Below are 72,089 nucleotides of genomic sequence, written 5' to 3'. Positions count from 1 at the left end.
GTGATGTCTGACAGAGAAAACAGTTACATGACCACTTACAGAGGAGCTTGGTTCTCTGACAGGGAAGCATGTTTTTTTTTTGTAGGTAACTATTTTTTTAATTGAAGGGTATTTGACACACAGTATTACATTACATTATTTTCAGGTGTACAACATAGTGATTCAACATTTATATACATGACAATTCTAGGTACCAGCTATCACCATACCAAGCTGTTACAATATTTTGACTATATTCATTACATCCCAGTTACTTATTATTTTACCATTGGAAGTGTGTACTTTTTTTTTCTTTTCCTGAGGGCATCTCTCATATTTATTGGCCAAATGGTTGTTAACAACAATAAAATTCTGTACAGGGGAGTCAATGCTCAATGCACCATCATTAATCCACCCCAAGCCTAATTTTCATCAGTCTCCAATCTTCTGAGGCATAACAAACAAGTTCTTACATGGAGAACAAATTCTTACATACTGAATAAGTTCTTACATGGTGAACAGTACAAGTTCAGCCATCACAGAAACCTTCAGTTTTGCTCATGCATTATGAACTATAAAGAGTCAGTTCAAATATGAATAGTCATTTGTTTTTTATACTTGATTTATATGTGGACAACACATTTCTCTCTTTATTATTATTATTTTAAATAAAATGCTGAAGTGGTAGGTAGATAGAAGATAAAGGTAGAAAACATAGTTTAGTGTTGTAAGAGAGCAAATGTAGATGATCAGGTGTGTGCCTGTAGACTATGTGTTAATCCAAGCAAGACAAGGGCAGTAAAACATCCACGTATGCATAAGATTTCTCTCAGGACAGGGGGGTTGAGGTACTAAGCCTCACCTCTGTTGATCCCCAATTTATCACCTGATGACCCCCCTGCGACTGTGCCTGTCTTAGGTTGTTCCTCCCTTGAGGAATCTTACCCGTCTCTGGCTAACCAGTCATTTTCCGGGGCCCTACAGGGAAATGTAGAGTTGGTAAGGGAAGCATGTGTTTAAGGTGACATCTGATGGAGAAGCCTGGTTGTCAGGCAACCTCTGACAGAGAAGGCTGTTTGCTAAGGCAGCTCTAACATAGAAGCTTGGTTATTAGCTTGTCTCTGTCGGAGAAGACTGGTTGGTATGTTTACTCATGAAGAGGACACGGTTTGCTGGGTGAACTGATAAGTAGCAGCCTGGTTGTTAAGTGACCTCTGCAAGAGATGTCTACCTAACAGTCCTCTGACAGAGAAGAGTGGTTGGCAGGTGACCTCATAAAGAGAAAACCGGTTGTTAAATGATCTCTAATAAGGAGAATCCTGTTTATTAATGGAGCTCTTACAGAGACGCTTGGATTTTTTGTGACCTCATGAAGAGAAGACTGATTGTTGGTTGATCTAATAAGGAGAAGCCTGTTTGTTACAGGAGCTCTGACAGAGAAGCCTGTCTGTTAGGTGACTTTTGAAAGAGAAGCCTGGTTGTTAGGTGACTTCTGATGGAGAAGCTTCGTGGTTATGTAATGTCTGACAGTGAAGACTGTATGGTAGTTGAACTCATGACGAGAAGCCTGGTTCTTCAGTGATCTCTAATAAGGCTTACAGGGAAGCCTGTTTATAGAGAGGCCTTGCTGTTATGTGACCTCATAGAAAGAAGACTGGTTGTTGGGTGATCTTATAAGGAGAAGCCTGTTTCTTAGGCGTGCTCTTACAGAAGCCTGGTTATCAGGTTATCTCTGACAGAGATGTATGGCTGTTAGTTCACCTCTTATATTCAATACTGATTGTTAGTTGTTCTGTAATCAGTGGGAGTCTTGTTGGCTTGTTGTCACATGATCTCTGACAGAGAAGTCCTGTAAGGTCATGTCTGACAGAGAAACCTGTTTGCTACACAGCTCTTACAGAGAAGCCTGATTGTTATGCGACTTCATAAAGAGAAGCCTGGTTGCGAGGTGACCTCCAAAAGAGAAGCCTGGTGTTTAGGTGACTTCTGACAGAGAAGGTAAGTTGTTACCTTATCTCTGACAGTGAAGACTGGTTGGTTACTGACCTCACAAAGAGAAGCCTGGCTGTCAGGTGATCTCTAATAAGGAGAAACCTGGTAGTTATGTGATCCATAATGAGGATAAGCCTGGTAGGTTACCTCTGGCAGAGAAGACTGAATGTTAGGTGACATCTGAGAGAGAAGCCTGGTTATCAGGTTATCTCAGACAGAGAAGCATGTTTGCTCGTTTACCTCTTGCAGGGAAGACTGACTGCTAGGTGACCTGTAATCAGTGGAAGGCTTGTTGTTAGACGACTTCTCACAGAGAAGTCTTGTTAGGTGATGTGTGACAGAGCTCTTACAGAGAAACCTGTTTGTTATGTGACCTCACAAAGAGAAGACTGGTTGTTGGGTGATCTAATAAGGAGAAGCCACTTTGGTAGGTGAGCTCTGACAGAGAAGCCTGGTTGTTAGGTGTGTTCTGATGGAGAAGCTTGGTTATAATATCATCTCTGACACTGAAGACTGGTTGGTAGCGGAGAAGCCTCGTTTTTCGGTGATCTCTAATAAGGCTTACAGTGAAGCCTGTTTACAGAGAAGCCTGGTTGTTATGTGACCTCATAAAGAGAAGACTGGTTGTTGAGTGATCTAATAAGGAGAAGCCCGTTTGTTAGGCGAGCTCTTGCAGAAGCCTGCTTTTCAGGCTATCTCTGACAGAGGAGTATGGTTGTTCTGTCCCCTCTTAAAGGGAAGACTGTTTGTTAGGTGATCTGTAATCAGTGCAAGGCTTGTTGTTAGATGACCTGAGACAGAGAAGTTTTGTTAGGTGATGTGTGACTGAGAAACCTGTTTGTTACAGAGCTCTTACAGAGAAGCCTGGTTGTTATGTGACCTCATACATGGAAGACTGGTTGTTTTGTGATCTAATAAGGAGAAGCATGTTTGTCAGGCAAGCTCTTACAGAGAAGCCTGGTTGTTATGTGACCTCATACATGGAAGACTGGTTGTTTTGTGATCTAATAAGGAGAAGCATGTTTGTCAGGCAAGCTCTTACAGAGAAGCCTGGTTATTACGTGACCTCCGAAAGAGAAGCCTGTTTTCTAGGTGACTTCTGATGGAGAAGCTTGGTTGTTATGTAGTCTCTGACAGTGAAGACTTGTTGCTAGGTGACCTCATAAGGAGAAGCCTGGTTGTTCGGTGATGTCTAATAAGGCTCACAGAGAAGCCTTGTTACAGAGAAGCATAGTTGTTATGTGACCTCATGAAGAGAAGACTGGTTGTTGGGTGATGTAATAAGGAGATGCCTGTTTGTCAGGTGAGCTCTGAGAGAATCCTGATTATCAGGTTCTCTCTGACAGAGAAGCATGGTTCTTTGGTCACCTCTTCAAGGGAAGACTGATTGTTACGTGATCTGTAGTAAGTGGAAGCCTTGTTGTTAGATGGCCTCTGACAGAGAAGTCTTGTTGTTAGGTGATGTCTGACAGAGAAAACAGTTTGTTACATGACCACTTACAGAGAAGCTTGGTTCTCTGACAGGGTAGCATGTTTTTTTTTTGTAGGTAACTATTTTTTTAATTGAAGGGTATTTGACACACAGTATTACATTACATTAGTTTCAGGTGTACAACATAGTGATTCAACATTTATATACATGACAATTCTAGGTACCAGCTATCACCATACCAAGCTGTTACAATATCTTGACTATATTCATTACATCCCAGTTACTTATTATTTTACCATTGGAAGTGTGTACTTTTTTTTTCTTTTCCTGAGGGCATCTCTCATATTTATTGGCCAAATGGTTGTTAACAACAATAAAATTCTGTACAGGGGAGTCAATGCTCAATGCACCATCATTAATCCACCCCAAGCCTAATTTTCATCAGTCTCCAATCTTCTGAGGCATAACAAACAAGTTCTTACATGGAGAACAAATTCTTACATACTGAATAAGTTCTTACATGGTGAACAGTACAAGTTCAGCCATCACAGAAACCTTCAGTTTTGCTCATGCATTATGAACTATAAAGAGTCAGTTCAAATATGAATAGTCATTTGTTTTTTATACTTGATTTATATGTGGACAACACATTTCTCTCTTTATTATTATTATTTTAAATAAAATGCTGAAGTGGTAGGTAGATAGAAGATAAAGGTAGAAAACATAGTTTAGTGTTGTAAGAGAGCAAATGTAGATGATCAGGTGTGTGCCTGTAGACTATGTGTTAATCCAAGCAAGACAAGGGCAGTAAAACATCCACGTATGCATAAGATTTCTCTCAGGACAGGGGGGTTGAGGTACTAAGCCTCACCTCTGTTGATCCCCAATTTATCACCTGATGACCCCCCTGCGACTGTGCCTGTCTTAGGTTGTTCCTCCCTTGAGGAATCTTACCCGTCTCTGGCTAACCAGTCATTTTCCGGGGCCCTACAGGGAAATGTAGAGTTGGTAAGGGAAGCATGTGTTTAAGGTGACATCTGATGGAGAAGCCTGGTTGTCAGGCAACCTCTGACAGAGAAGGCTGTTTGCTAAGGCAGCTCTAACATAGAAGCTTGGTTATTAGCTTGTCTCTGTCGGAGAAGACTGGTTGGTATGTTTACTCATGAAGAGGACACGGTTTGCTGGGTGAACTGATAAGTAGCAGCCTGGTTGTTAAGTGACCTCTGCAAGAGATGTCTACCTAACAGTCCTCTGACAGAGAAGAGTGGTTGGCAGGTGACCTCATAAAGAGAAAACCGGTTGTTAAATGATCTCTAATAAGGAGAATCCTGTTTATTAATGGAGCTCTTACAGAGACGCTTGGATTTTTTGTGACCTCATGAAGAGAAGACTGATTGTTGGTTGATCTAATAAGGAGAAGCCTGTTTGTTACAGGAGCTCTGACAGAGAAGCCTGTCTGTTAGGTGACTTTTGAAAGAGAAGCCTGGTTGTTAGGTGACTTCTGATGGAGAAGCTTCGTGGTTATGTAATGTCTGACAGTGAAGACTGTATGGTAGTTGAACTCATGACGAGAAGCCTGGTTCTTCAGTGATCTCTAATAAGGCTTACAGGGAAGCCTGTTTATAGAGAGGCCTTGCTGTTATGTGACCTCATAGAAAGAAGACTGGTTGTTGGGTGATCTTATAAGGAGAAGCCTGTTTCTTAGGCGTGCTCTTACAGAAGCCTGGTTATCAGGTTATCTCTGACAGAGATGTATGGCTGTTAGTTCACCTCTTATATTCAATACTGATTGTTAGTTGTTCTGTAATCAGTGGGAGGCTTGTTGGCTTGTTGTCACATGATCTCTGACAGAGAAGTCTTGTAAGGTCATGTCTGACAGAGAAACCTGTTTGCTACACAGCTCTTACAGAGATGCCTGATTGTCATGCGACTTCATAAAGAGAAGCCTGGTTGCGAGGTGACCTCCAAAAGAGAAGCCTGGTGTTTAGGTGACTTCTGACAGAGAAGGTAAGTTGTTACCTTATCTCTGACAGTGAAGACTGGTTGGTTACTGACCTCACAAAGAGAAGCCTGGCTGTCAGGTGATCTCTAATAAGGAGAAACCTGGTAGTTATGTGATCTGTAATGAGGATAAGCCTGGTAGGTTACCTCTGGCAGAGAAGACTGAATGTTAGGTGACATCTGAGAGAGAAGCCTGGTTATCAGGTTATCTCGGACAGAGAAGCATGTTTGCTCGTTTACCTCTTGCAGGGAAGACTGACTGCTAGGTGACCTGTAATCAGTGGAAGGCTTGTTGTTAGACGACTTCTCACAGAGAAGTCTTGTTAGGTGATGTGTGACAGAGCTCTTACAGAGAAACCTGTTTGTTATGTGACCTCACAAAGAGAAGACTGGTTGTTGGGTGATCTAATAAGGAGAAGCCACTTTGGTAGGTGAGCTCTGACAGAGAAGCCTGGTTGTTAGGTGTGTTCTGATGGAGAAGCTTGGTTATAATATCATCTCTGACACTGAAGACTGGTTGGTAGCGGAGAAGCCTCGTTTTTCGGTGATCTCTAATAAGGCTTACAGTGAAGCCTGTTTACAGAGAAGCCTGGTTGTTATGTGACCTCATAAAGAGAAGGCTGGTTGTTGAGTGATCTAATAAGGAGAAGCCCGTTTGTTAGGCGAGCTCTTGCAGAAGCCTGCTTTTCAGGCTATCTCTGACAGAGGAGTATGGTTGTTCTGTCCCCTCTTAAAGGGAAGACTGTTTGTTAGGTGATCTGTAATCAGTGCAAGGCTTGTTGTTAGATGACCTGAGACAGAGAAGTTTTGTTAGGTGATGTGTGACTGAGAAACCTGTTTGTTACAGAGCTCTTACAGAGAAGCCTGGTTGTTATGTGACCTCATACATGGAAGACTGGTTGTTTTGTGATCTAATAAGGAGAAGCATGTTTGTCAGGCAAGCTCTTACAGAGAAGCCTGGTTATTACGTGACCTCCGAAAGAGAAGCCTGTTTTCTAGGTGACTTCTGATGGAGAAGCTTGGTTGTTATGTAGTCTCTGACAGTGAAGACTTGTTGCTAGGTGACCTCATAAGGAGAAGCCTGGTTGTTCGGTGATGTCTAATAAGGCTCACAGAGAAGCCTTGTTACAGAGAAGCATAGTTGTTATGTGACCTCATGAAGAGAAGACTGGTTGTTGGGTGATGTAATAAGGAGATGCCTGTTTGTTAGGTGAGCTCTGAGAGAATCCTGATTATCAGGTTCTCTCTGACAGAGAAGCATGGTTCTTTGGTCACCTCTTCAAGGGAAGACTGATTGTTACGTGATCTGAAGTAAGTGGAAGCCTTGTTGTTAGATGGCCTCTGACAGAGAAGTCTTGTTGTTAGGTGATGTCTGACAGAGAAAACAGTTACATGACCACTTACAGAGGAGCTTGGTTCTCTGACAGGGAAGCATGTTTTTTTTTTGTAGGTAACTATTTTTTTAATTGAAGGGTATTTGACACACAGTATTACATTACATTATTTTCAGGTGTACAACATAGTGATTCAACATTTATATACATGACAATTCTAGGTACCAGCTATCACCATACCAAGCTGTTACAATATTTTGACTATATTCATTACATCCCAGTTACTTATTATTTTACCATTGGAAGTGTGTACTTTTTTTTTCTTTTCCTGAGGGCATCTCTCATATTTATTGGCCAAATGGTTGTTAACAACAATAAAATTCTGTACAGGGGAGTCAATGCTCAATGCACCATCATTAATCCACCCCAAGCCTAATTTTCATCAGTCTCCAATCTTCTGAGGCATAACAAACAAGTTCTTACATGGAGAACAAATTCTTACATACTGAATAAGTTCTTACATGGTGAACAGTACAAGTTCAGCCATCACAGAAACCTTCAGTTTTGCTCATGCATTATGAACTATAAAGAGTCAGTTCAAATATGAATAGTCATTTGTTTTTTATACTTGATTTATATGTGGACAACACATTTCTCTCTTTATTATTATTATTTTAAATAAAATGCTGAAGTGGTAGGTAGATAGAAGATAAAGGTAGAAAACATAGTTTAGTGTTGTAAGAGAGCAAATGTAGATGATCAGGTGTGTGCCTGTAGACTATGTGTTAATCCAAGCAAGACAAGGGCAGTAAAACATCCACGTATGCATAAGATTTCTCTCAGGACAGGGGGGTTGAGGTACTAAGCCTCACCTCTGTTGATCCCCAATTTATCACCTGATGACCCCCCTGCGACTGTGCCTGTCTTAGGTTGTTCCTCCCTTGAGGAATCTTACCCGTCTCTGGCTAACCAGTCATTTTCCGGGGCCCTACAGGGAAATGTAGAGTTGGTAAGGGAAGCATGTGTTTAAGGTGACATCTGATGGAGAAGCCTGGTTGTCAGGCAACCTCTGACAGAGAAGGCTGTTTGCTAAGGCAGCTCTAACATAGAAGCTTGGTTATTAGCTTGTCTCTGTCGGAGAAGACTGGTTGGTATGTTTACTCATGAAGAGGACACGGTTTGCTGGGTGAACTGATAAGTAGCAGCCTGGTTGTTAAGTGACCTCTGCAAGAGATGTCTACCTAACAGTCCTCTGACAGAGAAGAGTGGTTGGCAGGTGACCTCATAAAGAGAAAACCGGTTGTTAAATGATCTCTAATAAGGAGAATCCTGTTTATTAATGGAGCTCTTACAGAGACGCTTGGATTTTTTGTGACCTCATGAAGAGAAGACTGATTGTTGGTTGATCTAATAAGGAGAAGCCTGTTTGTTACAGGAGCTCTGACAGAGAAGCCTGTCTGTTAGGTGACTTTTGAAAGAGAAGCCTGGTTGTTAGGTGACTTCTGATGGAGAAGCTTCGTGGTTATGTAATGTCTGACAGTGAAGACTGTATGGTAGTTGAACTCATGACGAGAAGCCTGGTTCTTCAGTGATCTCTAATAAGGCTTACAGGGAAGCCTGTTTATAGAGAGGCCTTGCTGTTATGTGACCTCATAGAAAGAAGACTGGTTGTTGGGTGATCTTATAAGGAGAAGCCTGTTTCTTAGGCGTGCTCTTACAGAAGCCTGGTTATCAGGTTATCTCTGACAGAGATGTATGGCTGTTAGTTCACCTCTTATATTCAATACTGATTGTTAGTTGTTCTGTAATCAGTGGGAGTCTTGTTGGCTTGTTGTCACATGATCTCTGACAGAGAAGTCCTGTAAGGTCATGTCTGACAGAGAAACCTGTTTGCTACACAGCTCTTACAGAGAAGCCTGATTGTTATGCGACTTCATAAAGAGAAGCCTGGTTGCGAGGTGACCTCCAAAAGAGAAGCCTGGTGTTTAGGTGACTTCTGACAGAGAAGGTAAGTTGTTACCTTATCTCTGACAGTGAAGACTGGTTGGTTACTGACCTCACAAAGAGAAGCCTGGCTGTCAGGTGATCTCTAATAAGGAGAAACCTGGTAGTTATGTGATCCATAATGAGGATAAGCCTGGTAGGTTACCTCTGGCAGAGAAGACTGAATGTTAGGTGACATCTGAGAGAGAAGCCTGGTTATCAGGTTATCTCAGACAGAGAAGCATGTTTGCTCGTTTACCTCTTGCAGGGAAGACTGACTGCTAGGTGACCTGTAATCAGTGGAAGGCTTGTTGTTAGACGACTTCTCACAGAGAAGTCTTGTTAGGTGATGTGTGACAGAGCTCTTACAGAGAAACCTGTTTGTTATGTGACCTCACAAAGAGAAGACTGGTTGTTGGGTGATCTAATAAGGAGAAGCCACTTTGGTAGGTGAGCTCTGACAGAGAAGCCTGGTTGTTAGGTGTGTTCTGATGGAGAAGCTTGGTTATAATATCATCTCTGACACTGAAGACTGGTTGGTAGCGGAGAAGCCTCGTTTTTCGGTGATCTCTAATAAGGCTTACAGTGAAGCCTGTTTACAGAGAAGCCTGGTTGTTATGTGACCTCATAAAGAGAAGACTGGTTGTTGAGTGATCTAATAAGGAGAAGCCCGTTTGTTAGGCGAGCTCTTGCAGAAGCCTGCTTTTCAGGCTATCTCTGACAGAGGAGTATGGTTGTTCTGTCCCCTCTTAAAGGGAAGACTGTTTGTTAGGTGATCTGTAATCAGTGCAAGGCTTGTTGTTAGATGACCTGAGACAGAGAAGTTTTGTTAGGTGATGTGTGACTGAGAAACCTGTTTGTTACAGAGCTCTTACAGAGAAGCCTGGTTGTTATGTGACCTCATATATGGAAGACTGGTTGTTTTGTGATCTAATAAGGAGAAGCATGTTTGTCAGGCAAGCTCTTACAGAGAAGCCTGGTTGTTATGTGACCTCATACATGGAAGACTGGTTGTTTTGTGATCTAATAAGGAGAAGCATGTTTGTCAGGCAAGCTCTTACAGAGAAGCCTGGTTATTACGTGACCTCCGAAAGAGAAGCCTGTTTTCTAGGTGACTTCTGATGGAGAAGCTTGGTTGTTATGTAGTCTCTGACAGTGAAGACTTGTTGCTAGGTGACCTCATAAGGAGAAGCCTGGTTGTTCGGTGATGTCTAATAAGGCTCACAGAGAAGCCTTGTTACAGAGAAGCATAGTTGTTATGTGACCTCATGAAGAGAAGACTGGTTGTTGGGTGATGTAATAAGGAGATGCCTGTTTGTCAGGTGAGCTCTGAGAGAATCCTGATTATCAGGTTCTCTCTGACAGAGAAGCATGGTTCTTTGGTCACCTCTTCAAGGGAAGACTGATTGTTACGTGATCTGTAGTAAGTGGAAGCCTTGTTGTTAGATGGCCTCTGACAGAGAAGTCTTGTTGTTAGGTGATGTCTGACAGAGAAAACAGTTTGTTACATGACCACTTACAGAGAAGCTTGGTTCTCTGACAGGGTAGCATGTTTTTTTTTTGTAGGTAACTATTTTTTTAATTGAAGGGTATTTGACACACAGTATTACATTACATTAGTTTCAGGTGTACAACATAGTGATTCAACATTTATATACATGACAATTCTAGGTACCAGCTATCACCATACCAAGCTGTTACAATATCTTGACTATATTCATTACATCCCAGTTACTTATTATTTTACCATTGGAAGTGTGTACTTTTTTTTTCTTTTCCTGAGGGCATCTCTCATATTTATTGGCCAAATGGTTGTTAACAACAATAAAATTCTGTACAGGGGAGTCAATGCTCAATGCACCATCATTAATCCACCCCAAGCCTAATTTTCATCAGTCTCCAATCTTCTGAGGCATAACAAACAAGTTCTTACATGGAGAACAAATTCTTACATACTGAATAAGTTCTTACATGGTGAACAGTACAAGTTCAGCCATCACAGAAACCTTCAGTTTTGCTCATGCATTATGAACTATAAAGAGTCAGTTCAAATATGAATAGTCATTTGTTTTTTATACTTGATTTATATGTGGACAACACATTTCTCTCTTTATTATTATTATTTTAAATAAAATGCTGAAGTGGTAGGTAGATAGAAGATAAAGGTAGAAAACATAGTTTAGTGTTGTAAGAGAGCAAATGTAGATGATCAGGTGTGTGCCTGTAGACTATGTGTTAATCCAAGCAAGACAAGGGCAGTAAAACATCCACGTATGCATAAGATTTCTCTCAGGACAGGGGGGTTGAGGTACTAAGCCTCACCTCTGTTGATCCCCAATTTATCACCTGATGACCCCCCTGCGACTGTGCCTGTCTTAGGTTGTTCCTCCCTTGAGGAATCTTACCCGTCTCTGGCTAACCAGTCATTTTCCGGGGCCCTACAGGGAAATGTAGAGTTGGTAAGGGAAGCATGTGTTTAAGGTGACATCTGATGGAGAAGCCTGGTTGTCAGGCAACCTCTGACAGAGAAGGCTGTTTGCTAAGGCAGCTCTAACATAGAAGCTTGGTTATTAGCTTGTCTCTGTCGGAGAAGACTGGTTGGTATGTTTACTCATGAAGAGGACACGGTTTGCTGGGTGAACTGATAAGTAGCAGCCTGGTTGTTAAGTGACCTCTGCAAGAGATGTCTACCTAACAGTCCTCTGACAGAGAAGAGTGGTTGGCAGGTGACCTCATAAAGAGAAAACCGGTTGTTAAATGATCTCTAATAAGGAGAATCCTGTTTATTAATGGAGCTCTTACAGAGACGCTTGGATTTTTTGTGACCTCATGAAGAGAAGACTGATTGTTGGTTGATCTAATAAGGAGAAGCCTGTTTGTTACAGGAGCTCTGACAGAGAAGCCTGTCTGTTAGGTGACTTTTGAAAGAGAAGCCTGGTTGTTAGGTGACTTCTGATGGAGAAGCTTCGTGGTTATGTAATGTCTGACAGTGAAGACTGTATGGTAGTTGAACTCATGACGAGAAGCCTGGTTCTTCAGTGATCTCTAATAAGGCTTACAGGGAAGCCTGTTTATAGAGAGGCCTTGCTGTTATGTGACCTCATAGAAAGAAGACTGGTTGTTGGGTGATCTTATAAGGAGAAGCCTGTTTCTTAGGCGTGCTCTTACAGAAGCCTGGTTATCAGGTTATCTCTGACAGAGATGTATGGCTGTTAGTTCACCTCTTATATTCAATACTGATTGTTAGTTGTTCTGTAATCAGTGGGAGGCTTGTTGGCTTGTTGTCACATGATCTCTGACAGAGAAGTCTTGTAAGGTCATGTCTGACAGAGAAACCTGTTTGCTACACAGCTCTTACAGAGATGCCTGATTGTCATGCGACTTCATAAAGAGAAGCCTGGTTGCGAGGTGACCTCCAAAAGAGAAGCCTGGTGTTTAGGTGACTTCTGACAGAGAAGGTAAGTTGTTACCTTATCTCTGACAGTGAAGACTGGTTGGTTACTGACCTCACAAAGAGAAGCCTGGCTGTCAGGTGATCTCTAATAAGGAGAAACCTGGTAGTTATGTGATCTGTAATGAGGATAAGCCTGGTAGGTTACCTCTGGCAGAGAAGACTGAATGTTAGGTGACATCTGAGAGAGAAGCCTGGTTATCAGGTTATCTCGGACAGAGAAGCATGTTTGCTCGTTTACCTCTTGCAGGGAAGACTGACTGCTAGGTGACCTGTAATCAGTGGAAGGCTTGTTGTTAGACGACTTCTCACAGAGAAGTCTTGTTAGGTGATGTGTGACAGAGCTCTTACAGAGAAACCTGTTTGTTATGTGACCTCACAAAGAGAAGACTGGTTGTTGGGTGATCTAATAAGGAGAAGCCACTTTGGTAGGTGAGCTCTGACAGAGAAGCCTGGTTGTTAGGTGTGTTCTGATGGAGAAGCTTGGTTATAATATCATCTCTGACACTGAAGACTGGTTGGTAGCGGAGAAGCCTCGTTTTTCGGTGATCTCTAATAAGGCTTACAGTGAAGCCTGTTTACAGAGAAGCCTGGTTGTTATGTGACCTCATAAAGAGAAGGCTGGTTGTTGAGTGATCTAATAAGGAGAAGCCCGTTTGTTAGGCGAGCTCTTGCAGAAGCCTGCTTTTCAGGCTATCTCTGACAGAGGAGTATGGTTGTTCTGTCCCCTCTTAAAGGGAAGACTGTTTGTTAGGTGATCTGTAATCAGTGCAAGGCTTGTTGTTAGATGACCTGAGACAGAGAAGTTTTGTTAGGTGATGTGTGACTGAGAAACCTGTTTGTTACAGAGCTCTTACAGAGAAGCCTGGTTGTTATGTGACCTCATACATGGAAGACTGGTTGTTTTGTGATCTAATAAGGAGAAGCATGTTTGTCAGGCAAGCTCTTACAGAGAAGCCTGGTTATTACGTGACCTCCGAAAGAGAAGCCTGTTTTCTAGGTGACTTCTGATGGAGAAGCTTGGTTGTTATGTAGTCTCTGACAGTGAAGACTTGTTGCTAGGTGACCTCATAAGGAGAAGCCTGGTTGTTCGGTGATGTCTAATAAGGCTCACAGAGAAGCCTTGTTACAGAGAAGCATAGTTGTTATGTGACCTCATGAAGAGAAGACTGGTTGTTGGGTGATGTAATAAGGAGATGCCTGTTTGTTAGGTGAGCTCTGAGAGAATCCTGATTATCAGGTTCTCTCTGACAGAGAAGCATGGTTCTTTGGTCACCTCTTCAAGGGAAGACTGATTGTTACGTGATCTGAAGTAAGTGGAAGCCTTGTTGTTAGATGGCCTCTGACAGAGAAGTCTTGTTGTTAGGTGATGTCTGACAGAGAAAACAGTTACATGACCACTTACAGAGGAGCTTGGTTCTCTGACAGGGAAGCATGTTTTTTTTTTGTAGGTAACTATTTTTTTAATTGAAGGGTATTTGACACACAGTATTACATTACATTATTTTCAGGTGTACAACATAGTGATTCAACATTTATATACATGACAATTCTAGGTACCAGCTATCACCATACCAAGCTGTTACAATATTTTGACTATATTCATTACATCCCAGTTACTTATTATTTTACCATTGGAAGTGTGTACTTTTTTTTTCTTTTCCTGAGGGCATCTCTCATATTTATTGGCCAAATGGTTGTTAACAACAATAAAATTCTGTACAGGGGAGTCAATGCTCAATGCACCATCATTAATCCACCCCAAGCCTAATTTTCATCAGTCTCCAATCTTCTGAGGCATAACAAACAAGTTCTTACATGGAGAACAAATTCTTACATACTGAATAAGTTCTTACATGGTGAACAGTACAAGTTCAGCCATCACAGAAACCTTCAGTTTTGCTCATGCATTATGAACTATAAAGAGTCAGTTCAAATATGAATAGTCATTTGTTTTTTATACTTGATTTATATGTGGACAACACATTTCTCTCTTTATTATTATTATTTTAAATAAAATGCTGAAGTGGTAGGTAGATAGAAGATAAAGGTAGAAAACATAGTTTAGTGTTGTAAGAGAGCAAATGTAGATGATCAGGTGTGTGCCTGTAGACTATGTGTTAATCCAAGCAAGACAAGGGCAGTAAAACATCCACGTATGCATAAGATTTCTCTCAGGACAGGGGGGTTGAGGTACTAAGCCTCACCTCTGTTGATCCCCAATTTATCACCTGATGACCCCCCTGCGACTGTGCCTGTCTTAGGTTGTTCCTCCCTTGAGGAATCTTACCCGTCTCTGGCTAACCAGTCATTTTCCGGGGCCCTACAGGGAAATGTAGAGTTGGTAAGGGAAGCATGTGTTTAAGGTGACATCTGATGGAGAAGCCTGGTTGTCAGGCAACCTCTGACAGAGAAGGCTGTTTGCTAAGGCAGCTCTAACATAGAAGCTTGGTTATTAGCTTGTCTCTGTCGGAGAAGACTGGTTGGTATGTTTACTCATGAAGAGGACACGGTTTGCTGGGTGAACTGATAAGTAGCAGCCTGGTTGTTAAGTGACCTCTGCAAGAGATGTCTACCTAACAGTCCTCTGACAGAGAAGAGTGGTTGGCAGGTGACCTCATAAAGAGAAAACCGGTTGTTAAATGATCTCTAATAAGGAGAATCCTGTTTATTAATGGAGCTCTTACAGAGACGCTTGGATTTTTTGTGACCTCATGAAGAGAAGACTGATTGTTGGTTGATCTAATAAGGAGAAGCCTGTTTGTTACAGGAGCTCTGACAGAGAAGCCTGTCTGTTAGGTGACTTTTGAAAGAGAAGCCTGGTTGTTAGGTGACTTCTGATGGAGAAGCTTCGTGGTTATGTAATGTCTGACAGTGAAGACTGTATGGTAGTTGAACTCATGACGAGAAGCCTGGTTCTTCAGTGATCTCTAATAAGGCTTACAGGGAAGCCTGTTTATAGAGAGGCCTTGCTGTTATGTGACCTCATAGAAAGAAGACTGGTTGTTGGGTGATCTTATAAGGAGAAGCCTGTTTCTTAGGCGTGCTCTTACAGAAGCCTGGTTATCAGGTTATCTCTGACAGAGATGTATGGCTGTTAGTTCACCTCTTATATTCAATACTGATTGTTAGTTGTTCTGTAATCAGTGGGAGTCTTGTTGGCTTGTTGTCACATGATCTCTGACAGAGAAGTCCTGTAAGGTCATGTCTGACAGAGAAACCTGTTTGCTACACAGCTCTTACAGAGAAGCCTGATTGTTATGCGACTTCATAAAGAGAAGCCTGGTTGCGAGGTGACCTCCAAAAGAGAAGCCTGGTGTTTAGGTGACTTCTGACAGAGAAGGTAAGTTGTTACCTTATCTCTGACAGTGAAGACTGGTTGGTTACTGACCTCACAAAGAGAAGCCTGGCTGTCAGGTGATCTCTAATAAGGAGAAACCTGGTAGTTATGTGATCCATAATGAGGATAAGCCTGGTAGGTTACCTCTGGCAGAGAAGACTGAATGTTAGGTGACATCTGAGAGAGAAGCCTGGTTATCAGGTTATCTCAGACAGAGAAGCATGTTTGCTCGTTTACCTCTTGCAGGGAAGACTGACTGCTAGGTGACCTGTAATCAGTGGAAGGCTTGTTGTTAGACGACTTCTCACAGAGAAGTCTTGTTAGGTGATGTGTGACAGAGCTCTTACAGAGAAACCTGTTTGTTATGTGACCTCACAAAGAGAAGACTGGTTGTTGGGTGATCTAATAAGGAGAAGCCACTTTGGTAGGTGAGCTCTGACAGAGAAGCCTGGTTGTTAGGTGTGTTCTGATGGAGAAGCTTGGTTATAATATCATCTCTGACACTGAAGACTGGTTGGTAGCGGAGAAGCCTCGTTTTTCGGTGATCTCTAATAAGGCTTACAGTGAAGCCTGTTTACAGAGAAGCCTGGTTGTTATGTGACCTCATAAAGAGAAGACTGGTTGTTGAGTGATCTAATAAGGAGAAGCCCGTTTGTTAGGCGAGCTCTTGCAGAAGCCTGCTTTTCAGGCTATCTCTGACAGAGGAGTATGGTTGTTCTGTCCCCTCTTAAAGGGAAGACTGTTTGTTAGGTGATCTGTAATCAGTGCAAGGCTTGTTGTTAGATGACCTGAGACAGAGAAGTTTTGTTAGGTGATGTGTGACTGAGAAACCTGTTTGTTACAGAGCTCTTACAGAGAAGCCTGGTTGTTATGTGACCTCATACATGGAAGACTGGTTGTTTTGTGATCTAATAAGGAGAAGCATGTTTGTCAGGCAAGCTCTTACAGAGAAGCCTGGTTGTTATGTGACCTCATACATGGAAGACTGGTTGTTTTGTGATCTAATAAGGAGAAGCATGTTTGTCAGGCAAGCTCTTACAGAGAAGCCTGGTTATTACGTGACCTCCGAAAGAGAAGCCTGTTTTCTAGGTGACTTCTGATGGAGAAGCTTGGTTGTTATGTAGTCTCTGACAGTGAAGACTTGTTGCTAGGTGACCTCATAAGGAGAAGCCTGGTTGTTCGGTGATGTCTAATAAGGCTCACAGAGAAGCCTTGTTACAGAGAAGCATAGTTGTTATGTGACCTCATGAAGAGAAGACTGGTTGTTGGGTGATGTAATAAGGAGATGCCTGTTTGTCAGGTGAGCTCTGAGAGAATCCTGATTATCAGGTTCTCTCTGACAGAGAAGCATGGTTCTTTGGTCACCTCTTCAAGGGAAGACTGATTGTTACGTGATCTGTAGTAAGTGGAAGCCTTGTTGTTAGATGGCCTCTGACAGAGAAGTCTTGTTGTTAGGTGATGTCTGACAGAGAAAACAGTTTGTTACATGACCACTTACAGAGAAGCTTGGTTCTCTGACAGGGTAGCATGTTTTTTTTTTGTAGGTAACTATTTTTTTAATTGAAGGGTATTTGACACACAGTATTACATTACATTAGTTTCAGGTGTACAACATAGTGATTCAACATTTATATACATGACAATTCTAGGTACCAGCTATCACCATACCAAGCTGTTACAATATCTTGACTATATTCATTACATCCCAGTTACTTATTATTTTACCATTGGAAGTGTGTACTTTTTTTTTCTTTTCCTGAGGGCATCTCTCATATTTATTGGCCAAATGGTTGTTAACAACAATAAAATTCTGTACAGGGGAGTCAATGCTCAATGCACCATCATTAATCCACCCCAAGCCTAATTTTCATCAGTCTCCAATCTTCTGAGGCATAACAAACAAGTTCTTACATGGAGAACAAATTCTTACATACTGAATAAGTTCTTACATGGTGAACAGTACAAGTTCAGCCATCACAGAAACCTTCAGTTTTGCTCATGCATTATGAACTATAAAGAGTCAGTTCAAATATGAATAGTCATTTGTTTTTTATACTTGATTTATATGTGGACAACACATTTCTCTCTTTATTATTATTATTTTAAATAAAATGCTGAAGTGGTAGGTAGATAGAAGATAAAGGTAGAAAACATAGTTTAGTGTTGTAAGAGAGCAAATGTAGATGATCAGGTGTGTGCCTGTAGACTATGTGTTAATCCAAGCAAGACAAGGGCAGTAAAACATCCACGTATGCATAAGATTTCTCTCAGGACAGGGGGGGTGAGGTTCTAAGCCTTACCTCTGTTGATCCCCAATTTATCACCTGATGACCCCCCTGCGACTGTGCCTGTCTTAGGTTGTTCCTCCCTTGAGGAATCTTACCCGTCTCTGGCTAACCAGTCATTTTCCGGGGCCATACAGGGAAATGTAAAGTTGGTAAGGGAAGCATGTGTTTAAGGTGACATCTGATGGAGAAGCCTGGTTGTCAGGCAACCTCTGACAGAGAAGGCTGTTTGCTAAGGCAGCTCTAACATAGAAGCTTGGTTATTAGCTTGTCTCTGTCGGAGAAGACTGGTTGGTATGTGAACTCATGAAGAGGACACGGTTTGCTGGGTGAGCTGATAAGTAGCAGCCTGGTTGTTAAGTGACCTCTGCAAGAGATGTCTACCTAACAGTCCTCTGACAGAGAAGACTGGTTGGCAGGTGACCTCATAAAGAGAAAACCGGTTGTTAAATGATCTCTAATAAGGGAAACCTGTTTATTAATGGAGCTCTTACAGAGACGCTTGGATTTTTTGTGACCTCATGAAGAGAAGACTGATTGTTGGTTGATCTAATAAGGAGAAGCCTGTTTGTTACAGGAGCTCTGACAGAGAAGCCTGTCTGTTAGGTGACTTTTGAAAGAGAAGCCTGGTTGTTAGGTGACTTCTGATGGAGAAGCTTCGTGGTTATGTAATGTCTGACAGTGAAGACTGTATGGTAGTTGAACTCATGACGAGAAGCCTGGTTCTTCAGTGATCTCTAATAAGGCTTACAGGGAAGCCTGTTTATAGAGAGGCCTTGCTGTTATGTGACCTCATAGAAAGAAGACTGGTTGTTGGGTGATCTTATAAGGAGAAGCCTGTTTCTTAGGCGTGCTCTTACAGAAGCCTGGTTATCAGGTTATCTCTGACAGAGATGTATGGCTGTTAGTTCACCTCTTATATTCAATACTGATTGTTAGTTGTTCTGTAATCAGTGGGAGTCTTGTTGGCTTGTTGTCACATGATCTCTGACAGAGAAGTCCTGTAAGGTCATGTCTGACAGAGAAACCTGTTTGCTACACAGCTCTTACAGAGATGCCTGATTGTCATGCGACTTCATAAAGGGAAGCCTGGTTGCGAGGTGACCTCCAAAAGAGAAGCCTGGTGTTTAGGTGACTTCTGACAGAGAAGGTAAGTTGTTACCTTATCTCTGACAGTGAAGACTGGTTGGTTACTGACCTCACAAAGAGAAGCCTGGCTGTCAGGTGATCTCTAATAAGGAGAAACCTGGTAGTTATGTGATCCGTAATGAGGATAAGCCTGGTAGGTTACCTCTGGCAGAGAAGACTGAATGTTAGGTGACATCTGAGAGAGAAGCCTGGTTATCAGGTTATCTCGGACAGAGAAGCATGTTTGCTCGTTTACCTCTTGCAGGGAAGACTGACTGCTAGGTGACCTGTAATCAGTGGAAGGCTTGTTGTTAGACGACTTTTCACAGAGAAGTCTTGTTAGGTGATGAGTGACAGAGCTCTTACAGAGAAACCTTTTTGTTATGTGACCTCACAAAGAGAAGACTGGTTGTTGGGTGATCTAATAAGGAGAAGCCACTTTGGTAGGTGAGCTCTGACAGAGAAGCCTGGTTGTTAGGTGTGTTCTGATGGAGAAGCTTGGTTATAATATCATCTCTGACACTGAAGACTGGTTGGTAGCGGAGAAGCCTCGTTTTTCGGTGATCTCTAATAAGGCTTACAGTGAAGCCTGTTTACAGAGAAGCCTGGTTGTTATGTGACCTCATAAAGAGAAGACTGGTTGTTGAGTGATCTAATAAGGAGAAGCCCGTTTGTTAGGCGAGCTCTTGCAGAAGCCTGCTTTTCAGGCTATCTCTGACAGAGGAGTATGGTTGTTCTGTCCCCTCTTAAAGGGAAGACTGTTTGTTAGGTGATCTGTAATCAGTGCAAGGCTTGTTGTTAGATGACCAGAGACAGAGAAGTTTTGTTAGGTGATGTGTGACTGAGAAACCTGTTTGTTACAGAGCTCTTACAGAGAAGCCTGGTTCTTATGTGACCTCATAAATGGAAGACTGGTTGTTTTGTGATCTAATAAGGAGAAGCATGTTTGTCAGGCAAGCTCTTACAGAGAAGCCTGGTTGTTATGTGACCTCATACATGGAAGACTGGTTGTTTTGTGATCTAATAAGGAGAAGCATGTTTGTCAGGCAAGCTCTTACAGAGAAGCCTGGTTATTACGTGACCTCCGAAAGAGAAGCCTGTTTTCTAGGTGACTTCTGATGGAGAAGCTTGGTTGTTATGTAGTCTCTGACAGTGAAGACTTGTTGCTAGGTGACCTCATAAGGAGAAGCCTGGTTGTTCGGTGATGTCTAATAAGCCTCACAGAGAAGCCTTGTTACAGAGAAGCATAGTTGTTATGTGACCTCATGAAGAGAAGACTGGTTGTTGGGTGATGTAATAAGGAGATGCCTGTTTGCTAGGTGAGCTCTGAGAGAATCCTGATTATCAGGTTCTCTCTGACAGAGAAGCATGGTTCTTTGGTCACCTCTTCAAGGGAAGACTGATTGTTACGTGATCTGTAGTAAGTGGAAGCCTTGTTGTTAGATGGCCTCTGACAGAGAAGTCTTGTTGTTAGGTGATGTCTGACAGAGAAAACAGTTTGTTACATGACCACTTACAGAGAAGCTTGGTTCTCTGACAGGGAAGCATGTTTTTTTTTTGTAGGTAACTATTTTTTTAATTGAAGGGTATTTGACACACAGTATTACATTACATTAGTTTCAGGTGTACAACATAGTGATTCAACATTTATATACATGACAATTCTAGGTACCAGCTATCACCATACCAAGCTGTTACAATATCTTGACTATATTCATTACATCCCAGTTACTTATTATTTTACCATTGGAAGTGTGTACTTTTTTTTTCTTTTCCTGAGGGCATCTCTCATATTTATTGGCCAAATGGTTGTTAACAACAATAAAATTCTGTACAGGGGAGTCAATGCTCAATGCACCATCATTAATCCACCCCAAGCCTAATTTTCATCAGTCTCCAATCTTCTGAGGCATAACAAACAAGTTCTTACATGGAGAACAAATTCTTACATACTGAATAAGTTCTTACATGGTGAACAGTACAAGTTCAGCCATCACAGAAACCTTCAGTTTTGCTCATGCATTATGAACTATAAAGAGTCAGTTCAAATATGAATAGTCATTTGTTTTTTATACTTGATTTATATGTGGACAACACATTTCTCTCTTTATTATTATTATTTTAAATAAAATGCTGAAGTGGTAGGTAGATAGAAGATAAAGGTAGAAAACATAGTTTAGTGTTGTAAGAGAGCAAATGTAGATGATCAGGTGTGTGCCTGTAGACTATGTGTTAATCCAAGCAAGACAAGGGCAGTAAAACATCCACGTATGCATAAGATTTCTCTCAGGACAGGGGGGGTGAGGTTCTAAGCCTCACCTCTGTTGATCCCCAATTTATCACCTGATGACCCCCCTGCGACTGTGCCTGTCTTAGGTTGTTCCTCCCTTGAGGAATCTTACCCGTCTCTGGCTAACCAGTCATTTTCCGGGGCCATACAGGGAAATGTAAAGTTGGTAAGGGAAGCATGTGTTTAAGGTGACATCTGATGGAGAAGCCTGGTTGTCAGGCAACCTCTGACAGAGAAGGCTGTTTGCTAAGGCAGCTCTAACATAGAAGCTTGGTTATTAGCTTGTCTCTGTCGGAGAAGACTGGTTGGTATGTGAACTCATGAAGAGGACACGGTTTGCTGGGTGAGCTGATAAGTAGCAGCCTGGTTGTTAAGTGACCTCTGCAAGAGATGTCTACCTAACAGTCCTCTGACAGAGAAGACTGGTTGGCAGGTGACCTCATAAAGAGAAAACCGGTTGTTAAATGATCTCTAATAAGGGAAACCTGTTTATTAATGGAGCTCTTACAGAGACGCTTGGATTTTTTGTGACCTCATGAAGAGAAGACTGATTGTTGGTTGATCTAATAAGGAGAAGCCTGTTTGTTACAGGAGCTCTGACAGAGAAGCCTGTCTGTTAGGTGACTTTTGAAAGAGAAGCCTGGTTGTTAGGTGACTTCTGATGGAGAAGCTTCGTGGTTATGTAATGTCTGACAGTGAAGACTGTATGGTAGTTGAACTCCTGACGAGAAGCCTGGTTCTTCAGTGATCTCTAATAAGGCTTACAGGGAAGCCTGTTTATAGAGAGGCCTTGCTGTTATGTGACCTCATAGAAAGAAGACTGGTTGTTGGGTGATCTTATAAGGAGAAGCCTGTTTCTTAGGCGTGCTCTTACAGAAGCCTGGTTATCAGGTTATCTCTGACAGAGATGTATGGCTGTTAGTTCACCTCTTATATTCAATACTGATTGTTAGTTGTTCTGTAATCAGTGGGAGGCTTGTTGGCTTGTTGTCACATGATCTCTGACAGAGAAGTCTTGTAAGGTCATGTCTGACAGAGAAACCTGTTTGCTACACAGCTCTTACAGAGATGCCTGATTGTCATGCCACTTCATAAAGGGAAGCCTGGTTACGAGGTGACCTCCAAAAGAGAAGCCTGGTGTTTAGGTGACTTCTGACAGAGAAGGTAAGTTGTTACCTTATCTCTGACAGTGAAGACTGGTTGGTTACTGACCTCACAAAGAGAAGCCTGGCTGTCAGGTGATCTCTAATAAGGAGAAACCTGGTAGTTATGTGATCCGTAATGAGGATAAGCCTGGTAGGTTACCTCTGGCAGAGAAGACTGAATGTTAGGTGACATCAGAGAGAGAAGCCTGCTTATCAGGTTATCTCGGACAGAGAAGCATGTTTGCTCGTTTACCTCTTGCAGGGAAGACTGACTGCTAGGTGACCTGTAATCAGTGGAAGGCTTGTTGTTAGACGACTTTTCACAGAGAAGTCTTGTTAGGTGATGAGTGACAGAGCTCTTACAGAGAAACCTGTTTGTTATGTGACCTCACAAAGAGAAGACTGGTTGTTGGGTGATCTAATAAGGAGAAGCCACTTTGGTAGGTGAGCTCTGACAGAGAAGCCTGGTGGTTAGGTGTGTTCTGATGGAGAAGCTTGGTTATAATATCATCTCTGACACTGAAGACTGGTTGGTAGCGGAGAAGCCTCGTTTTTCGGTGATCTCTAATAAGGCTTACAGTGAAGCCTGTTTACAGAGAAGCCTGGTTGTTATGTGACCTCATAAAGAGAAGGCTGGTTGTTGAGTGATCTAATAAGGAGAAGCCCGTTTGTTAGGCGAGCTCTTGCAGAAGCCTGCTTTTCAGGCTATCTCTGACAGAGGAGTATGGTTGTTCTGTCCCCTCTTAAAGGGAAGACTGTTTGTTAGGTGATCTGTAATCAGTGCAAGGCTTGTTGTTAGATGACCTGAGACAGAGAAGTTTTGTTAGGTGATGTGTGACTGAGAAACCTGTTTGTCAGGCAAGCTCTTACAGAGAAGCCTGGTTGTTATGTGACCTCATACATGGAAGACTGGTTGTTTTGTGATCTAATAAGGAGAAGCATGTTTGTCAGGCAAGCTCTTACAGAGAAGCCTGGTTATTACGTGACCTCCGAAAGAGAAGCCTGTTTTCTAGGTGACTTCTGATGGAGAAGCTTGGTTGTTATGTAGTCTCTGACAGTGAAGACTTGTTGCTAGGTGACCTCATAAGGAGAAGCCTGGTTGTTCGGTGATGTCTAATAAGGCTCACAGAGAAGCCTTGTTACAGAGAAGCATAGTTGTTATGTGACCTCATGAAGAGAAGACTGGTTGTTGGGTGATGTAATAAGGAGATGCCTGTTTGCTAGGTGAGCTCTGAGAGAATCCTGATTATCAGGTTCTCTCTGACAGAGAAGCATGGTTCTTTGGTCACCTCTTCAAGGGAAGACTGATTGTTACGTGATCTGTAGTAAGTGGAAGCCTTGTTGTTAGATGGCCTCTGACAGAGAAGTCTAGTTGTTAGGTGACGTCTGACAGAGAAAGCAGTTTGTTACATGACCACTTACAGAGAAGCTTGGTTCTCTGACAGGGAAGCATGTTTTTTTTTTGAAGGTAACTATTTTTTTAATTGAAGGGTAGTTGTCACACAGTATTACATTACATTAGTTTCAGGTGTACAACATAGTGATTCAACATTTATATACATGACAATTCTAGGTACCAGCTATTTCCATACCAATCTGTTACAATATCTTGACTATATTCATTACATCCCAGTTACTTATTATTTTACCATTGGAAGTGTGTACTTTTTTTTTCTTTTCCTGAGGGCATCTCTCATATTTATTGGCCAAATGGTTGTTAACAACAATAAAATTCTGTACAGGGGAGTCAATGCTCAATGCACCATCATTAATCCACCCCAAGCCTAATTTTCATCAGTCTCCAATCTTCTGAGGCATAACAAACAAGTTCTTACATGGAGAACAAATTCTTACATACTGAATAAGTTCTTACATGGTGAACAGTACAAGTTCAGCCATCACAGAAACCTTCAGTTTTGCTGATGCATTATGAACTATAAACAGTCAGTTCAAATATGAGTAGTCATTTGTTTTTTATACTTGATTTATATGTGGACAACACATTTCTCTCTTTATTATTATTATTTTAAATAAAATGCTGAAGTGTTAGGTAGATAGAAGATAAAGGTAGAAAACATAGTTTAGTGTTGTAAGAGAGCAAATGTAGATGATCAGGTGTGTGCCTGTAGACTATGTGTTAATCCAAGCAAGACAAGGGCAGTAAAACATCCACGTATGCATAAGATTTCTCTCAGGACAGGCTGGTTGAGGTTCTAAGCCTCACCTCTGTTGATCCCCAATTTATCACCTGATGACCCCCCTGCGACTGTGCCTGTCTTAGATTGTTCCTCCCTTGAGGAATCTTACCCGTCTCTGGCTAACCAGTCATTTTCCGGGGTCATACAGGGAAATGTAGAGTTGGTAAGGGAAGCATGTGTTTAAGGTGACATCTGATGGAGAAGCCTGGTTGTCAGGCAACCTCTGACAGAGAAGGCTGTTTGCTAAGGCAGCTCTAACATAGAAGCTTGGTTATTAGCTTGTCTCTGTCGGAGAAGACTGGTTGGTATGTGAACTCATGACGAGGACACGGTTTGCTGGGTGAACTGATAAGTAGCAGCCTGGTTGTTAAGTGACCTCTGCAAGAGATGTCTACCTAACAGTCCTCTGACAGAGAAGACTGGTTGGCAGGTGACCTCATAAAGAGAAAACCGGTTGTTAAATGATCTCTAATAAGGAGAATCCTGTTTATTAATGGAGCTCTTACAGAGACGCTTGGATTTTTTGTGACCTCATGAAGAGAAGACTGATTGTTGGTTGATCTAACAAGGAGAAGCCTGTTTGTTACAGGAGCTCTGACAGAGAAGCCTGTCTGTTAGGTGACTTTTGAAAGAGAAGCCTGGTTGTTAGGTGACTTCTGATGGAGAAGCTTCGTGGTTATGTAATGTCTGACAGTGAAGACTGTATGGTAGTTGAACTCATGACGAGAAGCCTGGTTCTTCAGTGATCTCTAATAAGGCTTACAGGGAAGCCTGTTTATAGAGAGGCCTTGCTGTTATGTGACCTCATAGAAAGAAGACTGGTTGTTGGGTGATCTTATAAGGAGAAGCCTGTTTCTTAGGCGTGCTCTTACAGAAGCCTGGTTATCAGGTTATCTCTGACAGAGATGTATGGCTGTTAGTTCACCTCTTATATTCAGTACTGATTGTTAGTTGTTCTGTAATCAGTGGGAGTCTTGTTGGCTTGTTGTCACATGATCTCTGACAGAGAAGTCCTGTAAGGTCATGTCTGACAGAGAAACCTGTTTGCTACACAGCTCTTACAGAGAAGCCTGATTGTTATGCGACTTCATAAAGAGAAGCCTGGTTGCGAGGTGACCTCCAAAAGAGAAGCCTGGTGTTTAGGTGACTTCTGACAGAGAAGGTAAGTTGTTACCTTATCTCTGACAGTGAAGACTGGTTGGTTACTGACCTCACAAAGAGAAGCCTGGCTGTCAGGTGATCTCTAATAAGGAGAAACCTGGTAGTTATGTGATCCATAATGAGGATAAGCCTGGTAGGTTACCTCTGGCAGAGAAGACTGAATGTTAGGTGACATCTGAGAGAGAAGCCTGGTTATCAGGTTATCTCGGACAGAGAAGCATGTTTGCTCGTTTACCTCTTGCAGGGAAGACTGACTGCTAGGTGACCTGTAATCAGTGGAAGGCTTGTTGTTAGACGACTTCTCACAGAGAAGTCTTGTTAGGTGATGTGTGACAGAGCTCTTACAGAGAAACCTGTTTGTTATGTGACCTCACAAAGAGAAGACTGGTTGTTGGGTGATCTAATAAGGAGAAGCCACTTTGGTAGGTGAGCTCTGACAGAGAAGCTTGGTTGTTAGGTGTGTTCTGATGGAGAAGCTTGGTTATAATATCATCTCTGACACTGAAGACTGGTTGGTAGCGGAGAAGGCTCGTTTTTCGGTGATCTCTAATAAGGCTTACAGTGAAGCCTGTTTACAGAGAAGCCTGGTTGTTATGTGACCTCATAAAGAGAAGGCTGGTTGTTGAGTGATCTAATAAGGAGAAGCCCGTTTGTTAGGCGAGCTCTTGCAGAAGCCTGCTTTTCAGGCTATCTCTGACAGAGGAGTATGGTTGTTCTGTCCCCTCTTAAAGGGAAGACTGTTTGTTAGGTGATCTGTAATCAGTGCAAGGCTTGTTGTTAGATGACCTGAGACAGAGAAGTTTTGTTAGGTGATGTGTGACTGAGAAACCTGTTTGTTACAGAGCTCTTACAGAGAAGCCTGGTTGTTATGTGACCTCATACATGGAAGACTGGTTGTTTTGTGATCTAATAAGGAGAAGCATGTTTGTCAGGCAAGCTCTTACAGAGAAGCCTGGTTGTTATGTGACCTCATACATGGAAGACTGGTTGTTTTGTGATCTAATAAGGAGAAGCATGTTTGTCAGGCAAGCTCTTACAGAGAAGCCTGGTTATTACGTGACCTCCGAAAGAGAAGCCTGTTTTCTAGGTGACTTCTGATGGAGAAGCTTGGTTGTTATGTAGTCTCTGACAGTGAAGACTTGTTGCTAGGTGACCTCATAAGGAGAAGCCTGGTTGTTCGGTGATGTCTAATAAGGCTCACAGAGAAGCCTTGTTACAGAGAAGCATAGTTGTTATGTGACCTCATGAAGAGAAGACTGGTTGTTGGGTGATGTAATAAGGAGATGCCTGTTTGTTAGGTGAGCTCTGAGAGAATCCTGATTATCAGGTTCTCTCTGACAGAGAAGCATGGTTCTTTGGTCACCTCTTCAAGGGAAGACTGATTGTTACGTGATCTGTAGTAAGTGGAAGCCTTGTTGTTAGATGGCCTCTGACAGAGAAGTCTTGTTGTTAGGTGATGTCTGACAGAGAAAACAGTTTGTTACATGACCACTTACAGAGAAGCTTGGTTCTCTGACAGGGAAGCATGTTTTTTTTTTGTAGGTAACTATTTTTTTAATTGAAGGGTATTTGACACACAGTATTACATTACATTAGTTTCAGGTGTACAACATAGTGATTCAACATTTATATACATGACAATTCTAGGTACCAGCTATCACCATACCAAGCTGTTACAATATCTTGACTATATTCATTACATCCCAGTTACTTATTATTTTACCATTGGAAGTGTGTACTTTTTTTTTCTTTTCCTGAGGGCATCTCTCATATTTATTGGCCAAATGGTTGTTAACAACAATAAAATTCTGTACAGGGGAGTCAATGCTCAATGCACCATCATTAATCCACCCCAAGCCTAATTTTCATCAGTCTCCAATCTTCTGAGGCATAACAAACAAGTTCTTACATGGAGAACAAATTCTTACATACTGAATAAGTTCTTACATGGTGAACAGTACAAGTTCAGCCATCACAGAAACCTTCAGTTTTGCTGATGCATTATGAACTATAAACAGTCAGTTCAAATATGAGTAGTCATTTGTTTTTTATACTTGATTTATATGTGGACAACACATTTCTCTCTTTATTATTATTATTTTAAATAAAATGCTGAAGTGTTAGGTAGATAGAAGATAAAGGTAGAAAACATAGTTTAGTGTTGTAAGAGAGCAAATGTAGATGATCAGGTGTGTGCCTGTAGACTATGTGTTAATCCAAGCAAGACAAGGGCAGTAAAACATCCACGTATGCATAAGATTTCTCTCAGGACAGGGGGGGTGAGGTTCTAAGCCTCACCTCTGTTGATCCCCAATTTATCACCTGATGACCCCCCTGCGACTGTGCCTGTCTTAGGTTGTTCCTCCCTTGAGGAATCTTACCCGTCTCTGGCTAACCAGTCATTTTCCGGGGCCATACAGGGAAATGTAAAGTTGGTAAGGGAAGCATGTGTTTAAGGTGACATCTGATGGAGAAGCCTGGTTGTCAGGCAACCTCTGACAGAGAAGGCTGTTTGCTAAGGCAGCTCTAACATAGAAGCTTGGTTATTAGCTTGTCTCTGTCGGAGAAGACTGGTTGGTATGTGAACTCATGAAGAGGACACGGTTTGCTGGGTGAGCTGATAAGTAGCAGCCTGGTTGTTAAGTGACCTCTGCAAGAGATGTCTACCTAACAGTCCTCTGACAGAGAAGACTGGTTGGCAGGTGACCTCATAAAGAGAAAACCGGTTGTTAAATGATCTCTAATAAGGGAAACCTGTTTATTAATGGAGCTCTTACAGAGACGCTTGGATTTTTTGTGACCTCATGAAGAGAAGACTGATTGTTGGTTGATCTAATAAGGAGAAGCCTGTTTGTTACAGGAGCTCTGACAGAGAAGCCTGTCTGTTAGGTGACTTTTGAAAGAGAAGCCTGGTTGTTAGGTGACTTCTGATGGAGAAGCTTCGTGGTTATGTAATGTCTGACAGTGAAGACTGTATGGTAGTTGAACTCCTGACGAGAAGCCTGGTTCTTCAGTGATCTCTAATAAGTCTTACAGGGAAGCCTGTTTATAGAGAGGCCTTGCTGTTATGTGACCTCATAGAAAGAAGACTGGTTGTTGGGTGATCTTATAAGGAGAAGCCTGTTTCTTAGGCGTGCTCTTACAGAAGCCTGGTTATCAGGTTATCTCTGACAGAGATGTATGGCTGTTAGTTCACCTCTTATATTCAATACTGATTGTTAGTTGTTCTGTAATCAGTGGGAGGCTTGTTGGCTTGTTGTCACATGATCTCTGACAGAGAAGTCTTGTAAGGTCATGTCTGACAGAGAAACCTGTTTGCTACACAGCTCTTACAGAGATGCCTGATTGTCATGCCACTTCATAAAGGGAAGCCTGGTTACGAGGTGACCTCCAAAAGAGAAGCCTGGTGTTTAGGTGACTTCTGACAGAGAAGGTAAGTTGTTACCTTATCTCTGACAGTGAAGACTGGTTGGTTACTGACCTCACAAAGAGAAGCCTGGCTGTCAGGTGATCTCTAATAAGGAGAAACCTGGTAGTTATGTGATCCGTAATGAGGATAAGCCTGGTAGGTTACCTCTGGCAGAGAAGACTGAATGTTAGGTGACATCAGAGAGAGAAGCCTGCTTATCAGGTTATCTCGGACAGAGAAGCATGTTTGCTCGTTTACCTCTTGCAGGGAAGACTGACTGCTAGGTGACCTGTAATCAGTGGAAGGCTTGTTGTTAGACGACTTTTCACAGAGAAGTCTTGTTAGGTGATGAGTGACAGAGCTCTTACAGAGAAACCTGTTTGTTATGTGACCTCACAAAGAGAAGACTGGTTGTTGGGTGATCTAATAAGGAGAAGCCACTTTGGTAGGTGAGCTCTGACAGAGAAGCCTGGTGGTTAGGTGTGTTCTGATGGAGAAGCTTGGTTATAATATCATCTCTGACACTGAAGACTGGTTGGTAGCGGAGAAGCCTCGTTTTTCGGTGATCTCTAATAAGGCTTACAGTGAAGCCTGTTTACAGAGAAGCCTGGTTGTTATGTGACCTCATAAAGAGAAGGCTGGTTGTTGAGTGATCTAATAAGGAGAAGCCCGTTTGTTAGGCGAGCTCTTGCAGAAGCCTGCTTTTCAGGCTATCTCTGACAGAGGAGTATGGTTGTTCTGTCCCCTCTTAAAGGGAAGACTGTTTGTTAGGTGATCTGTAATCAGTGCAAGGCTTGTTGTTAGATGACCTGAGACAGAGAAGTTTTGTTAGGTGATGTGTGACTGAGAAACCTGTTTGTCAGGCAAGCTCTTACAGAGAAGCCTGGTTGTTATGTGACCTCATACATGGAAGACTGGTTGTTTTGTGATCTAATAAGGAGAAGCATGTTTGTCAGGCAAGCTCTTACAGAGAAGCCTGGTTATTACGTGACCTCCGAAAGAGAAGCCTGTTTTCTAGGTGACTTCTGATGGAGAAGCTTGGTTGTTATGTAGTCTCTGACAGTGAAGACTTGTTGCTAGGTGACCTCATAAGGAGAAGCCTGGTTGTTCGGTGATGTCTAATAAGGCTCACAGAGAAGCCTTGTTACAGAGAAGCATAGTTGTTATGTGACCTCATGAAGAGAAGACTGGTTGTTGGGTGATGTAATAAGGAGATGCCTGTTTGCTAGGTGAGCTCTGAGAGAATCCTGATTATCAGGTTCTCTCTGACAGAGAAGCATGGTTCTTTGGTCACCTCTTCAAGGGAAGACTGATTGTTACGTGATCTGAAGTAAGTGGAAGCCTTGTTGTTAGATGTCCTCTGACAGAGAAGTCTTGTTGTTAGGTGATGTCTGACAGAGAAAGCAGTTTGCTACATGACCACTTACAGAGAAGCTTGGTTCTCTGACAGGGAAGCATGTTTTTTTTTTGAAGGTAACTATTTTTTTAATTGAAGGGTAGTTGTCACACAGTATTACATTACATTAGTTTCAGGTGTACAACATAGTGATTCAACATTTATATACATGACAATTCTAGGTACCAGCTATTTCCATACCAATCTGTTACAATATCTTGACTATATTCATTACATCCCAGTTACTTATTATTTTACCATTGGAAGTGTGTACTTTTTTTTTCTTTTCCTGAGGGCATCTCTCATATTTATTGGCCAAATGGTTGTTAACAACAATAAAATTCTGTACAGGGGAGTCAATGCTCAATGCACCATCATTAATCCACCCCAAGCCTAATTTTCATCAGTCTCCAATCTTCTGAGGCATAACAAACAAGTTCTTACATGGAGAACAAATTCTTACATACTGAATAAGTTCTTACATGGTGAACAGTACAAGTTCAGCCATCACAGAAACCTTCAGTTTTGCTGATGCATTATGAACTATAAACAGTCAGTTCAAATATGAGTAGTCATTTGTTTTTTATACTTGATTTATATGTGGACAACACATTTCTCTCTTTATTATTATTATTTTAAATAAAATGCTGAAGTGTTAGGTAGATAGAAGATAAAGGTAGAAAACATAGTTTAGTGTTGTAAGAGAGCAAATGTAGATGATCAGGTGTGTGCCTGTAGACTATGTGTTAATCCAAGCAAGACAAGGGCAGTAAAACATCCACGTATGCATAAGATTTCTCTCAGGACAGGCTGGTTGAGGTTCTAAGCCTCACCTCTGTTGATCCCCAATTTATCACCTGATGACCACCCTGCGACTGTGCCTGTCTTAGATTGTTCCTCCCTTGAGGAATCTTACCCGTCTCTGGCTAACCAGTCATTTTCCGGGGTCATACAGGGAAATGTAGAGTTGGTAAGGGAAGCATGTGTTTAAGGTGACATCTGATGGAGAAGCCTGGTTGTCAGGCAACCTCTGACAGAGAAGGCTGTTTGCTAAGGCAGCTCTAACATAGAAGCTTGGTTATTAGCTTGTCTCTGTCGGAGAAGACTGGTTGGTATGTGAACTCATGACGAGGACACGGTTTGCTGGGTGAACTGATAAGTAGCAGCCTGGTTGTTAAGTGACCTCTGCAAGAGATGTCTACCTAACAGTCCTCTGACAGAGAAGACTGGTTGGCAGGTGACCTCATAAAGAGAAAACCGGTTGTTAAATGATCTCTAATAAGGAGAATCCTGTTTATTAATGGAGCTCTTACAGAGACGCTTGGATTTTTTGTGACCTCATGAAGAGAAGACTGATTGTTGGTTGATCTAACAAGGAGAAGCCTGTTTGTTACAGGAGCTCTGACAGAGAAGCCTGTCTGTTAGGTGACTTTTGAAAGAGAAGCCTGGTTGTTAGGTGACTTCTGATGGAGAAGCTTCGTGGTTATGTAATGTCTGACAGTGAAGACTGTATGGTAGTTGAACTCATGACGAGAAGCCTGGTTCTTCAGTGATCTCTAATAAGGCTTACAGGGAAGCCTGTTTATAGAGAGGCCTTGCTGTTATGTGACCTCATAGAAAGAAGACTGGTTGTTGGGTGATCTTATAAGGAGAAGCCTGTTTCTTAGGCGTGCTCTTACAGAAGCCTGGTTATCAGGTTATCTCTGACAGAGATGTATGGCTGTTAGTTCACCTCTTATATTCAGTACTGATTGTTAGTTGTTCTGTAATCAGTGGGAGTCTTGTTGGCTTGTTGTCACATGATCTCTGACAGAGAAGTCCTGTAAGGTCATGTCTGACAGAGAAACCTGTTTGCTACACAGCTCTTACAGAGAAGCCTGATTGTTATGCGACTTCATAAAGAGAAGCCTGGTTGCGAGGTGACCTCCAAAAGAGAAGCCTGGTGTTTAGGTGACTTCTGACAGAGAAGGTAAGTTGTTACCTTATCTCTGACAGTGAAGACTGGTTGGTTACTGACCTCACAAAGAGAAGCCTGGCTGTCAGGTGATCTCTAATAAGGAGAAACCTGGTAGTTATGTGATCCATAATGAGGATAAGCCTGGTAGGTTACCTCTGGCAGAGAAGACTGAATGTTAGGTGACATCTGAGAGAGAAGCCTGGTTATCAGGTTATCTCGGACAGAGAAGCATGTTTGCTCGTTTACCTCTTGCAGGGAAGACTGACTGCTAGGTGACCTGTAATCAGTGGAAGGCTTGTTGTTAGACGACTTCTCACAGAGAAGTCTTGTTAGGTGATGTGTGACAGAGCTCTTACAGAGAAACCTGTTTGTTATGTGACCTCACAAAGAGAAGACTGGTTGTTGGGTGATCTAATAAGGAGAAGCCACTTTGGTAGGTGAGCTCTGACAGAGAAGCTTGGTTGTTAGGTGTGTTCTGATGGAGAAGCTTGGTTATAATATCATCTCTGACACTGAAGACTGGTTGGTAGCGGAGAAGGCTCGTTTTTCGGTGATCTCTAATAAGGCTTACAGTGAAGCCTGTTTACAGAGAAGCCTGGTTGTTATGTGACCTCATAAAGAGAAGGCTGGTTGTTGAGTGATCTAATAAGGAGAAGCCCGTTTGTTAGGCGAGCTCTTGCAGAAGCCTGCTTTTCAGGCTATCTCTGACAGAGGAGTATGGTTGTTCTGTCCCCTCTTAAAGGGAAGACTGTTTGTTAGGTGATCTGTAATCAGTGCAAGGCTTGTTGTTAGATGACCTGAGACAGAGAAGTTTTGTTAGGTGATGTGTGACTGAGAAACCTGTTTGTTACAGAGCTCTTACAGAGAAGCCTGGTTGTTATGTGACCTCATACATGGAAGACTGGTTGTTTTGTGATCTAATAAGGAGAAGCATGTTTGTCAGGCAAGCTCTTACAGAGAAGCCTGGTTGTTATGTGACCTCATACATGGAAGACTGGTTGTTTTGTGATCTAATAAGGAGAAGCATGTTTGTCAGGCAAGCTCTTACAGAGAAGCCTGGTTATTACGTGACCTCCGAAAGAGAAGCCTGTTTTCTAGGTGACTTCTGATGGAGAAGCTTGGTTGTTATGTAGTCTCTGACAGTGAAGACTTGTTGCTAGGTGACCTCATAAGGAGAAGCCTGGTTGTTCGGTGATGTCTAATAAGGCTCACAGAGAAGCCTTGTTACAGAGAAGCATAGTTGTTATGTGACCTCATGAAGAGAAGACTGGTTGTTGGGTGATGTAATAAGGAGATGCCTGTTTGTTAGGTGAGCTCTGAGAGAATCCTGATTATCAGGTTCTCTCTGACAGAGAAGCATGGTTCTTTGGTCACCTCTTCAAGGGAAGACTGATTGTTACGTGATCTGTAGTAAGTGGAAGCCTTGTTGTTAGATGGCCTCTGACAGAGAAGTCTTGTTGTTAGGTGATGTCTGACAGAGAAAACAGTTTGTTACATGACCACTTACAGAGAAGCTTGGTTCTCTGACAGGGAAGCATGTTTTTTTTTTGTAGGTAACTATTTTTTTAATTGAAGGGTATTTGACACACAGTATTACATTACATTAGTTTCAGGTGTACAACATAGTGATTCAACATTTATATACATGACAATTCTAGGTACCAGCTATCACCATACCAAGCTGTTACAATATCTTGACTATATTCATTACATCCCAGTTACTTATTATTTTACCATTGGAAGTGTGTACTTTTTTTTTTCTTTTCCTGAGGGCATCTCTCATATTTATTGGCCAAATGGTTGTTAACAACAATAAAATTCTGTACAGGGGAGTCAATGCTCAATGCACCATCATTAATCCACCCCAAGCCTAATTTTCATCAGTCTCCAATCTTCTGAGGCATAACAAACAAGTTCTTACATGGAGAACAAATTCTTACATACTGAATAAGTTCTTACATGGTGAACAGTACAAGTTCAGCCATCACAGAAACCTTCAGTTTTGCTCATGCATTATGAACTATAAAGAGTCAGTTCAAATATGAATAGTCATTTGTTTTTTATACTTGATTTATATGTGGACAACACATTTCTCTCTTTATTATTATTATTTTAAATAAAATGCTGAAGTGGTAGGTAGATAGAAGATAAAGGTAGAAAACATAGTTTAGTGTTGTAAGAGAGCAAATGTAGATGATCAGGTGTGTGCCTGTAGACTATGTGTTAATCCAAGCAAGACAAGGGCAGTAAAACATCCACGTATGCATAAGATTTCTCTCAGGACAGGGGGGGTGAGGTTCTAAGCCTTACCTCTGTTGATCCCCAATTTATCACCTGATGACCCCCCTGCGACTGTGCCTGTCTTAGGTTGTTCCTCCCTTGAGGAATCTTACCCGTCTCTGGCTAACCAGTCATTTTCCGGGGCCATACAGGGAAATGTAAAGTTGGTAAGGGAAGCATGTGTTTAAGGTGACATCTGATGGAGAAGCCTGGTTGTCAGGCAACCTCTGACAGAGAAGGCTGTTTGCTAAGGCAGCTCTAACATAGAAGCTTGGTTATTAGCTTGTCTCTGTCGGAGAAGACTGGTTGGTATGTGAACTCATGAAGAGGACACGGTTTGCTGGGTGAGCTGATAAGTAGCAGCCTGGTTGTTAAGTGACCTCTGCAAGAGATGTCTACCTAACAGTCCTCTGACAGAGAAGACTGGTTGGCAGGTGACCTCATAAAGAGAAAACCGGTTGTTAAATGATCTCTAATAAGGGAAACCTGTTTATTAATGGAGCTCTTACAGAGACGCTTGGATTTTTTGTGACCTCATGAAGAGAAGACTGATTGTTGGTTGATCTAATAAGGAGAAGCCTGTTTGTTACAGGAGCTCTGACAGAGAAGCCTGTCTGTTAGGTGACTTTTGAAAGAGAAGCCTGGTTGTTAGGTGACTTCTGATGGAGAAGCTTCGTGGTTATGTAATGTCTGACAGTGAAGACTGTATGGTAGTTGAACTCATGACGAGAAGCCTGGTTCTTCAGTGATCTCTAATAAGGCTTACAGGGAAGCCTGTTTATAGAGAGGCCTTGCTGTTATGTGACCTCATAGAAAGAAGACTGGTTGTTGGGTGATCTTATAAGGAGAAGCCTGTTTCTTAGGCGTGCTCTTACAGAAGCCTGGTTATCAGGTTATCTCTGACAGAGATGTATGGCTGTTAGTTCACCTCTTATATTCAATACTGATTGTTAGTTGTTCTGTAATCAGTGGGAGTCTTGTTGGCTTGTTGTCACATGATCTCTGACAGAGAAGTCCTGTAAGGTCATGTCTGACAGAGAAACCTGTTTGCTACACAGCTCTTACAGAGATGCCTGATTGTCATGCGACTTCATAAAGGGAAGCCTGGTTGCGAGGTGACCTCCAAAAGAGAAGCCTGGTGTTTAGGTGACTTCTGACAGAGAAGGTAAGTTGTTACCTTATCTCTGACAGTGAAGACTGGTTGGTTACTGACCTCACAAAGAGAAGCCTGGCTGTCAGGTGATCTCTAATAAGGAGAAACCTGGTAGTTATGTGATCCGTAATGAGGATAAGCCTGGTAGGTTACCTCTGGCAGAGAAGACTGAATGTTAGGTGACATCTGAGAGAGAAGCCTGGTTATCAGGTTATCTCGGACAGAGAAGCATGTTTGCTCGTTTACCTCTTGCAGGGAAGACTGACTGCTAGGTGACCTGTAATCAGTGGAAGGCTTGTTGTTAGACGACTTCTCACAGAGAAGTCTTGTTAGGTGATGTGTGACAGAGCTCTTACAGAGAAACCTGTTTGTTATGTGACCTCACAAAGAGAAGACTGGTTGTTGGGTGATCTAATAAGGAGAAGCCACTTTGGTAGGTGAGCTCTGACAGAGAAGCTTGGTTGTTAGGTGTGTTCTGATGGAGAAGCTTGGTTATAATATCATCTCTGACACTGAAGACTGGTTGGTAGCGGAGAAGGCTCGTTTTTCGGTGATCTCTAATAAGGCTTACAGTGAAGCCTGTTTACAGAGAAGCCTGGTTGTTATGTGACCTCATAAAGAGAAGGCTGGTTGTTGAGTGATCTAATAAGGAGAAGCCCGTTTGTTAGGCGAGCTCTTGCAGAAGCCTGCTTTTCAGGCTATCTCTGACAGAGGAGTATGGTTGTTCTGTCCCCTCTTAAAGGGAAGACTGTTTGTTAGGTGATCTGTAATCAGTGCAAGGCTTGTTGTTAGATGACCAGAGACAGAGAAGTTTTGTTAGGTGATGTGTGACTGAGAAACCTGTTTGTTACAGAGCTCTTACAGAGAAGCCTGGTTGTTATGTGACCTCATACATGGAAGACTGGTTGTTTTGTGATCTAATAAGGAGAAGCATGTTTGTCAGGCAAGCTCTTACAGAGAAGCCTGGTTGTTATGTGACCTCATACATGGAAGACTGGTTGTTTTGTGATCTAATAAGGAGAAGCATGTTTGTCAGGCAAGCTCTTACAGAGAAGCCTGGTTATTACGTGACCTCCGAAAGAGAAGCCTGATTTCTAGGTGACTTCTGATGGAGAAGCTTGGTTGTTATGTAGTCTCTGACAGTGAAGACTTGTTGCTAGGTGACCTCATAAGGAGAAGCCTGGTTGTTCGGTGATGTCTAATAAGCCTCACAGAGAAGCCTTGTTACAGAGAAGCATAGTTGTTATGTGACCTCATGAAGAGAAGACTGGTTGTTGGGTGATGTAATAAGGAGATGCCTGTTTGCTAGGTGAGCTCTGAGAGAATCCTGATTATCAGGTTCTCTCTGACAGAGAAGCATGGTTCTTTGGTCACCTCTTCAAGGGAAGACTGATTGTTACGTGATCTGTAGTAAGTGGAAGCCTTGTTGTTAGATGGCCTCTGACAGAGAAGTCTTGTTGTTAGGTGATGTCTGACAGAGAAAACAGTTTGTTACATGACCACTTACAGAGAAGCTTGGTTCTCTGACAGGGAAGCATGTTTTTTTTTTGTAGGTAACTATTTTTTTAATTGAAGGGTATTTGACACACAGTATTACATTACATTAGTTTCAGGTGTACAACATAGTGATTCAACATTTATATACATGACAATTCTAGGTACCAGCTATCACCATACCAAGCTGTTACAATATCTTGACTATATTCATTACATCCCAGTTACTTATTATTTTACCATTGGAAGTGTGTACTTTTTTTTTCTTTTCCTGAGGGCATCTCTCATATTTATTGGCCAAATGGTTGTTAACAACAATAAAATTCTGTACAGGGGAGTCAATGCTCAATGCACCATCATTAATCCACCCCAAGCCTAATTTTCATCAGTCTCCAATCTTCTGAGGCATAACAAACAAGTTCTTACATGGAGAACAAATTCTTACATACTGAATAAGTTCTTACATGGTGAACAGTACAAGTTCAGCCATCACAGAAACCTTCAGTTTTGCTCATGCATTATGAACTATAAAGAGTCAGTTCAAATATGAATAGTCATTTGTTTTTTATACTTGATTTATATGTGGACAACACATTTCTCTCTTTATTATTATTATTTTAAATAAAATGCTGAAGTGGTAGGTAGATAGAAGATAAAGGTAGAAAACATAGTTTAGTGTTGTAAGAGAGCAAATGTAGATGATCAGGTGTGTGCCTGTAGACTATGTGTTAATCCAAGCAAGACAAGGGCAGTAAAACATCCACGTATGCATAAGATTTCTCTCAGGACAGGGGGGGTGAGGTTCTAAGCCTCACCTCTGTTGATCCCCAATTTATCACCTGATGACCCCCCTGCGACTGTGCCTGTCTTAGGTTGTTCCTCCCTTGAGGAATCTTACCCGTCTCTGGCTAACCAGTCATTTTCCGGGGCCATACAGGGAAATGTAAAGTTGGTAAGGGAAGCATGTGTTTAAGGTGACATCTGATGGAGAAGCCTGGTTGTCAGGCAACCTCTGACAGAGAAGGCTGTTTGCTAAGGCAGCTCTAACATAGAAGCTTGGTTATTAGCTTGTCTCTGTCGGAGAAGACTGGTTGGTATGTGAACTCATGAAGAGGACACGGTTTGCTGGGTGAGCTGATAAGTAGCAGCCTGGTTGTTAAGTGACCTCTGCAAGAGATGTCTACCTAACAGTCCTCTGACAGAGAAGACTGGTTGGCAGGTGACCTCATAAAGAGAAAACCGGTTGTTAAATGATCTCTAATAAGGGAAACCTGTTTATTAATGGAGCTCTTACAGAGACGCTTGGATTTTTTGTGACCTCATGAAGAGAAGACTGATTGTTGGTCGATCTAATAAGGAGAAGCCTGTTTGTTACAGGAGCTCTGACAGAGAAGCCTGTCTGTTAGGTGACTTTTGAAAGAGAAGCCTGGTTGTTAGGTGACTTCTGATGGAGAAGCTTCGTGGTTATGTAATGTCTGACAGTGAAGACTGTATGGTAGTTGAACTCATGACGAGAAGCCTGGTTCTTCAGTGATCTCTAATAAGGCTTACAGGGAAGCCTGTTTATAGAGAGGCCTTGCTGTTATGTGACCTCATAGAAAGAAGACTGGTTGTTGGGTGATCTTATAAGGAGAAGCCTGTTTCTTAGGCGTGCTCTTACAGAAGCCTGGTTATCAGGTTATCTCTGACAGAGATGTATGGCTGTTAGTTCACCTCTTATATTCAATACTGATTGTTAGTTGTTCTGTAATCAGTGGGAGGCTTGTTGGCTTGTTGTCACATGATCTCTGACAGAGAAGTCTTGTAAGGTCATGTCTGACAGAGAAACCTGTTTGCTACACAGCTCTTACAGAGATGCCTGATTGTCATGCGACTTCATAAAGGGAAGCCTGGTTACGAGGTGACCTCCCAAAGAGAAGCCTGGTGTTTAGGTGACTTCTGACAGAGAAGGTAAGTTGTTACCTTATCTCTGACAGTGAAGACTGGTTGGTTACTGACCTCACAAAGAGAAGCCTGGCTGTCAGGTGATCTCTAATAAGGAGAAACCTGGTAGTTATGTGATCCGTAATGAGGATAAGCCTGGTAGGTTACCTCTGGCAGAGAAGACTGAATGTTAGGTGACATCTGAGAGAGAAGCCTGGTTATCAGGTTATCTCGGACAGAGAAACATGTTTGCTCGTTTACCTCTTGCAGGGAAGACTGACTGCTAGGTGACCTGTAATCAGTGGAAGGCTTGTTGTTAGACGACTTTTCACAGAGAAGTCTTGTTAGGTGATGAGTGACAGAGCTCTTACAGAGAAACCTGTTTTTTATGTGACCTCACAAAGAGAAGACTGGTTGTTGGGTGATCTAATAAGGAGAAGCCACTTTGGTAGGTGAGCTCTGACAGAGAAGCCTGGTTGTTAGGTGTGTTCTGATGGAGAAGCTTGGTTATAATATCATCTCTGACACTGAAGACTGGTTGGTAGCGGAGAAGCCTCGTTTTTCGGTGATCTCTAATAAGGCTTACAGTGAAGCCTGTTTACAGAGAAGCCTGGTTGTTATGTGACCTCATAAAGAGAAGGCTGGTTGTTGAGTGATCTAATAAGGAGAAGCCCGTTTGTTAGGCGAGCTCTTGCAGAAGCCTGCTTTTCAGGCTATCTCTGACAGAGGAGTATGGTTGTTCTGTCCCCTCTTAAAGGGAAGACTGTTTGTTAGGTGATCTGTAATCAGTGCAAGGCTTGTTGTTAGATGACCTGAGACAGAGAAGTTTTGTTAGGTGATGTGTGACTGAGAAACCTGTTTGTTACAGAGCTCTTACAGAGAAGCCTGGTTGTTATGTGACCTCATACATGGAAGACTGGTTGTTTTGTGATCTAATAAGGAGAAGCATGTTTGTCAGGCAAGCTCTTACAGAGAAGCCTGGTTGTTATGTGACCTCATACATGGAAGACTGGTTGTTTTGTGATCTAATAAGGAGAAGCATGTTTGTCAGGCAAGCTCTTACAGAGAAGCCTGGTTATTACGTGACCTCCGAAAGAGAAGCCTGTTTTCTAGGTGACTTCTGATGGAGAAGCTTGGTTGTTATGTAGTCTCTGACAGTGAAGACTTGTTGCTAGGTGACCTCATAAGGAGAAGCCTGGTTGTTCGGTGATGTCTAATAAGGCTCACAGAGAAGCCTTGTTACAGAGAAGCATAGTTGTTATGTGACCTCATGAAGAGAAGACTGGTTGTTGGGTGATGTAATAAGGAGATGCCTGTTTGTTAGGTGAGCTCTGAGAGAATCCTGATTATCAGGTTCTCTCTGACAGAGAAGCATGGTTCTTTGGTCACCTCTTCAAGGGAAGACTGATTGTTACGTGATCTGTAGTAAGTGGAAGCCTTGTTGTTAGATGGCCTCTGACAGAGAAGTCTTGTTGTTAGGTGATGTCTGACAGAGAAAACAGTTTGTTACATGACCACTTACAGAGAAGCTTGGTTCTCTGACAGGGAAGCATGTTTTTTTTTTGTAGGTAACTATTTTTTTAATTGAAGGGTATTTGACACACAGTATTACATTACATTAGTTTCAGGTGTACAACATAGTGATTCAACATTTATATACATGACAATTCTAGGTACCAGCTATCACCATACCAAGCTGTTACAATATCTTGACTATATTCATTACATCCCAGTTACTTATTATTTTACCATTGGAAGTGTGTACTTTTTTTTTTCTTTTCCTGAGGGCATCTCTCATATTTATTGGCCAAATGGTTGTTAACAACAATAAAATTCTGTACAGGGGAGTCAATGCTCAATGCACCATCATTAATCCACCCCAAGCCTAATTTTCATCAGTCTCCAATCTTCTGAGGCATAACAAACAAGTTCTTACATGGAGAACAAATTCTTACATACTGAATAAGTTCTTACATGGTGAACAGTACAAGTTCAGCCATCACAGAAACCTTCAGTTTTGCTCATGCATTATGAACTATAAAGAGTCAGTTCAAATATGAATAGTCATTTGTTTTTTATACTTGATTTATATGTGGACAACACATTTCTCTCTTTATTATTATTATTTTAAATAAAATGCTGAAGTGGTAGGTAGATAGAAGATAAAGGTAGAAAACATAGTTTAGTGTTGTAAGAGAGCAAATGTAGATGATCAGGTGTGTGCCTGTAGACTATGTGTTAATCCAAGCAAGACAAGGGCAGTAAAACATCCACGTATGCATAAGATTTCTCTCAGGACAGGGGGGGTGAGGTTCTAAGCCTCACCTCTGTTGATCCCCAATTTATCACCTGATGACCCCCCTGCGACTGTGCCTGTCTTAGGTTGTTCCTCCCTTGAGGAATCTTACCCGTCTCTGGCTAACCAGTCATTTTCCGGGGCCATACAGGGAAATGTAAAGTTGGTAAGGGAAGCATGTGTTTAAGGTGACATCTGATGGAGAAGCCTGGTTGTCAGGCAACCTCTGACAGAGAAGGCTGTTTGCTAAGGCAGCTCTAACATAGAAGCTTGGTTATTAGCTTGTCTCTGTCGGAGAAGACTGGTTGGTATGTGAACTCATGAAGAGGACACGGTTTGCTGGGTGAGCTGATAAGTAGCAGCCTGGTTGTTAAGTGACCTCTGCAAGAGATGTCTACCTAACAGTCCTCTGACAGAGAAGACTGGTTGGCAGGTGACCTCATAAAGAGAAAACCGGTTGTTAAATGATCTCTAATAAGGGAAACCTGTTTATTAATGGAGCTCTTACAGAGACGCTTGGATTTTTTGTGACCTCATGAAGAGAAGACTGATTGTTGGTTGATCTAATAAGGAGAAGCCTGTTTGTTACAGGAGCTCTGACAGAGAAGCCTGTCTGTTAGGTGACTTTTGAAAGAGAAGCCTGGTTGTTAGGTGACTTCTGATGGAGAAGCTTCGTGGTTATGTAATGTCTGAGAGTGAAGACTGTATGGTAGTTGAACTCATGACGAGAAGCCTGGTTCTTCAGTGATCTCTAATAAGGCTTACAGGGAAGCCTGTTTATAGAGAGGCCTTGCTGTTATGTGACCTCATAGAAAGAAGACTGGTTGTTGGGTGATCTTATAAGGAGAAGCCTGTTTCTTAGGCGTGCTCTTACAGAAGCCTGGTTATCAGGTTATCTCTGACAGAGATGTATGGCTGTTAGTTCACCTCTTATATTCAATACTGATTGTTAGTTGTTCTGTAATCAGTGGGAGTCTTGTTGGCTTGTTGTCACATGATCTCTGACAGAGAAGTCCTGTAAGGTCATGTCTGACAGAGAAACCTGTTTGCTACACAGCTCTTACAGAGATGCCTGATTGTCATGCGACTTCATAAAGGGAAGCCTGGTTGCGAGGTGACCTCCAAAAGAGAAGCCTGGTGTTTAGGTGACTTCTGACAGAGAAGGTAAGTTGTTACCTTATCTCTGACAGTGAAGACTGGTTGGTTACTGACCTCACAAAGAGAAGCCTGGCTGTCAGGTGATCTCTAATAAGGAGAAACCTGGTAGTTATGTGATCCGTAATGAGGATAAGCCTGGTAGGTTACCTCTGGCAGAGAAGACTGAATGTTAGGTGACATCTGAGAGAGAAGCCTGGTTATCAGGTTATCTCGGACAGAGAAGCATGTTTGCTCGTTTACCTCTTGCAGGGAAGACTGACTGCTAGGTGACCTGTGATCAGTGGAAGGCTTGTTGTTAGACGACTTTTCACAGAGAAGTCTTGTTAGGTGATGAGTGACAGAGCTCTTACAGAGAAACCTGTTTGTTATGTGACCTCACAAAGAGAAGACTGGTTGTTGGGTGATCTAATAAGGAGAAGCCACTTTGGTAGGTGAGCTCTGACAGAGAAGCCTGGTTGTTAGGTGTGTTCTGATGGAGAAGCTTGGTTATAATATCATCTCTGACACTGAAGACTGGTTGGTAGCGGAGAAGCCTCATTTTTCGGTGATCTCTAATAAGGCTTACAGTGAAGCCTGTTTACAGAGAAGCCTGGTTGTTATGTGACCTCATAAAGAGAAGGCTGGTTGTTGAGTAATCTAATAAGGAGAAGCCCGTTTGTTAGGCGAGCTCTTGCAGAAGCCTGCTTTTCAGGCTATCTCTGACAGAGGAGTATGGTTGTTCTGTCCCCTCTTAAAGGGAAGACTGTTTGTTAGGTGATCTGTAATCAGTGCAAGGCTTGTTGTTAGATGACCTGAGACAGAGAAGTTTTGTTAGGTGATGTGTGACTGAGAAACCTGTTTGTTACAGAGCTCTTACAGAGAAGCCTGGTTGTTATGTGACCTCATACATGGAAGACTGGTTGTTTTGTGATCTAATAAGGAGAAGCATGTTTGTCAGGCAAGCTCTTACAGAGAAGCCTGGTTGTTATGTGACCTCATACATGGAAGACTGGTTGTTTTGTGATCTAATAAGGAGAAGCATGTTTGTCAGGCAAGCTCTTACAGAGAAGCCTGGTTATTACGTGACCTCCGAAAGAGAAGCCTGTTTTCTAGGTGACTTCTGATGGAGAAGCTTGGTTGTTATGTAGTCTCTGACAGTGAAGACTTGTTGCTAGGTGACCTCATAAGGAGAAGCCTGGTTGTTCGGTGATGTCTAATAAGGCTCACAGAGAAGCCTTGTTACAGAGAAGCATAGTTGTTATGTGACCTCATGAAGAGAAGACTGGTTGTTGGGTGATGTAATAAGGAGATGCCTGTTTGCTAGGTGAGCTCTGAGAGAATCCTGATTATCAGGTTCTCTCTGACAGAGAAGCATGGTTCTTTGGTCACCTCTTCAAGGGAAGACTGATTGTTACGTGATCTGTAGTAAGTGGAAGCCTTGTTGTTAGATGGCCTCTGACAGAGAAGTCTTGTTGTTAGGTGATGTCTGACAGAGAAAGCAGTTTGTTACATGACCACTTACAGAGAAGCTTGGTTCTCTGACAGGGAAGCATGTTTTTTTTTTGAAGGTAACTATTTTTTTAATTGAAGGGTAGTTGTCACACAGTATTACATTACATTAGTTTCAGGTGTACAACATAGTGATTCAACATTTATATACATGACAATTCTAGGTACCAGCTATTTCCATACCAATCTGTTACAATATCTTGACTATATTCATTACATCCCAGTTACTTATTATTTTACCATTGGAAGTGTGTACTTTTTTTTTCTTTTCCTGAGGGCATCTCTCATATTTATTGGCCAAATGGTTGTTAACAACAATAAAATTCTGTACAGGGGAGTCAATGCTCAATGCACCATCATTAATCCACCCCAAGCCTAATTTTCATCAGTCTCCAATCTTCTGAGGCATAACAAACAAGTTCTTACATGGAGAACAAATTCTTACATACTGAATAAGTTCTTACATGGTGAACAGTACAAGTTCAGCCATCACAGAAACCTTCAGTTTTGCTCATGCATTATGAACTATAAACAGTCAGTTCAAATATGAATAGTCATTTGTTTTTTATACTTGATTTATATGTGGACAACACATTTCTCTCTTTATTATTATTATTTTAAATAAAATGCTGAAGTGTTAGGTAGATAGAAGATAAAGGTAGAAAACATAGTTTAGTGTTGTAAGAGAGCAAATGTAGATGATCAGGTGTGTGCCTGTAGACTATGTGTTAATCCAAGCAAGACAAGGGCAGTAAAACATCCACGTATGCATAAGATTTCTCTCAGGACAGGCTGGTTGAGGTTCTAAGCCTCACCTCTGTTGATCCCCAATTTATCACCTGATGACCCCCCTGCGACTGTGCCTGTCTTAGATTGTTCCTCCCTTGAGGAATCTTACCCGTCTCTGGCTAACCAGTCATTTTCCGGGGCCCTACAGGGAAATGTAGAATTGGTAAGGGAAGCATGTGTTTAAGGTGACATCTGATGGAGAAGCCTGGTTGTCAGGCAACCTCTGACAGAGAAGGCTGTTTGCTAAGGCAGCTCTAACATAGAAGCTTGGTTATTAGCTTGTCTCTGTCGGAGAAGACTGGTTGGTATGTGAACTCATGAAGAGGACACGGTTTGCTGGGTGAACTGATAAGTAGCAGCCTGGTTGTTAAGTGACCTCTGCAAGAGATGTCTACCTAACAGTCCTCTGACAGAGAAGACTGGTTGGCAGGTGACCTCATAAAGAGAAAACCGGTTGTTAAATGATCTCTAATAAGGAGAATCCTGTTTATTAATGGAGCTCTTACAGAGACGCTTGGATTTTTTGTGACCTCATGAAGAGAAGACTGATTGTTGGTTGATCTAACAAGGAGAAGCCTGTTTGTTACAGGAGCTCTGACAGAGAAGCCTGTCTGTTAGGTGACTTTTGAAAGAGAAGCCTGGTTGTTAGGTGACTTCTGATGGAGAAGCTTCGTGGTTATGTAATGTCTGACAGTGAAGACTGTATGGTAGTTGAACTCATGACGAGAAGCCTGGTTCTTCAGTGATCTCTAATAAGGCTTACAGGGAAGCCTGTTTATAGAGAGGCCTTGCTGTTATGTGACCTCATAGAAAGAAGACTGGTTGTTGGGTGATCTTATAAGGAGAAGCCTGTTTCTTAGGCGTGCTCTTACAGAAGCCTGGTTATCAGGTTATCTCTGACAGAGATGTATGGCTGTTAGTTCACCTCTTATATTCAGTACTGATTGTTAGTTGTTCTGTAATCAGTGGGAGTCTTGTTGGCTTGTTGTCACATGATCTCTGACAGAGAAGTCCTGTAAGGTCATGTCTGACAGAGAAACCTGTTTGCTACACAGCTCTTACAGAGAAGCCTGATTGTTATGCGACTTCATAAAGAGAAGCCTGGTTGCGAGGTGACCTCCCAAAGAGAAGCCTGGTGTTTAGGTGACTTCTGACAGAGAAGGTAAGTTGTTACCTTATCTCTGACAGTGAAGACTGGTTGGTTACTGACCTCACAAAGAGAAGCCTGGCTGTCAGGTGATCTCTAATAAGGAGAAACCTGGTAGTTATGTGATCCATAATGAGGATAAGCCTGGTAGGTTACCTCTGGCAGAGAAGACTGAATGTTAGGTGACATCTGAGAGAGAAGCCTGGTTATCAGGTTATCTCGGACAGAGAAGCATGTTTGCTCGTTTACCTCTTGCAGGGAAGACTGACTGCTAGGTGACCTGTAATCAGTGGAAATCTTGTTGTTAGATGACTTCTCACAGAGAAGTCTTGTTAGGTGATGTGTGACAGAGCTCTTACAGAGAAACCTGTTTGTTATGTGACCTCACAAAGAGAAGACTGGTTGTTGGGTGATCTAATAAGGAGAAGCCACTTTGGTAGGTGAGCTCTGACAGAGAAGCTTGGTTGTTAGGTGTGTTCTGATGGAGAAGCTTGGTTATAATATCATCTCTGACACTGAAGACTGGTTGGTAGCGGAGAAGGCTCGTTTTTCGGTGATCTCTAATAAGGCTTACAGTGAAGCCTGTTTACAGAGAAGCCTGGTTGTTATGTGACCTCATAAAGAGAAGGCTGGTTGTTGAGTGATCTAATAAGGAGAAGCCCGTTTGTTAGGCGAGCTCTTGCAGAAGCCTGCTTTTCAGGCTATCTCTGACAGAGGAGTATGGTTGTTCTGTCCCCTCTTAAAGGGAAGACTGTTTGTTAGGTGATCTGTAATCAGTGCAAGGCTTGTTGTTAGATGACCTGAGACAGAGAAGTTTTGTTAGGTGATGTGTGACTGAGAAACCTGTTTGTTACAGAGCTCTTACAGAGAAGCCTGGTTGTTATGTGACCTCATACATGGAAGACTGGTTGTTTTGTGATCTAATAAGGAGAAGCATGTTTGTCAGGCAAGCTCTTACAGAGAAGCCTGGTTATTACGTGACCTCCGAAAGAGAAGCCTGTTTTCTAGGTGACTTCTGATGGAGAAGCTTGGTTGTTATGTAGTCTCTGACAGTGAAGACTTGTTGCTAGGTGACCTCATAAGGAGAAGCCTGGTTGTTCGGTGATGTCTAATAAGGCTCACAGAGAAGCCTTGTTACAGAGAAGCATAGTTGTTATGTGACCTCATGAAGAGAAGACTGGTTGTTGGGTGATGTAATAAGGAGATGCCTGTTTGTTAGGTGAGCTCTGAGAGAATCCTGATTATCAGGTTCTCTCTGACAGAGAAGCATGGTTCTTTGGTCACCTCTTCAAGGGAAGACTGATTGTTACGTGATCTGTAGTAAGTGGAAGCCTTGTTGTTAGATGGCCTCTGACAGAGAAGTCTTGTTGTTAGGTGATGTCTGACAGAGAAAACAGTTTGTTACATGACCACTTACAGAGAAGCTTGGTTCTCTGACAGGGAAGCATGTTTTTTTTTTGTAGGTAACTATTTTTTTAATTGAAGGGTATTTGACACACAGTATTACATTACATTAGTTTCAGGTGTACAACATAGTGATTCAACATTTATATACATGACAATTCTAGGTACCAGCTATCACCATACCAAGCTGTTACAATATCTTGACTATATTCATTACATCCCAGTTACTTATTATTTTACCATTGGAAGTGTGTACTTTTTTTTTCTTTTCCTGAGGGCATCTCTCATATTTATTGGCCAAATGGTTGTTAACAACAATAAAATTCTGTACAGGGGAGTCAATGCTCAATGCACCATCATTAATCCACCCCAAGCCTAATTTTCATCAGTCTCCAATCTTCTGAGGCATAACAAACAAGTTCTTACATGGAGAACAAATTCTTACATACTGAATAAGTTCTTACATGGTGAACAGTACAAGTTCAGCCATCACAGAAACCTTCAGTTTTGCTCATGCATTATGAACTATAAAGAGTCAGTTCAAATATGAATAGTCATTTGTTTTTTATACTTGATTTATATGTGGACAACACATTTCTCTCTTTATTATTATTATTTTAAATAAAATGCTGAAGTGGTAGGTAGATAGAAGATAAAGGTAGAAAACATAGTTTAGTGTTGTAAGAGAGCAAATGTAGATGATCAGGTGTGTGCCTGTAGACTATGTGTTAATCCAAGCAAGACAAGGGCAGTAAAACATCCACGTATGCATAAGATTTCTCTCAGGACAGGGGGGGTGAGGTTCTAAGCCTCACCTCTGTTGATCCCCAATTTATCACCTGATGACCCCCCTGCGACTGTGCCTGTCTTAGGTTGTTCCTCCCTTGAGGAATCTTACCCGTCTCTGGCTAACCAGTCATTTTCCGGGGCCATACAGGGAAATGTAAAGTTGGTAAGGGAAGCATGTGTTTAAGGTGACATCTGATGGAGAAGCCTGGTTGTCAGGCAACCTCTGACAGAGAAGGCTGTTTGCTAAGGCAGCTCTAACATAGAAGCTTGGTTATTAGCTTGTCTCTGTCGGAGAAGACTGGTTGGTATGTGAACTCATGAAGAGGACACGGTTTGCTGGGTGAGCTGATAAGTAGCAGCCTGGTTGTTAAGTGACCTCTGCAAGAGATGTCTACCTAACAGTCCTCTGACAGAGAAGACTGGTTGGCAGGTGACCTCATAAAGAGAAAACCGGTTGTTAAATGATCTCTAATAAGGGAAACCTGTTTATTAATGGAGCTCTTACAGAGACGCTTGGATTTTTTGTGACCTCATGAAGAGAAGACTGATTGTTGGTTGATCTAATAAGGAGAAGCCTGTTTGTTACAGGAGCTCTGACAGAGAAGCCTGTCTGTTAGGTGACTTTTGAAAGAGAAGCCTGGTTGTTAGGTGACTTCTGATGGAGAAGCTTCGTGGTTATGTAATGTCTGAGAGTGAAGACTGTATGGTAGTTGAACTCATGACGAGAAGCCTGGTTCTTCAGTGATCTCTAATAAGGCTTACAGGGAAGCCTGTTTATAGAGAGGCCTTGCTGTTATGTGACCTCATAGAAAGAAGACTGGTTGTTGGGTGATCTTATAAGGAGAAGCCTGTTTCTTAGGCGTGCTCTTACAGAAGCCTGGTTATCAGGTTATCTCTGACAGAGATGTATGGCTGTTAGTTCACCTCTTATATTCAATACTGATTGTTAGTTGTTCTGTAATCAGTGGGAGTCTTGTTGGCTTGTTGTCACATGATCTCTGACAGAGAAGTCCTGTAAGGTCATGTCTGACAGAGAAACCTGTTTGCTACACAGCTCTTACAGAGATGCCTGATTGTCATGCGACTTCATAAAGGGAAGCCTGGTTGCGAGGTGACCTCCAAAAGAGAAGCCTGGTGTTTAGGTGACTTCTGACAGAGAAGGTAAGTTGTTACCTTATCTCTGACAGTGAAGACTGGTTGGTTACTGACCTCACAAAGAGAAGCCTGGCTGTCAGGTGATCTCTAATAAGGAGAAACCTGGTAGTTATGTGATCCGTAATGAGGATAAGCCTGGTAGGTTACCTCTGGCAGAGAAGACTGAATGTTAGGTGACATCTGAGAGAGAAGCCTGGTTATCAGGTTATCTCGGACAGAGAAGCATGTTTGCTCGTTTACCTCTTGCAGGGAAGACTGACTGCTAGGTGACCTGTAATCAGTGGAAGGCTTGTTGTTAGACGACTTTTCACAGAGAAGTCTTGTTAGGTGATGAGTGACAGAGCTCTTACAGAGAAACCTGTTTGTTATGTGACCTCACAAAGAGAAGACTGGTTGTTGGGTGATCTAATAAGGAGAAGCCACTTTGGTAGGTGAGCTCTGACAGAGAAGCCTGGTTGTTAGGTGTGTTCTGATGGAGAAGCTTGGTTATAATATCATCTCTGACACTGAAGACTGGTTGGTAGCGGAGAAGCCTCGTTTTTCGGTGATCTCTAATAAGGCTTACAGTGAAGCCTGTTTACAGAGAAGCCTGGTTGTTATGTGACCTCATAAAGAGAAGGCTGGTTGTTGAGTGATCTAATAAGGAGAAGCCCGTTTGTTAGGCGAGCTCTTGCAGAAGCCTGCTTTTCAGGCTATCTCTGACAGAGGAGTATGGTTGTTCTGTCCCCTCTTAAAGGGAAGATTGTTTGTTAGGTGATCTGTAATCAGTGCAAGGCTTGTTGTTAGATGACCTGAGACAGAGAAGTTTTGTTAGGTGATGTGTGACTGAGAAACCTGTTTGTTACAGAGCTCTTACAGAGAAGCCTGGTTGTTATGTGACCTCATACATGGAAGACTGGTTGTTTTGTGATCTAATAAGGAGAAGCATGTTTGTCAGGCAAGCTCTTACAGAGAAGCCTGGTTGTTATGTGACCTCATACATGGAAGACTGGTTGTTTTGTGATCTAATAAGGAGAAGCATGTTTGTCAGGCAAGCTCTTACAGAGAAGCCTGGTTATTACGTGACCTCCGAAAGAGAAGCCTGTTTTCTAGGTGACTTCTGATGGAGAAGCTTGGTTGTTATGTAGTCTCTGACAGTGAAGACTTGTTGCTAGGTGACCTCATAAGGAGAAGCCTGGTTGTTCGGTGATGTCTAATAAGGCTCACAGAGAAGCCTTGTTACAGAGAAGCATAGTTGTTATGTGACCTCATGAAGAGAAGACTGGTTGTTGGGTGATGTAATAAGGAGATGCCTGTTTGCTAGGTGAGCTCTGAGAGAATCCTGATTATCAGGTTCTCTCTGACAGAGAAGCATGGTTCTTTGGTCACCTCTTCAAGGGAAGACTGATTGTTACGTGATCTGTAGTAAGTGGAAGCCTTGTTGTTAGATGGCCTCTGACAGAGAAGTCTTGTTGTTACGTGATGTCTGACAGAGAAAGCAGTTTGTTACATGACCACTTACAGAGAAGCTTGGTTCTCTGACAGGGAAGCATGTTTTTTTTTTGAAGGTAACTATTTTTTTAATTGAAGGGTAGTTGTCACACAGTATTACATTACATTAGTTTCAGGTGTACAACATAGTGATTCAACATTTATATACATGACAATTCTAGGTACCAGCTATTTCCATACCAATCTGTTACAATATCTTGACTATATTCATTACATCCCAGTTACTTATTATTTTACCATTGGAAGTGTGTACTTTTTTTTTCTTTTCCTGAGGGCATCTCTCATATTTATTGGCCAAATGGTTGTTAACAACAATAAAATTCTGTACAGGGGAGTCAATGCTCAATGCACCATCATTAATCCACCCCAAGCCTAATTTTCATCAGTCTCCAATCTTCTGAGGCATAACAAACAAGTTCTTACATGGAGAACAAATTCTTACATACTGAATAAGTTCTTACATGGTGAACAGTACAAGTTCAGCCATCACAGAAACCTTCAGTTTTGCTCATGCATTATGAACTATAAACAGTCAGTTCAAATATGAATAGTCATTTGTTTTTTATACTTGATTTATATGTGGACAACACATTTCTCTCTTTATTATTATTATTTTAAATAAAATGCTGAAGTGTTAGGTAGATAGAAGATAAAGGTAGAAAACATAGTTTAGTGTTGTAAGAGAGCAAATGTAGATGATCAGGTGTGTGCCTGTAGACTATGTGTTAATCCAAGCAAGACAAGGGCAGTAAAACATCCACGTATGCATAAGATTTCTCTCAGGACAGGGGGGGTGAGGTTCTAAGCCTCACCTCTGTTGATCCCCAATTTATCACCTGATGACCCCCCTGCGACTGTGCCTGTCTTAGATTGTTCCTCCCTTGAGGAATCTTACCCGTCTCTGGCTAACCAGTCATTTTCCGGGGCCCTACAGGGAAATGTAGAGTTGGTAAGGGAAGCATGTGTTTAAGGTGACATCTGATGGAGAAGCCTGGTTGTCAGGCAACCTCTGACAGAGAAGGCTGTTTGCTAAGGCAGCTCTAACATAGAAGCTTGGTTATTAGCTTGTCTCTGTCGGAGAAGACTGGTTGGTATGTGAACTCATGAAGAGGACACGGTTTGCTGGGTGAACTGATAAGTAGCAGCCTGGTTGTTAAGTGACCTCTGCAAGAGATGTCTCCCTAACAGTCCTCTGACAGAGAAGACTGGTTGGCAGGTGACCTCATAAAGAGAAAACCGGTTGTTAAATGATCTCTAATAAGGAGAATCCTGTTTATTAATGGAGCTCTTACAGAGACGCTTGGATTTTTTGTGACCTCATGAAGAGAAGACTGATTGTTGGTTGATCTAACAAGGAGAAGCCTGTTTGTTACAGGAGCTCTGACAGAGAAGCCTGTCTGTTAGGTGACTTTTGAAAGAGAAGCCTGGTTGTTAGGTGACTTCTGATGGAGAAGCTTCGTGGTTATTTAATGTCTGACAGTGAAGACTGTATGGTAGTTGAACTCATGACGAGAAGCCTGGTTCTTCAGTGATCTCTAATAAGGCTTACAGGGAAGCCTGTTTATAGAGAGGCCTTGCTGTTATGTGACGTCATAGAAAGAAGACTGGTTGTTGGGTGATCTTATAAGGAGAAGCCTGTTTCTTAGGCGTGCTCTTACAGAAGCCTGGTTATCAGGTTATCTCTGACAGAGATGTATGGCTGTTAGTTCACCTCTTATATTCAGTACTGATTGTTAGTTGTTCTGTAATCAGTGGGAGTCTTGTTGGCTTGTTGTCACATGATCTCTGACAGAGAAGTCCTGTAAGGTCATGTCTGACAGAGAAACCTGTTTGCTACACAGCTCTTACAGAGAAGCCTGATTGTTATGCGACTTCATAAAGAGAAGCCTGGTTGCGAGGTGACCTCCAAAAGAGAAGCCTGGTGTTTAGGTGACTTCTGACAGAGAAGGTAAGTTGTTACCTTATCTCTGACAGTGAAGACTGGTTGGTTACTGACCTCACAAAGAGAAGCCTGGCTGTCAGGTGATCTCTAATAAGGAGAAACCTGGTAGTTATGTGATCCATAATGAGGATAAGCCTGGTAGGTTACCTCTGGCAGAGAAGACTGAATGTTAGGTGACATCTGAGAGAGAAGCCTGGTTATCAGGTTATCTCGGACAGAGAAGCATGTTTGCTCGTTTACCTCTTGCAGGGAAGACTGACTGCTAGGTGACCTGTAATCAGTGGAAGGCTTGTTGTTAGACGACTTCTCACAGAGAAGTCTTGTTAGGTGATGTGTGACAGAGCTCTTACAGAGAAACCTGTTTGTTATGTGACCTCACAAAGAGAAGACTGGTTGTTGGGTGATCTAATAAGGAGAAGCCACTTTGGTAGGTGAGCTCTGACAGAGAAGCTTGGTTGTTAGGTGTGTTCTGATGGAGAAGCTTGGTTATAATATCATCTCTGACACTGAAGACTGGTTGGTAGCGGAGAAGGCTCGTTTTTCAGTGATCTCTAATAAGGCTTACAGTGAAGCCTGTTTACAGAGAAGCCTGGTTGTTATGTGACCTCATAAAGAGAAGGCTGGTTGTTGAGTGATCTAATAAGGAGAAGCCCGTTTGTTAGGCGAGCTCTTGCAGAAGCCTGCTTTTCAGGCTATCTCTGACAGAGGAGTATGGTTGTTCTGTCCCCTCTTAAAGGGAAGACTGTTTGTTAGGTGATCTGTAATCAGTGCAAGGCTTGTTGTTAGATGACCTGAGACAGAGAAGTTTTGTTAGGTGATGTGTGACTGAGAAACCTGTTTGTTACAGAGCTCTTACAGAGAAGCCTGGTTGTTATGTGACCTCATACATGGAAGACTGGTTGTTTTGTGATCTAATAAGGAGAAGCATGTTTGTCAGGCAAGCTCTTACAGAGAAGCCTGGTTATTACGTGACCTCCGAAAGAGAAGCCTGTTTTCTAGGTGACTTCTGATGGAGAAGCTTGGTTGTTATGTAGTCTCTGACAGTGAAGACTTGTTGCTAGGTGACCTCATAAGGAGAAGCCTGGTTGTTCGGTGATGTCTAATAAGGCTCACAGAGAAGCCTTGTTACAGAGAAGCATAGTTGTTATGTGACCTCATGAAGAGAAGACTGGTTGTTGGGTGATGTAATAAGGAGATGCCTGTTTGTTAGGTGAGCTCTGAGAGAATCCTGATTATCAGGTTCTCTCTGACAGAGAAGCATGGTTCTTTGGTCACCTCTTCAAGGGAAGACTGATTGTTACGTGATCTGTAGTAAGTGGAAGCCTTGTTGTTAGATGGCCTCTGACAGAGAAGTCTTGTTGTTAGGTGATGTCTGACAGAGAAAACAGTTTGTTACATGACCACTTACAGAGAAGCTTGGTTCTCTGACAGGGAAGCATGTTTTTTTTTTGTAGGTAACTATTTTTTTAATTGAAGGGTATTTGACACACAGTATTACATTACATTAGTTTCAGGTGTACAACATAGTGATTCAACATTTATATACATGACAATTCTAGGTACCAGCTATCACCATACCAAGCTGTTACAATATCTTGACTATATTCATTACATCCCAGTTACTTATTATTTTACCATTGGAAGTGTGTACTTTTTTTTTCTTTTCCTGAGGGCATCTCTCATATTTATTGGCCAAATGGTTGTTAACAACAATAAAATTCTGTACAGGGGAGTCAATGCTCAATGCACCATCATTAATCCACCCCAAGCCTAATTTTCATCAGTCTCCAATCTTCTGAGGCATAACAAACAATTTCTTACATGGAGAACAAATTCTTACATACTGAATAAGTTCTTACATGGTGAACAGTACAAGTTCAGCCATCACAGAAACCTTCAGTTTTGCTCATGCATTATGAACTATAAAGAGTCAGTTCAAATATGAATAGTCATTTGTTTTTTATACTTGATTTATATGTGGACAACACATTTCTCTCTTTATTATTATTATTTTAAATAAAATGCTGAAGTGGTAGGTAGATAGAAGATAAAGGTAGAAAACATAGTTTAGTGTTGTAAGAGAGCAAATGTAGATGATCAGGTGTGTGCCTGTAGACTATGTGTTAATCCAAGCAAGACAAGGGCAGTAAAACATCCACGTATGCATAAGATTTCTCTCAGGACAGGGGGGGTGAGGTTCTAAGCCTCACCTCTGTTGATCCCCAATTTATCACCTGATGACCCCCCTGCGACTGTGCCTGTCTTAGGTTGTTCCTCCCTTGAGGAATCTTACCCGTCTCTGGCTAACCAGTCATTTTCCGGGGCCATACAGGGAAATGTAAAGTTGGTAAGGGAAGCATGTGTTTAAGGTGACATCTGATGGAGAAGCCTGGTTGTCAGGCAACCTCTGACAGAGAAGGCTGTTTGCTAAGGCAGCTCTAACATAGAAGCTTGGTTATTAGCTTGTCTCTGTCGGAGAAGACTGGTTGGTATGTGAACTCATGAAGAGGACACGGTTTGCTGGGTGAGCTGATAAGTAGCAGCCTGGTTGTTAAGTGACCTCTGCAAGAGATGTCTACCTAACAGTCCTCTGACAGAGAAGACTGGTTGGCAGGTGACCTCATAAAGAGAAAACCGGTTGTTAAATGATCTCTAATAAGGGAAACCTGTTTATTAATGGAGCTCTTACAGAGACGCTTGGATTTTTTGTGACCTCATGAAGAGAAGACTGATTGTTGGTCGATCTAATAAGGAGAAGCCTGTTTGTTACAGGAGCTCTGACAGAGAAGCCTGTCTGTTAGGTGACTTTTGAAAGAGAAGCCTGGTTGTTAGGTGACTTCTGATGGAGAAGCTTCGTGGTTATGTAATGTCTGACAGTGAAGACTGTATGGTAGTTGAACTCATGACGAGAAGCCTGGTTCTTCAGTGATCTCTAATAAGGCTTACAGGGAAGCCTGTTTATAGAGAGGCCTTGCTGTTATGTGACCTCATAGAAAGAAGACTGGTTGTTGGGTGATCTTATAAGGAGAAGCCTGTTTCTTAGGCGTGCTCTTACAGAAGCCTGGTTATCAGGTTATCTCTGACAGAGATGTATGGCTGTTAGTTCACCTCTTATATTCAATACTGATTGTTAGTTGTTCTCTAATCAGTGGGAGGCTTGTTGGCTTGTTGTCACATGATCTCTGACAGAGAAGTCTTGTAAGGTCATGTCTGACAGAGAAACCTGTTTGCTACACAGCTCTTACAGAGATGCCTGATTGTCATGCGACTTCATAAAGGGAAGCCTGGTTACGAGGTGACCTCCCAAAGAGAAGCCTGGTGTTTAGGTGACTTCTGACAGAGAAGGTAAGTTGTTACCTTATCTCTGACAGTGAAGACTGGTTGGTTACTGACCTCACAAAGAGAAGCCTGGCTGTCAGGTGATCTCTAATAAGGAGAAACCTGGTAGTTATGTGATCCGTAATGAGGATAAGCCTGGTAGGTTACCTCTGGCAGAGAAGACTGAATGTTAGGTGACATCTGAGAGAGAAGCCTGGTTATCAGGTTATCTCGGACAGAGAAGCATGTTTGCTCGTTTACCTCTTGCAGGGAAGACTGACTGCTAGGTGACCTGTAATCAGTGGAAGGCTTGTTGTTAGACGACTTTTCACAGAGAAGTCTTGTTAGGTGATGAGTGACAGAGCTCTTACAGAGAAACCTGTTTGTTATGTGACCTCACAAAGAGAAGACTGGTTGTTGGGTGATCTAATAAGGAGAAGCCACTTTGGTAGGTGAGCTCTGACAGAGAAGCCTGGTTGTTAGGTGTGTTCTGATGGAGAAGCTTGGTTATAATATCATCTCTGACACTGAAGACTGGTTGGTAGCGGAGAAGCCTCGTTTTTCGGTGATCTCTAATAAGGCTTACAGTGAAGCCTGTTTACAGAGAAGCCTGGTTGTTATGTGACCTCATAAAGAGAAGGCTGGTTGTTGAGTGATCTAATAAGGAGAAGCCCGTTTGTTAGGCGAGCTCTTGCAGAAGCCTGCTTTTCAGGCTATCTCTGACAGAGGAGTATGGTTGTTCTGTCCCCTCTTAAAGGGAAGACTGTTTGTTAGGTGATCTGTAATCAGTGCAAGGCTTGTTGTTAGATGACCTGAGACAGAGAAGTTTTGTTAGGTGATGTGTGACTGAGAAACCTGTTTGTTACAGAGCTCTTACAGAGAAGCCTGGTTGTTATGTGACCTCATACATGGAAGACTGGTTGTTTTGTGATCTAATAAGGAGAAGCATGTTTGTCAGGCAAGCTCTTACAGAGAAGCCTGGTTATTACGTGACCTCCGAAAGAGAAGCCTGTTTTCTAGGTGACTTCTGATGGAGAAGCTTGGTTGTTATGTAGTCTCTGACAGTGAAGACTTGTTGCTAGGTGACCTCATAAGGAGAAGCCTGGTTGTTCGGTGATGTCTAATAAGGCTCACAGAGAAGCCTTGTTACAGAGAAGCATAGTTGTTATGTGACCTCATGAAGAGAAGACTGGTTGTTGGGTGATGTAATAAGGAGATGCCTGTTTGCTAGGTGAGCTCTGAGAGAATCCTGATTATCAGGTTCTCTCTGACAGAGAAGCATGGTTCTTTGGTCACCTCTTCAAGGGAAGACTGATTGTTACGTGATCTGTAGTAAGTGGAAGCCTTGTTGTTAGATGGCCTCTGACAGAGAAGTCTTGTTGTTAGGTGATGTCTGACAGAGAAAGCAGTTTGTTACATGACCACTTACAGAGAAGCTTGGTTCTCTGACAGGGAAGCATGTTTTTTTTTTGAAGGTAACTATTTTTTTAATTGAAGGGTAGTTGTCACACAGTATTACATTACATTAGTTTCAGGTGTACAACATAGTGATTCAACATTTATATACATGACAATTCTAGGTACCAGCTATTTCCATACCAATCTGTTACAATATCTTGACTATATTCATTACATCCCAGTTACTTATTATTTTACCATTGGAAGTGTGTACTTTTTTTTTCTTTTCCTGAGGGCATCTCTCATATTTATTGGCCAAATGGTTGTTAACAACAATAAAATTCTGTACAGGGGAGTCAATGCTCAATGCACCATCATTAATCCACCCCAAGCCTAATTTTCATCAGTCTCCAATCTTCTGAGGCATAACAAACAAGTTCTTACATGGAGAACAAATTCTTACATACTGAATAAGTTCTTACATGGTGAACAGTACAAGTTCAGCCATCACAGAAACCTTCAGTTTTGCTCATGCATTATGAACTATAAACAGTCAGTTCAAATATGAATAGTCATTTGTTTTTTATACTTGATTTATATGTGGACAACACATTTCTCTCTTTATTATTATTATTTTAAATAAAATGCTGAAGTGTTAGGTAGATAGAAGATAAAGGTAGAAAACATAGTTTAGTGTTGTAAGAGAGCAAATGTAGATGATCAGGTGTGTGCCTGTAGACTATGTGTTAATCCAAGCAAGACAAGGGCAGTAAAACATCCACATATGCATAAGATTTCTCTCAGGACAGGCTGGTTGAGGTTCTAAGCCTCACCTCTGTTGATCCCGAATTTATCACCTGATGACCCCCCTGCGACTGTGCCTGTCTTAGATTGTTCCTCCCTTGAGGAATCTTACCCGTCTCTGGCTAACCAGTCATTTTCCGGGGCCCTACAGGGAAATGTAGAGTTGGTAAGGGAAGCATGTGTTTAAGGTGACATCTGATGGAGAAGCCTGGTTGTCAGGCAACCTCTGACAGAGAAGGCTGTTTGCTAAGGCAGCTCTAACATAGAAGCTTGGTTATTAGCTTGTCTCTGTCGGAGAAGACTGGTTGGTATGTGAACTCATGAAGAGGACACGGTTTGCTGGGTGAACTGACAAGTAGCAGCCTGGTTGTTAAGTGACCTCTGCAAGAGATGTCTACCTAACAGTCCTCTGACAGAGAAGACTGGTTGGCAGGTGACCTCATAAAGAGAAAACCGGTTGTTAAATGATGTCTAATAAGGAGAATCCTGTTTATTAATGGAGCTCTTACAGAGACGCTTGGATTTTTTGTGACCTCATGAAGAGAAGACTGATTGTTGGTTGATCTAACAAGGAGAAGCCTGTTTGTTACAGGAGCTCTGACAGAGAAGCCTGTCTGTTAGGTGACTTTTGAAAGAGAAGCCTGGTTGTTAGGTGACTTCTGATGGAGAAGCTTCGTGGTTATGTAATGTCTGAGAGTGAAGACTGTATGGTAGTTGAACTCATGACGAGAAGCCTGGTTCTTCAGTGATCTCTAATAAGGCTTACAGGGAAGCCTGTTTATAGAGAGGCCTTGCTGTTATGTGACCTCATAGAAAGAAGACTGGTTGTTGGGTGATCTTATAAGGAGAAGCCTGTTTCTTAGGCGTGCTCTTACAGAAGCCTGGTTATCAGGTTATCTCTGACAGAGATGTATGGCTGTTAGTTCACCTCTTATATTCAGTACTGATTGTTAGTTGTTCTGTAATCAGTGGGAGTCTTGTTGGCTTGTTGTCACATCATCTCTGACAGAGAAGTCCTGTAAGTTCATGTCTGACAGAGAAACCTGTTTGCTACACAGCTCTTACAGAGAAGCCTGATTGTTATGCGACTTCATAAAGAGAAGCCTGGTTGCGAGGTGACCTCCAAAAGAGAAGCCTGGTGTTTAGGTGACTTCTGACAGAGAAGGTAAGTTGTTACCTTATCTCTGACAGTGAAGACTGGTTGGTTACTGACCTCACAAAGAGAAGCCTGGCTGTCAGGTGATCTCTAATAAGGAGAAACCTGGTAGTTATGTGATCCATAATGAGGATAAGCCTGGTAGGTTACCTCTGGCAGAGAAGACTGAATGTTAGGTGACATCTGAGAGAGAAGCCTGGTTATCAGGTTATCTCGGACAGAGAAGCATGTTTGCTCGTTTACCTCTTGCAGGGAAGACTGACTGCTAGGTGACCTGTAATCAGTGGAAGGCTTGTTGTTAGATGACTTCTCACAGAGAAGTCTTGTTAGGTGATGTGTGACAGAGCTCTTACAGAGAAACCTGTTTGTTATGTGACCTCACAAAGAGAAGACTGGTTGTTGGGTGATCTAATAAGGAGAAGCCACTTTGGTAGGTGAGCTCTGACAGAGAAGCCTGGTTGTTAGGTGTGTTCTGATGGAGAAGCTTGGTTATAATATCATCTCTGACACTGAAGACTGGTTGGTAGCGGAGAAGGCTCGTTTTTCGGTGATCTCTAATAAGGCTTACAGTGAAGCCTGTTTACAGAGAAGCCTGGTTGTTATGTGACCTCATAAAGAGAAGGCTGGTTGTTGAGTGATCTAATAAGGAGAAGCCCGTTTGTTAGGCGAGCTCTTGCAGAAGCCTGCTTTTCAGGCTATCTCTGACAGAGGAGTATGGTTGTTCTGTCCCCTCTTAAAGGGAAGACTGTTTGTTAGGTGATCTGTAATCAGTGCAAGGCTTGTTGTTAGATGACCTGAGACAGAGAAGTTTTGTTAGGTGATGTGTGACTGAGAAACCTGTTTGTTACAGAGCTCTTACAGAGAAGCCTGGTTGTTATGTGACCTCATACATGGAAGACTGGTTGTTTTGTGATCTAATAAGGAGAAGCATGTTTGTCAGGCAAGCTCTTACAGAGAAGCCTGGTTATTACGTGACCTCCGAAAGAGAAGCCTGTTTTCTAGGTGACTTCTGATGGAGAAGCTTGGTTGTTATGTAGTCTCTGACAGTGAAGACTTGTTGCTAGGTGACCTCATAAGGAGAAGCCTGGTTGTTCGGTGATGTCTAATAAGGCTCACAGAGAAGCCTTGTTACAGAGAAGCATAGTTGTTATGTGACCTCATGAAGAGAAGACTGGTTGTTGGGTGATGTAATAAGGAGATGCCTGTTTGTTAGGTGAGCTCTGAGAGAATCCTGATTATCAGGTTCTCTCTGACAGAGAAGCATGGTTCTTTGGTCACCTCTTCAAGGGAAGACTGATTGTTACGTGATCTGTAGTAAGTGGAAGCCTTGTTGTTAGATGGCCTCTGACAGAGAAGTCTTGTTGTTAGGTGATGTCTGACAGAGAAAACAGTTTGTTACATGACCACTTACAGAGAAGCTTGGTTCTCTGACAGGGAAGCATGTTTTTTTTTTGTAGGTAACTATTTTTTTAATTGAAGGGTATTTGACACACAGTATTACATTACATTAGTTTCAGGTGTACAACATAGTGATTCAACATTTATATACATGACAATTCTAGGTACCAGCTATCACCATACCAAGCTGTTACAATATCTTGACTATATTCATTACATCCCAGTTACTTATTATTTTACCATTGGAAGTGTGTACTTTTTTTTTCTTTTCCTGAGGGCATCTCTCATATTTATTGGCCAAATGGTTGTTAACAACAATAAAATTCTGTACAGGGGAGTCAATGCTCAATGCACCATCATTAATCCACCCCAAGCCTAATTTTCATCAGTCTCCAATCTTCTGAGGCATAACAAACAAGTTCTTACATGGAGAACAAATTCTTACATACTGAATAAGTTCTTACATGGTGAACAGTACAAGTTCAGCCATCACAGAAACCTTCAGTTTTGCTCATGCATTATGAACTATAAACAGTCAGTTCAAATATGAATAGTCATTTGTTTTTTATACTTGATTTATATGTGGACAACACATTTCTCTCTTTATTATTATTATTTTAAATAAAATGCTGAAGTGTTAGGTAGATAGAAGATAAAGGTAGAAAACATAGTTTAGTGTTGTAAGAGAGCAAATGTAGATGATCAGGTGTGTGCCTGTAGACTATGTGTTAATCCAAGCAAGACAAGGGCAGTAAAACATCCACGTATGCATAAGATTTCTCTCAGGACAGGGGGGGTGAGGTTCTAAGCCTCACCTCTGTTGATCCCCAATTTATCACCTGATGACCCCCCTGCGACTGTGCCTGTCTTAGGTTGTTCCTCCCTTGAGGAATCTTACCCGTCTCTGGCTAACCAGTCATTTTCCGGGGCCATACAGGGAAATGTAAAGTTGGTAAGGGAAGCATGTGTTTAAGGTGACATCTGATGGAGAAGCCTGGTTGTCAGGCAACCTCTGACAGAGAAGGCTGTTTGCTAAGGCAGCTCTAACATAGAAGCTTGGTTATTAGCTTGTCTCTGTCGGAGAAGACTGGTTGGTATGTGAACTCATGAAGAGGACACGGTTTGCTGGGTGAGCTGATAAGTAGCAGCCTGGTTGTTAAGTGACCTCTGCAAGAGATGTCTACCTAACAGTCCTCTGACAGAGAAGACTGGTTGGCAGGTGACCTCATAAAGAGAAAACCGGTTGTTAAATGATCTCTAATAAGGGAAACCTGTTTATTAATGGAGCTCTTACAGAGACGCTTGGATTTTTTGTGACCTCATGAAGAGAAGACTGATTGTTGGTTGATCTAATAAGGAGAAGCCTGTTTGTTACAGGAGCTCTGACAGAGAAGCCTGTCTGTTAGGTGACTTTTGAAAGAGAAGCCTGGTTGTTAGGTGACTTCTGATGGAGAAGCTTCGTGGTTATGTAATGTCTGACAGTGAAGACTGTATGGTAGTTGAACTCATGACGAGAAGCCTGGTTCTTCAGTGATCTCTAATAAGGCTTACAGGGAAGCCTGTTTATAGAGAGGCCTTGCTGTTATGTGACCTCATAGAAAGAAGACTGGTTGTTGGGTGATCTTATAAGGAGAAGCCTGTTTCTTAGGCGTGCTCTTACAGAAGCCTGGTTATCAGGTTATCTCTGACAGAGATGTATGGCTGTTAGTTCACCTCTTATATTCAATACTGATTGTTAGTTGTTCTGTAATCAGTGGGAGGCTTGTTGGCTTGTTGTCACATGATCTCTGACAGAGAAGTCTTGTAAGGTCATGTCTGACAGAGAAACCTGTTTGCGACACAGCTCTTACAGAGATGCCTGATTGTCATGCGACTTCATAAAGGGAAGCCTGGTTGCGAGGTGACCTCCAAAAGAGAAGCCTGGTGTTTAGGTGACTTCTGACAGAGAAGGTAAGTTGTTACCTTATCTCTGACAGTGAAGACTGGTTGGTTACTGACCTCACAAAGAGAAGCCTGGCTGTCAGGTGATCTCTAATAAGGAGAAACCTGGTAGTTATGTGATCCGTAATGAGGATAAGCCTGGTAGGTTACCTCTGGCAGAGAAGACTGAATGTTAGGTGACATCTGAGAGAGAAGCCTGGTTATCAGGTTATCTCGGACAGAGAAGCATGTTTGCTCGTTTACCTCTTGCAGGGAAGACTGACTGCTAGGTGACCTGTAATCAGTGGAAGGCTTGTTGTTAGACGACTTTTCACAGAAAAGTCTTGTTAGGTGATGAGTGACAGAGCTCTTACAGAGAAACCTGTTTGTTATGTGACCTCACAAAGAGAAGACTGGTTGTTGGGTGATCTAATAAGGAGAAGCCACTTTGGTAGGTGAGCTCTGACAGAGAAGCCTGGTTGTTAGGTGTGTTCTGATGGAGAAGCTTGGTTATAATATCATCTCTGACACTGAAGACTGGTTGGTAGCGGAGAAGCCTCGTTTTTCGGTGATCTCTAATAAGGCTTACAGTGAAGCCTGTTTACAGAGAAGCCTGGTTGTTATGTGACCTCATAAAGAGAAGGCTGGTTGTTGAGTGATCTAATAAGGAGAAGCCCGTTTGTTAGGCGAGCTCTTGCAGAAGCCTGCTTTTCAGGCTATCTCTGACAGAGGAGTATGGTTGTTCTGTCCCCTCTTAAAGGGAAGACTGTTTGTTAGGTGATCTGTAATCAGTGCAAGGCTTGTTGTTAGATGACCTGAGACAGAGAAGTTTTGTTAGGTGATGTGTGACTGAGAAACCTGTTTGTTACAGAGCTCTTACAGAGAAGCCTGGTTGTTATGTGACCTCATACATGGAAGACTGGTTGTTTTGTGATCTAATAAGGAGAAGCATGTTTGTCAGGCAAGCTCTTACAGAGAAGCCTGGTTATTACGTGACCTCCGAAAGAGAAGCCTGTTTTCTAGGTGACTTCTGATGGAGAAGCTTGGTTGTTATGTAGTCTCTGACAGTGAAGACTTGTTGCTAGGTGACCTCATAAGGAGAAGCCTGGTTGTTCGGTGATGTCTAATAAGGCTCACAGAGAAGCCTTGTTACAGAGAAGCATAGTTGTTATGTGACCTCATGAAGAGAAGACTGGTTGTTGGGTGATGTAATAAGGAGATGCCTGTTTGCTAGGTGAGCTCTGAGAGAATCCTGATTATCAGGTTCTCTCTGACAGAGAAGCATGGTTCTTTGGTCACCTCTTCAAGGGAAGACTGATTGTTACGTGATCTGTAGTAAGTGGAAGCCTTGTTGTTAGATGGCCTCTGACAGAGAAGTCTTGTTGTTAGGTGATGTCTGACAGAGAAAGCAGTTTGTTACATGACCACTTACAGAGAAGCTTGGTTCTCTGACAGGGAAGCATGTTTTTTTTTTGAAGGTAACTATTTTTTTAATTGAAGGGAAGTTGTCACACAGTATTACATTACATTAGTTTCAGGTGTACAACATAGTGATTCAACATTTATATACATGACAATTCTAGGTACCAGCTATTTCCATACCAATCTGTTACAATATCTTGACTATATTCATTACATCCCAGTTACTTATTATTTTACCATTGGAAGTGTGTACTTTTTTTTTCTTTTCCTGAGGGCATCTCTCATATTTATTGGCCAAATGGTTGTTAACAACAATAAAATTCTGTACAGGGGAGTCAATGCTCAATGCACCATCATTAATCCACCCCAAGCCTAATTTTCATCAGTCTCCAATCTTCTGAGGCATAACAAACAAGTTCTTACATGGAGAACAAATTCTTACATACTGAATAAGTTCTTACATGGTGAACAGTACAAGTTCAGCCATCACAGAAACCTTCAGTTTTGCTCATGCATTATGAACTATAAACAGTCAGTTCAAATATGAATAGTCATTTGTTTTTTATACTTGATTTATATGTGGACAACACATTTCTCTCTTTATTATTATTATTTTAAATAAAATGCTGAAGTGTTAGGTAGATAGAAGATAAAGGTAGAAAACATAGTTTAGTGTTGTAAGAGAGCAAATGTAGATGATCAGGTGTGTGCCTGTAGACTATGTGTTAATCCAAGCAAGACAAGGGCAGTAAAACATCCACGTATGCATAAGATTTCTCTCAGGACAGGCTGGTTGAGGTTCTAAGCCTCACCTCTGTTGATCCCCAATTTATCACCTGATGACCCCCCTGCGACTGTGCCTGTCTTAGATTGTTCCTCCCTTGAGGAATCTTACCCGTCTCTGGCTAACCAGTCATTTTCCGGGGCCCTACAGGGAAATGTAGAGTTGGTAAGGGAAGCATGTGTTTAAGGTGACATCTGATGGAGAAGCCTGGTTGTCAGGCAACCTCTGACAGAGAAGGCTGTTTGCTAAGGCAGCTCTAACATAGAAGCTTGGTTATTAGCTTGTCTCTGTCGGAGAAGACTGGTTGGTATGTGAACTCATGAAGAGGACACGGTTTGCTGGGTGAACTGATAAGTAGCAGCCTGGTTGTTAAGTGACCTCTGCAAGAGATGTCTACCTAACAGTCCTCTGACAGAGAAGACTGGTTGGCAGGTGACCTCATAAAGAGAAAACTGGTTGTTAAATGATCTCTAATAAGGAGAATCCTGTTTATTAATGGAGCTCTTACAGAGACGCTTGGATTTTTTGTGACCTCATGAAGAGAAGACTGATTGTTGGTTGATCTAACAAGGAGAAGCCTGTTTGTTACAGGAGCTCTGACAGAGAAGCCTGTCTGTTAGGTGACTTTTGAAAGAGAAGCCTGGTTGTTAGGTGACTTCTGATGGAGAAGCTTCGTGGTTATGTAATGTCTGACAGTGAAGACTGTATGGTAGTTGAACTCATGACGAGAAGCCTGGTTCTTCAGTGATCTCTAATAAGGCTTACAGGGAAGCCTGTTTATAGAGAGGCCTTGCTGTTATGTGACCTCATAGAAAGAAGACTGGTTGTTGGGTGATCTTATAAGGAGAAGCCTGTTTCTTAGGCGTGCTCTTACAGAAGCCTGGTTATCAGGTTATCTCTGACAGAGATGTATGGCTGTTAGTTCACCTCTTATATTCAGTACTGATTGTTAGTTGTTCTGTAATCAGTGGGAGTCTTGTTGGCTTGTTGTCACATGATCTCTGACAGAGAAGTCCTGTAAGGTCATGTCTGACAGAGAAACCTGTTTGCTACACAGCTCTTACAGAGAAGCCTGATTGTTATGCGACTTCATAAAGAGAAGCCTGGTTGCGAGGTGACCTCCAAAAGAGAAGCCTGGTGTTTAGGTGACTTCTGACAGAGAAGGTAAGTTGTTACCTCATCTCTGACAGTGAAGACTGGTTGGTTACTGACCTCACAAAGAGAAGCCTGGCTGTCAGGTGATCTCTAATAAGGAGAAACCTGGTAGTTATGTGATCCATAATGAGGATAAGCCTGGTAGGTTACCTCTGGCAGAGAAGACTGAATGTTAGGTGACATCTGAGAGAGAAGCCTGGTTATCAGGTTATCTCGGACAGAGAAGCATGTTTGCTCGTTTACCTCTTGCAGGGAAGACTGACTGCTAGGTGACCTGTAATCAGTGGAAGGCTTGTTGTTAGACGACTTCTCACAGAGAAGTCTTGTTAGGTGATGTGTGACAGAGCTCTTACAGAGAAACCTGTTTGTTATGTGACCTCACAAAGAGAAGACTGGTTGTTGGGTGATCTAATAAGGAGAAGCCACTTTGGTAGGTGAGCTCTGACAGAGAAGCTTGGTTGTTAGGTGTGTTCTGATGGAGAAGCTTGGTTATAATATCATCTCTGACACTGAAGACTGGTTGGTAGCGGAGAAGGCTCGTTTTTCGGTGATCTCTAATAAGGCTTACAGTGAAGCCTGTTTACAGAGAAGCCTGGTTGTTATGTGACCTCATAAAGAGAAGGCTGGTTGTTGAGTGATCTAATAAGGAGAAGCCCGTTTGTTAGGCGAGCTCTTGCAGAAGCCTGCTTTTCAGGCTATCTCTGACAGAGGAGTATGGTTGTTCTGTCCCCTCTTAAAGGGAAGACTGTTTGTTAGGTGATCTGTAATCAGTGCAAGGCTTGTTGTTAGATGACCTGAGACAGAGAAGTTTTGTTAGGTGATGTGTGACTGAGAAACCTGTTTGTTACAGAGCTCTTACAGAGAAGCCTGGTTGTTATGTGACCTCATACATGGAAGACTGGTTGTTTTGTGATCTAATAAGGAGAAGCATGTTTGTCAGGCAAGCTCTTACAGAGAAGCCTGGTTATTACGTGACCTCTGAAAGAGAAGCCTGTTTTCTAGGTGACTTCTGATGGAGAAGCTTGGTTGTTATGTAGTCTCTGACAGTGAAGACTTGTTGCTAGGTGACCTCATAAGGAGAAGCCTGGTTGTTCGGTGATGTCTAATAAGGCTCACAGAGAAGCCTTGTTACAGAGAAGCATAGTTGTTATGTGACCTCATGAAGAGAAGACTGGTTGTTGGGTGATGTAATAAGGAGATGCCTGTTTGTTAGGTGAGCTCTGAGAGAATCCTGATTATCAGGTTCTCTCTGACAGAGAAGCATGGTTCTTTGGTCACCTCTTCAAGGGAAGACTGATTGTTACGTGATCTGTAGTAAGTGGAAGCCTTGTTGTTAGATGGCCTCTGACAGAGAAGTCTTGTTGTTAGGTGATGTCTGACAGAGAAAACAGTTTGTTACATGACCACTTACAGAGAAGCTTGGTTCTCTGACAGGGAAGCATGTTTTTTTTTTGAAGGTAACTATTTTTTTAATTGAAAGGTATTTGACACACAGTATTACATTACATTAGTTTCAGGTGTACAACATAGTGATTCAACATTTATATACATGACAATTCTAGGTACCAGCTATCACCATACCAAGCTGTTACAATATCTTGACTATATTCATTACATCCCAGTTACTTATTATTTTACCATTGGAAGTGTGTACTTTTTTTTTCTTTTCTTGAGGGCATCTCTCATATTTATTGGCCAAATGGTTGTTAACAACAATAAAATTCTGTACAGGGGAGTCAATGCTCAGTGCACCATCATTAATCCACCCCAAGCCTAATTTTCATCAGTCTCCAATCTTCTGAGGCATAACAAACAAGTTCTTACATGGAGAACAAATTCTTACATACTGAATAAGTTCTTACATGGTGAACAGTACAAGTTCAGCCATCACAGAAACCTTCAGTTTTGCTCATGCATTATGAACTATAGAGTCAGTTCAAATATGAATAGTCATTTGTTTTTTATACTTGATTTATATGTGGACAACACATTTCTCTCTTTATTATTATTATTTTAAATAAAATGCTGAAGTGTTAGGTAGATAGAAGATAAAGGTAGAAAACATAGTTTAGTGTTGTAAGAGAGCAAATGTAGATGATCAGGTGTGTGCCTGTAGACTATGTGTTAATCCAAGCAAGACAAGGGCAGTAAAACATCCACGTATGCATAAGATTTCTCTCAGGACAGGGGGGGTGAGGTTCTAAGCCTCACCTCTGTTGATCCCCAATTTATCACCTGATGACCCCCCTGCGACTGTGCCTGTCTTAGGTTGTTCCTCCCTTGAGGAATCTTACCCGTCTCTGGCTAACCAGTCATTTTCCGGGGCCATACAGGGAAATGTAAAGTTGGTAATGGAAGCATGTGTTTAAGGTGACATCTGATGGAGAAGCCTGGTTGTCAGGCAACCTCTGACAGAGAAGGCTGTTTGCTAAGGCAGCTCTAACATAGAAACTTGGTTATTAGCTTGTCTCTGTCGGAGAAGACTGGTTGGTATGTGAACTCATGAAGAGGACACGGTTTGCTGGGTGAACTGATAAGTAGCAGCCTGGTTGTTAAGTGACCTCTGCAAGAGATGTCTACCTAACAGTCCTCTGACAGAGAAGACTGGTTGGCAGGTGACCTCATAAAGAGAAAACCGGTTGTTAAATGATCTCTAATAAGGGAAACCTGTTTATTAATGGAGCTCTTACAGAGACGCTTGGATTTTTTGTGACCTCATGAAGAGAAGACTGATTGTTGGTTGATCTAATAAGGAGAAGCCTGTTTGTTACAGGAGCTCTGACAGAGAAGCCTGTCTGTTAGGTGACTTTTGAAAGAGAAGCCTGGTTGTTAGGTGACTTCTGATGGAGAAGCTTCGTGGTTATGTAATGTCTGACAGTGAAGACTGTATGGTAGTTGAACTCATGACGAGAAGCCTGGTTCTTCAGTGATCTCTAATAAGGCTTACAGGGAAGCCTGTTTATAGAGAGGCCTTGCTGTTATGTGACCTCATAGAAAGAAGACTGGTTGTTGGGTGATCTTATAAGGAGAAGCCTGTTTCTTAGGCGTGCTCTTACAGAAGCCTGGTTATCAGGTTATCTCTGACAGAGATGTATGGCTGTTAGTTCACCTCTTATATTCAATACTGATTGTTAGTTGTTCTGTAATCAGTGGGAGGCTTGTTGGCTTGTTGTCACATGATCTCTGACAGAGAAGTCTTGTAAGGTCATGTCTGACAGAGAAACCTGTTTGCGACACAGCTCTTACAGAGATGCCTGATTGTCATGCGACTTCATAAAGTTAAGCCTGGTTGCGAGGTGACCTCCAAAAGAGAAGCCTGGTGTTTAGGTGACTTCTGACAGAGAAGGTAAGTTGTTACCTTATCTCTGACAGTGAAGACTGGTTGGTTACTGACCTCACAAAGAGAAGCCTGGCTGTCAGGTGATCTCTAATAAGGAGAAACCTGGTAGTTATGTGATCCGTAATGAGGATAAGCCTGGTAGGTTACCTCTGGCAGAGAAGACTGAATGTTAGGTGACATCTGAGAGAGAAGCCTGGTTATCAGGTTATCTCGGACAGAGAAGCATGTTTGCTCGTTTACCTCTTGCAGGGAAGACTGACTGCTAGGTGACCTGTAATCAGTGGAAGGCTTGTTGTTAGACGACTTTTCACAGAAAAGTCTTGTTAGGTGATGAGTGACAGAGCTCTTACAGAGAAACCTGTTTGTTATGTGACCTCACAAAGAGAAGACTGGTTGTTGGGTGATCTAATAAGGAGAAGCCACTTTGGTAGGTGAGCTCTGACAGAGAAGCCTGGTTGTTAGGTGTGTTCTGATGGAGAAGCTTGGTTATAATATCATCTCTGACACTGAAGACTGGTTGGTAGCGGAGAAGCCTCGTTTTTCGGTGATCTCTAATAAGGCTTACAGTGAAGCCTGTTTACAGAGAAGCCTGGTTGTTATGTGACCTCATAAAGAGAAGGCTGGTTGTTGAGTGATCTAATAAGGAGAAGCCCGTTTGTTAGGCGAGCTCTTGCAGAAGCCTGCTTTTCAGGCTATCTCTGACAGAGGAGTATGGTTGTTCTGTCCCCTCTTAAAGGGAAGACTGTTTGTTAGGTGATCTGTAATCAGTGCAAGGCTTGTTGTTAGATGACCTGAGACAGAGAAGTTTTGTTAGGTGATGTGTGACTGAGAAACCTGTTTGTTACAGAGCTCTTACAGAGAAGCCTGGTTGTTATGTGACCTCATACATGGAAGACTGGTTGTTTTGTGATCTAATAAGGAGAAGCATGTTTGTCAGGCAAGCTCTTACAGAGAAGCCTGGTTATTACGTGACCTCCGAAAGAGAAGCCTGTTTTCTAGGTGACTTCTGATGGAGAAGCTTGGTTGTTATGTAGTCTCTGACAGTGAAGACTTGTTGCTAGGTGACCTCATAAGGAGAAGCCTGGTTGTTCGGTGATGTCTAATAAGGCTCACAGAGAAGCCTTGTTACAGAGAAGCATAGTTGTTATGTGACCTCATGAAGAGAAGACTGGTTGTTGGGTGATGTAATAAGGAGATGCCTGTTTGCTAGGTGAGCTCTGAGAGAATCCTGATTATCAGGTTCTCTCTGACAGAGAAGCATGGTTCTTTGGTCACCTCTTCAAGGGAAGACTGATTGTTACGTGATCTGTAGTAAGTGGAAGCCTTGTTGTTAGATGGCCTCTGACAGAGAAGTCTTGTTGTTAGGTGATGTCTGACAGAGAAAGCAGTTTGTTACATGACCACTTACAGAGAAGCTTGGTTCTCTGACAGGGAAGCATGTTTTTTTTTTGAAGGTAACTATTTTTTTAATTGAAGGGAAGTTGTCACACAGTATTACATTACATTAGTTTCAGGTGTACAACATAGTGATTCAACATTTATATACATGACAATTCTAGGTACCAGCTATTTCCATACCAAGCTGTTACAATATCTTGACTATATTCATTACATCCCAGTTACTTATTATTTTACCATTGGAAGTGTGTACTTTTTTTTTCTTTTCCTGAGGGCATCTCTCATATTTATTGGCCAAATGGTTGTTAACAACAATAAAATTCTGTACAGGGGAGTCAATGCTCAATGCACCATCATTAATCCACCCCAAGCCTAATTTTCATCAGTCTCCAATCTTCTGAGGCATAACAAACAAGTTCTTACATGGAGAACAAATTCTTACATACTGAATAAGTTCTTACATGGTGAACAGTACAAGTTCAGCCATCACAGAAACCTTCAGTTTTGCTCATGCATTATGAACTATAAACAGTCAGTTCAAATATGAATAGTCATTTGTTTTTTATACTTGATTTATATGTGGACAACACATTTCTCTCTTTATTATTATTATTTTAAATAAAATGCTGAAGTGTTAGGTAGATAGAAGATAAAGGTAGAAAACATAGTTTAGTGTTGTAAGAGAGCAAATGTAGATGATCAGGTGTGTGCCTGTAGACTATGTGTTAATCCAAGCAAGACAAGGGCAGTAAAACATCCACGTATGCATAAGATTTCTCTCAGGACAGGCTGGTTGAGGTTCTAAGCCTCACCTCTGTTGATCCCCAATTTATCACCTGATGACCCCCCTGCGACTGTGCCTGTCTTAGATTGTTCCTCCCTTGAGGAATCTTACCCGTCTCTGGCTAACCAGTCATTTTCCGGGGCCCTACAGGGAAATGTAGAGTTGGTAAGGGAAGCATGTGTTTAAGGTGACATCTGATGGAGAAGCCTGGTTGTCAGGCAA

Source organism: Manis pentadactyla, chromosome 4, assembly GCF_030020395.1.
Source record: "Manis pentadactyla isolate mManPen7 chromosome 4, mManPen7.hap1, whole genome shotgun sequence".
Taxonomy (NCBI): Eukaryota; Metazoa; Chordata; class Mammalia; order Pholidota; family Manidae; genus Manis; species Manis pentadactyla.
The sequence above is the reverse complement of the archived record's forward strand: the minus strand, read 5'-3'. Positions refer to the sequence as shown.